At 42.8% G+C, this 57627-nt stretch overlaps 1 protein-coding gene across 1 annotated transcript; it reads right to left on the bottom strand.

The window, feature by feature from the left end:
• Positions 1–4798: 4798 nt before the first annotated feature.
• LHX1 (LIM homeobox 1) lies at positions 4799–45683 on the bottom strand (the record flags this gene model as incomplete). Its single annotated transcript, XM_039350412.1, has 3 exons — positions 4799–6462; positions 8987–9152; positions 45406–45683. Coding segments are annotated over 3 exons (824 nt in total), but the record flags the coding sequence as incomplete, so codon positions are not given.
• Between the last annotated feature and the right edge of the window lie 11944 nt (positions 45684–57627).

Raw genomic sequence — 57627 nt, 5'->3', positions numbered from 1 at the left:
ATTACCCAGATTTATTTATTTATTTAGAAAAATTACATGGCCGCTCAACTCGCTTTCAGTGACCAGGAGCAACTTATAAAGATAAAACCCCAACACAAAATCCAGTAATCCCCCAACCCCTTGGCAACAGCAATCTGACAAGCCACTTAATGGGTTCCATAGCTACTCATTGGCAGAATTACATCTTCAGCCCTTGGGAAAGAGAGTCAGGGTGGGGAGGGGTCAATCTTATCTGCATGGTTGATGTTTCACAGAGAAGAAGCCACCATGGAGAAGACCCTTCTGGGTCCCGCAAGATGGACCTCCTTAGGGATGGGGACTTGTAGTATTCCCTGCCTCCCTGCTCTGGTGTGTCCGGTAGATAATGACAGGGAAAAGAGAGTGCTTCAAATAGCCATTGTCTGAGTTGAAAGGTCATAAAGGCTCTTTAAAAATAAATAAATAACCAAAGGTCCTCACTGGTCCAGAATCATTCAGCATCTCCCCAAATCTGAGGCACATGGACAACCCTGAAATAAATTAACAAGGCCATTCTGAATGGTACAGGGTCTCCTGCTTGTGCAGGGGGTTGGACTAGAAGACCTCCAGGGTCCCTTCCAGCTCTGTTATTCCATAATTTTATATGGAAAGAAAGAGGTTTGAAGGGCAGATTTGGGATTGAGGAAATCAGAGACTAAACCAAGAAGATGGATTGGGACATCAAAAGCTTACATGACCCTGAGGCTTTCTCCATTGGTCTTTAGGATGCATCTTTTTCCCTCCCATCAAAAACATAATGGCTGCTGTCACACAACAGGCTCAGCTCTATTGACTGTGTCTTCTCCCAGTTGTGAGTCAAATGTAGTCAAAACAACTCCATCCATCCTCCAGCGGGAGATTCTTGAACACAGAACTCAAATTTAGCAGGAGTTGAAACAATCTGAAAGAATAAAAATGCACTGGGACATCTTATCTCTTGAAAAACAAGACAGGTTGGGGAGGCGAGAGTGTACAGTCCATGTAATCGTCGACTTACGTCCACAATTGGGGGTAGAATGGATCTTGCTGGAAAACAAGGTCAATATATTGATCCAGGTAAAATTTGCATTTTTACATGCCCCTCAAAGAGTAATGCTTTTCTTTTACCAATCTAGAAAAGCAGTAAATATTATGGCAAGGTATATGGGATGGGATCGCTCTCTGATTCAATTAACATTTTTAGACAAATGTGGGACAGATTTATTTAGAAATAAGCTCCTTGCGATGTCCAAGGGGACCTCCTTCCTCATTTATTTGACCATTTAAACAATTCATAAACTATTTGCCTTCATTTGTAATTCATGACTTTGGGCAACTGTCTAAAAAGTAAAAAACAAAAAACAAAGCCCCCCCCCAAAAAAAAATAACTGTGTCCCAAATGTATATAAAGCAAGGGTGCCCAACCTTGACAACTTTAAGTCCTGTGGACTTCAACTCCCAGAATTCCCCAGCCATCTCTGCCCATGAGAAAGGACATTATATTTCGTTATTTGTGATAGATCACTACCTCCTTTGCTGCGGTTAGGAGAGTCCAAGAGTAACCATGATTGCTGGATTGATACACAAACATAGTCACAGACACACATTAACCCTGAGGCTGTGTTGAGCAGAGAGGAACGACAGAGACATCTGTAGAGGAGATTGATATAAACAATATGGTGTCACTACATGTAACCCAAGCCCCACCCCTTTTAATGGGCATGCAAAGCTCCTCCCCTTTTAAAATCCAGATGCATGAAAGGGCAAAGTTTGCTGATAAGTCACCACTATCTTGGCCTATTGGACCACCCTCATGGGCACACCTGGAATGAAGTGTATGCATTGACTGACGTGCACATAGAGATTTGTACATGCACATGTTGATTGCACACTTGCACTTCTTTGCTGAGGAATTTGGGGAGATGCTGTGGAATGTCGCATAAAATGGCTTCCAAGACAGGGTAGGGTGTGAGGGATTATGGCTTTTGCACAAAATGGCGGCTGCTGTGCTAAGCACCAAAAAGCATGCTGGCTTTTTCCAGGCCCGGCAATCATCTTTACCATATCAAATTATTTTGCCTTCCCCACCTCCAGGCAAGGGACACAGTTTCACACACACACTATTGGGCAGGAACCAGTAACCAGTTATATTTTCTAAAAAAGTTGTATGGGGCCTGTATGGAGTTGAGCAGAGTTTGATACAAATTCTGATCCATTTGGGCTTCTCTTTTTTAGACCTATGGTTTCTAGGCTGCAAAAATGCAGATCACCACTAAGGAGTAGCAAAGAGATGTTTTTTAGAGCAGGGGTGGGTAATGAAGCCCGTTTTTATGACTTGTGGACTTCAACTCCCAGAATGCTGGCTCAGGTCCACAAGTCATAAAGGGGCCATAGTTCCCCACCTCTGTTTTAGAGGTTTGGAGTTTTGCAGTCACGATATGGCCAGTCCAGTTGCATGGCACACAATGCCATCTTTGAAGACCTTGCCGATTCCTCTGCCACCCCACCATTTGGCATGTCAGTGGGCTGTGGGTCTTCAGAAGCAATCTGCTGCAGAAATGGTCCCTGTAGCCCATGTCTTAATTGGGATGTGACATTTGTCAGACTGTGAAAGTCTTCCACTACGGAAGAGCAACCTGTGATCCAGGAAGAAATAACTTCCAAATGCATGTACAAATAATAATATTAATCATCATCATCATCATCATCATCATCATCCACATTTGTCTATCCCAGGTCCTTGATAAGGACTCGATAGACAAAAATACCAAATCCAGTCTGAACACCTGGCTGACTGTGCAATGATTAATAATAATAATAATAATAATAATAACAACAACAACAACAATAATAAAGTTGGAAGGGACCTTGGAGGTCATCTAGTCCAACCCCCTGCTCAGGAAGGAAACCCTATGCCATTTCAGACAAATGGCTGTCCAGTCTCTTCTTAAAAACTTCCAGTGTTGGAGCATTCACAACTTCTGGAGGCAGGTTGTTCCACTGATTAATTGTTCTAACTGTCAGGAAATTTCTCCTTAGTTCTAGGTTGCTTCTTGATTTTTTAAACTCCCATGGAAAGTCTTGATCAAATACTTAGAACAGTTTGTTTAGTGACTGTTCGAAGTTACAACGGAACTGAAAAAAGTGACTTATGACCATTTTTCACTGTTACGGCCATTGTAGCATTCCTGTGCTCACGTGATCAAAATTCAGAACACTTGGCAATTGGCATGTATTTATGACCATTTCAGTGTCTTGGGATCATGTGGTCACCTTTGGCGACCTTCTGACAAGCAAAGTCAATGGGGCAGCCAGATTCACTTAACAACTGTGTCACTAACTTAACAACTCCAGTGATTTACTTAACAACTGTGGCAAACAAAGTTGTAAAATGGGGCAAAGCTCACTTTGCAAATGTCTCACTTAGCAATTTGGGCCTCAGTTGTGGTCATAAGTTGAGGAATACCTGTATTTATTCAAGTTTTCCATCACCACAGCCTCACCCACTGAGTTTCCACAGATGGAGCTCAGTTTTGCTTTAGGGCATTAGTGGTCCAATCCTACCTTTAAAGGTGCATCCAGAGCCAATCAAATCCAGTATTGGCCAAAGAAATCCATTTGCACCAGATCTTACTGCAGGGATGGCTCACTTGTTAGAAATCTGGAACGTATTTAATTTCATGTCTTTAACACCTTCAGAAGGTGGAAACTGCTGATTTTTAATTAGTATTTGCAGTTGTAATCAGAGAAGAATTTTGTTAGGTTTCCCTTCAAAACTGCACAAGGATTCCAGCTGAGCGTGATGGAAAATGACTTAATGAGCAAAAAATCAAACTCAACTTTAAATTGTCTTGAAAGATTCTTTAAGATTCTTACAGAATTTTGAAGGGGCACCAATGATGTAAGACGGCATTTCTCAAACTTAATACCTTTAAGATGCATGGAATTTAATTATCAGTTGACTGGGGAATTCTGGGAGTTGAAATCCACACATCTTAAAGCAGGGGTCTTCAAACTTGGCCCTTTTATGACTTGTGGACTTCAACTCCCAGAATTCCTCAGCCAGCGTGCCTGGCTGAGAAATTCTAGGAGTTGATCCATAAGTCATAAAAGGGCCAAGTTTGAAGACTCCTGTCTTAAAGCATGTTGGCTGGGGAATTCTGGGAGTAGAAGTCCATACATGTACTGTATCTTAAAGCATGCTGATTGAGGAACTCTGGGAGTTGAAGTCCATACATCAGAGTTGCAAAGATTAAGAAACAACTCTATAGCAAATTCCCTAAAATAATTCCACGTTTGTTTTTACCTATTTGTTTGGATAGTCTCGCATAACATTGTGGAAAGCACTGAATGAAACACGGCTTATCTAAATATCAGATTTTCTAGTTTTATTAAAAATTCACAAATTTTTTTTAATCCAACTTTTCCCCCCCTTTCATACAGTGAATGGTCTAATATGCACTGGAGGTCACACGAGCTTCGTTTTATTTGAACAATAAAAGACCTATGAGAAATTTAATATATAAAGAAAAAAAGTAGCAGCTGCTGACTGCATATTTGATCATAAAATTTAAATATTTTGGACTTCTTTTTTCTTTTAAAGACACAAAAATAAAACCTGTGTGGGCCTATATAAGTCATATTAACAATTCCATTAACCTTGAACAGGACTAAACATTAGCAAAGATGTTAATTTCCCCCCCCCCCACCCTTAACCTTGTAACACTTGGTTTAAAAGATTTTCCTGGCCTGTAGGTACCTATCACCAGTGGTGGGATTCAAATATGTGAACAACGGGTTCTCTGTGTGGATGCCACTTCTGTAAGTCCATTCTGGGCAACAAAAAATTAGCTATTGGTTCTGCCAAATTGGTGCGAACTGTCTGAATCCCACCACTGCCTGCCACCCAAGTATTTTGTGCTATAGAATTGTTTATTTGGCAACGTCTGATTTTTAAAGGTATGTGTTCTTTTGTCTTGTGTAAACACCACCTCAATAAACTAGCAAAGTGAATCACAAGCCCTGTAATGTTCTACTACATCTAGGGGGGGGGGAAATAAATCAAAGGGGGAAAAAGTGAAGATGAATGATTTTGGTTGATTGCTCAAAATACTTTGCTTTTGAACAAGAGGTTCTAAAACAGGATTATTATTATTTTTGTAAAACATTGAGCTCCTGAATTTTAACATTCGACGTAAACAGTTGACTGTTTTTTTTTCTAGTTCCATAGAGTCTTTATTTTTTATTTGTTTAGCTTTTATTTTTTTGTGAAGGTAGAACACTTTATTCATTTTTTCAAGTCATTCTTTTTGAACGTAGAAGTCAAAGAGGACTTCTGGCTTTTGAGGATTATTGGTGTGTGTTGCTCGGAGAAGGTAGAAAGTTGATACTGAGGGCTAACATTTAAATATTTGTTACTCTGGTCATTCCCCCCCACCCAAAAAAACCCCTCAAAAATCCCTTCCCAAAAGAACAATAAAATAAACTACATTTTGTCTGCCTGAGAGGCATTTCAGAGGCTTAAAAAGTCTGTCACTGTGAACTGCGTTCAACTTTCAGAGGCAAAATTAACAAGCAATAAAATCATAAATTTTAAAATTGCTAGAATTCTTTTAAGCCGTTCATTTTTCCCTTTTTTTCTTATGGACCTTGGCTTGCTTTTTTCCCCAATACTAGTTTCTTTTCTCCTGATGGAAGGTTATTCCTCTCAATTCCTAGAGGGATGGTATCATGAATGTCAGCATCCAAGGATATGCCATCTCATAATATATATTGCAGTATCGAAACACATCTGCTTCATAAGTGTCTTTTTCACTCAGTACAAAAAAAAAGAAAACAGTCTTTCTTCCTTCTATTGTGTTAAGATTGTCCCCCAGTTTATAGCAAAAATTTCCCTGGGCTCTGAATAACTCAATTAATTCCCAAGATTAAGCTGAATGAGGAAAAAAAAAAAAAAATGAAAAAATGCCGGGCAGAAGGGGAAAAAAATGTCTGTTTCTTGGAACTCATTTCTATACATCTTGGTATATGCAGGATGAACGTTGCTTGACCCATGTCTTCCAAACAAAGTTCCTGGTGTTTAAAGCTACCATACAACAGCCTCATTCATTTCTGGTGGATGTGACAAGTGGTTACCGTAGTTACCACCGCCATTGACCGATATTGATGAAAATGGAGGACTTGGTCCAAACACTTCTGCTGACATGGAGTGCAAGGACCCGGGTAAATTGGGTTCTGGACTAGGTGAGTCTCCGGGAGGGTGGGACATGATGTCTGTAAAACGCTGAGCTTCGCTGGAAGGGTGATGTCCAGGTAAAGGGTGATCCATGCCCCCAAGTGGAGTTCCTGACGGTCCTGAGGAGGGCACAAAGGGGAGGTCCACTGGTGTCTGGGCTTGGGAAGATGGAGGTCCTTGCGGGAAAAAATCATAATTGCTTCCGGGTCCATAATATTCACTCTGATAATCTAGTGAATGGAGAAGAGAAGGGAAAGGAAGAGATTTATTTATGTAAATCTGTGGCGTACAGAAATAAAATAACCCAATGCAAACCCCAGTACAGATAGTCCTCAACTTGCGACCATAATTTCTGTTGCTAAGCGAGATGGTTGTTAAGTGAACATCACCTCATTTTACGACCTTTCTTGCCACAGTTGTTAAGTGAATCACTGCGGGTGTTCAGCTAGTAACACGGTTGTTAAGTGAACCTGGTTTCCCCATTGACTTTGCTTGTCAGAAGGTCGCAAAAGGTGAGCCCATGACTCCGGGACACTGCAACCATCATAAATATGAACCAGCGGTCAAGCATCTGAATTTTGATCAGGTGACCATGGGGATGCTGCAACAATTGTGTGAAAATCGGTCATAAATCACTTTAGTGCCGTTGTAACTTTGAATGGTCACTAAATGAACTGGTATAAGTCGAGGGCTACGTATACATCCCCCCTATGACAATAATCAAACCAACAATGTATGGGTTCCATATCACTCTGGGGTCCCCAAGATCATTGGCAAAACTGTGTCTTCAGGGCCTTTCAAAAAAAGGGTCCCGGTGGGAGCCAATCTTATTTCTACAGGGATGATGTTTGACAGGGAGGGAAGCCACCACGAAAAAGGCCCTTCTTTGTGGTCCCACCAGCTGGACCTCCTTATGAGATGTACCGTACTTTCCAGCGTATAAGATGACTTTTGAAAGCATTGACATCGGCGCTGAAGTCGGGGGTTGTCTTATACGCCGAGTCGTCTTATATGCCGGAAATAATGGTATTTCCAGTGTACAAGACGATTTTCTAGGCATGCGACTCAGCACCAAAGTCGGGGACCGTCTTATACGCCAGATCGCCTTATACGCCGGAAAATACGATATTATTTATTTGCAGGACTATTTGCTGGGTATATTCCTGCCTTGCCCCCTTGTACAAATCATGAACAGCTACCATGGTAAGGAATTCAAGGAATAACTCTGCTTCAAAAGTCAGTGAATGATAGACAACAACATAAAAGTTGACAAATGGCCCTCTGTCATAAAGATCTCAAAGTCCTACAGGGGAAAAGACCAGGTTTTAGAGTTTGTTGAAAAGCAAAAGATATGGAGGTCTTCCAGATTTTTTTTTTTTTTTGAAAGGGCAACCTATTTCATAAAGATGGAGCCATCATCACAAGAATGTAGCATCATAGGAGCTGGAAGGGTTAGGGTTAGGTAGATCTGTCTAGTCCAGGGATAGGCAACCTTGGCTCTTTTATGACTCATGGACTTCAACTCCCAGAATTCCTGAGCCAACATGGCTCAGCATGGAAACCTCTCCATTTCTCCTCAACATGGCTGGCTCAGGAATTCTGTGAGCTGAAGTCCATGAGTCATAAAAGAGCCAAGGTCTAGTCTAATCTAATGAAGAGAAGGATGAGGGGTGACATGATAGCAGTGTTCTAATATCTCAGGGGCTGCCACAAAGAAGAGGGGGTCAGCCTATTCTATAAAGCAACTGAAGGCAGGACAAGAATCAATGGATGGAAACTAACCAAAGAGAGAAGCAACCTAGAACTAAGAAGAAATTTCCTGACAGTTAGAACAATTAATCAGTGGAACAATCTGCCTCCAGAAGCGGTAAATGCTTGAACATTGGAAGTTTTTAAGAAGAGACTGGACAGCCATTTGTCTGAGATGGTATAGGGTCTCTTGCCTGAGCAGGGGGTTGGACTAGATGACCTCCAAGATCCCTTCCATCTTTATTATTATTATTGTTGTTGTTGTTGTTAAGCAGACAGATGTAAGTCGAGGACTGCCTGTACTTAAGATTCTGTTTTTATTGTTTTCCCGCAAATATGTTTGAACCCCTCCAGGGCAAAGAATGTTATAGCTATACAATAAATAATAAGATACAATTGTTGGCCATACAGTACAGGCAGTCTGCGACTTATGACCACAACTGAGCCCCAAATGTCTGTTGCTAAGTGAATTTTGTGAATTAAATGAATTTTGCCCCATTTTACAACCTTCATTGCCATGGTTATTAAGTGAATCACTGCAGTTGTTAAGTGAGTAACACGGTTGTTTAAGTGAATCTGACTTCCCCATTGACTTTGCTTGTCAGAAGGTTGCAAAAGGGGATCACCTGACCCCGGGACACTGCAACCGTCATAAATAGGAGTCCATTGCCAAGTGTTCGGAGTTTTGATCATGTGACCCTTGGGATGCTGCAACGGTCATTAAGTATGAAAAGGTTTTTTTTTCAGTGCTGTTGTTACTTTGAACAAGTCATTAAGCGAGCTGTTGTAAGTCGAGGACTATCTGTACAGCCTCACCCTGTTAGCTAAAATCTGCTATCCGTGCATTTTTGTTTTCATTGTTCCCTGCTCTTCCTGGTGCAAACGGGGGGAATAGCAACAAAAGGAACAAGCTGAAAGCCAGAACTGTAAAAGCCAATCTCTTGGCTGCCATCTTGGCTTGATGTTTGTCCGTCCCCCGTGGGCCAATCCTGCATGCTTACTCACCTCCATAGAAAGAAAATGGGCCGTTGGGAATTAGCTCCCCCGGCTCTAAACGGTCCACCAGCGGTCTCATGCGGCGGGGGCTGCGGAAAAATGCATGCCTGCGGGCCCCGAGTGCGCTCAGCTGTTTCATGCGTCGTTCCTTAGAGCGCCGGTTCTGGAACCAAACCTGCCAGGGAAAGAGGAGAAAAGAAAACTGGGGTGAAAGTTAGTCCCCCCTTTTTTTTTCCTGGCAATTGGGAAACAACCAGAGATCATAATGAGCAATTAACAATACTCATTAGGAGATCGAAACCAAGGGACTAAGCACATCGTTTCAAGAACGAGAGTTTATTTCTGTAAGGGGGCTTTGTTTTTGCAGCACTGCAGCCGCTAGAATTCTTTCCTCAGGGCTTTTGAACTTTTCTTCAGTAAAGACTGATCAAAAAGTTTGGGGATTCTTGTAAAGTAAAGATGCATTAAGAAAAGCATCTGACGGCGCTCTGAAACAACAATACCAACAACAAGAATGGAATTGGGTATGTCCAGTTTAATGAAGAGAAGGACAAGGGAGGACATGATTGAGGTGTTCCAGTATCTCAGGGGCTGCCACAAAGAAGAGGGAGTCAAGCTATTCTCCAAAGCGCCGGAAGGCAGGACAAGAAGCAACGGACGGAAACTAATCAAGGAGAGAAGCAACTTGGAACTAAGGAGAAATTTCCTGACAGTTAGAACAATTAACCAGTGGAACAACTTGCCTCCAGAAGCTGTGAATGCTTCCAACACTGGAAGTTTTTAAGAAGAGATTGGACAGCCATTTGTCTGAAATGGTATAGGGCAGGCATAGACAACCTTGGCTCTTTTATGACTCGTGGACTTCAACTCCCAGAATTCCTGAGCCGGCATGGCTCAGCATGGAAACCTCTCCCTTTCCCCTCAGCATGGCTGGCTCAGGAATTCTGGGAGTTGAAGTCCACGAGTCATAAAAGAGCTGAGGTTGCCTACTCCTGGTAGAGGGTTTCCTGCCTGAGCAGGGTGTTGGATTAGATGACCTCCAAGGTCCCTTCCAAGTGTATTATTATTATTATAATACCCCAATTGAGGCACCACTAAGAACACTCCCACCAATGCTGGCAGGGCAATGCACTTGTACAAGGTTGTAGTCCTCGACTTACGACCACAATTGAGCCAAAACATTTTGTTGCTCAGGGAGACATTTGTTAAGTCAGTTTTGCCCCATTATACAATCTTTCTTGCCACCGCGGTTGAGTGAGTTCCTGCAGTTGTTAAGTTAGCAATCTGGTTGTTAAGGGAACCTGGATTCCCCATTGGTTTGTCAGAATGTCGAAAAAAGGGATCACATGACCCGGGGACAATGCAACCATTATAAATACCTGCCAGTTGCCAAGTGTCTGAATTTTTTTTCTTTTTTTTATTAAATTTTTTTACAGTTTTACAATAAAATAATCCCCCTCTCCCACCCCCTCAACCCCCCCATCACCCTCCCCCCTCCTTCCCAGAGCTGAATACAGGGTTAATAAAAACTAGAAAAAACCTTACCACTTAAATAGACATCAAACAATTATAAATACATTCAAAGAAAAAAATTTTGAATACTTTAACTCCAATATATAAAAACAAAACAAAACAACAATTTAACTTAAATATAAATTATTCAAAAGCTAAATAATACTTTCTAATCTCATATTTGAGCTGTATAAAATTCACCCATTTTTTCCACACCATAAAATATTTCTCTTGCGATTGGAGTGTCCAAATTCTTATCACGTGGCCATGAGGATGCTGCAACGGTCATAAGTGTGAAAAACAGTGAAAAGTCACTTTTCTCAGTGCTTTTGTAGCTTGGAATCATCACTAAACAAACTGTTGTAAGTGTGGGACTACCTGTAGATAAACAGAGCACCAACCCCCATCCCTTCTAGCATTGATGATGTTACCTTGTTGGGTAATGAATCGTCTGCAAGAAAACAGCCAAGCTCAAACCTGAGCTACAAATATTCTATTCTGTTCTCTTTAAAACCATCTAAAATATTAACAACCTGTATTAAAGAAATATCTGCTTTGGAGATGTATTGGTTTTGGGAGTGAAATAGTTCAGCTGCTGGAATTCTTTGAACGCAAACATTAGGAAGATTTTGTTCTAACAGCCTTTCTGTGAACTGGTAAGCGTCTAAGAATGGGGTAGTTTCACCTGATTATTTATTTGAAGGATTCCTGAATCTGTTATCAGTCTGGGGAGCAATACACATGCTTTCCTTGATTAAGCCCATTTTTTGGGTTACATGAGATAAACTTGTGTAACAAGAAGATAAACCCGTACACAAACCCTTCAGATTGTCTAGGTCAGGGGTAGGCAGCCTTGGCTCTTTTATGACTCATGGACTTCAACTCCCAGAATTCCTGAGCCAGCCATGCTGAGGAGAATGGAGAGGTTTCCATGCTGAGCCATGCTGGCTCAGGAATTCTGGGAGTTGAAGTCCACGAGTCATAAAAGAGCCAAGGTTGCCTGCCCTTGGTCTAGGTCAGTGCCCAAAAACTGCCTCACCCCCGCACCGTCCCACCCCCACTCCACCCCTGCCCCACCCCTACCCACCTGCAGGGCCACCCACCACCTCCACAGCCCACCGCAGATCGCCCAGGCGGCCCAGTAGCGCCAAGGTGGCCACGACCCCCACCTGTGCCCCGCAGCATCATCTGTTTGCAACGGGGTGCAAGGGCGAAGTCTTGTCCTCACTGCCTGGCTGCTATGTCCTTGGCTGCGCTGCTCCAGGCAGGCCATGCCTGGGGCCGACTCTCCTGGGGGGGGGTATGGAGGGGGTTGTGGGGGGAGGCGGGGCTGCAGCGACAGCACAGAGAAGGCTCCAAGTGCTGCTTCTGGCACTCGTGCCATAGGTTCGCCACCACTGGTCTAGGTGCAAAACTAACTAGCTTTGTAGGGTTGGCTGCAGAGATTTTACTCCAACTCAGTTTATGTACATAACTTGCTCTCCATTCTATAAAAGGCCGCAGAAGGTTTCCACATTTCCTGACATTTTCTCATGTGGTACTACTCTGTCTGATCTAGCAGGGAAAGCAGAGAACTTAAGAACATAAGGCAGCACCTTTTCTTGAGTGCAGGACTGTTTGATGTCTTTCTTTTGGGACCATGCAGAATTCAAGAGAATCCAAGAGGCCTGCACAGTTCCTTGCTAATTAAAAAATGGGGATAAAACAAAACTCCCAAGCGTTCCCACTCAATGGGGCACGTGCACCCACATGGCACTAGCAGCCCTGTTTGCACAGGCAAGCAAGCACTAGCTGCCGCCTCTGGTAGAGCCGTGCGCAAGCACAAATGGGGTGCATAACCTGCACACACTAGAGGCCCTGTTTGCACAGGTGCTAGCTACTGCCGCTGCTAGCTTTGTGCACATGCAAAAAAGGGCCTGCGGGCTCTAGTGCGAGTGGGGGTGAGTGCACGCACACACGTGCACACACTGGCCAGCCTATCTCGCAGCCCAGTGGCCAGTAGTCCACGGCCCAGCAGTAGGCTGCGGACCATAGGTTGGGTACCCCTGCTTTAGTTAACTGACTAGCAAAAAGTTCATCTATTTCCTGTTTGGTTGTGTGGCCTATGGCAGTGATAGCAAACCTTTTAGAGACCGAGTGCCCAAACTGCAACCCAAAACCCACTTATGCATCATCGGGTGCTGGGTGGGTGTGGCCCATTGGGTGGGTGTGGCCCATTGGGTGGGCATGGCTGCAGTGGTAACGGCAGACTGGGTGGGACTAAAAAGTTCAATCAATCAATTCCAACTTTGCAAGATCTTTTTTTTCCCGCGAGAAGTTGAAATTGACTGATTGATTGAACTTTTCTTTTTTTTGCACACGGCGGTGGAGGCCTAAAGCAAAAAGGTTTTATAAAATGCAGCTGAAGGCCTAGGACTGTGGCGACGGCACGCGTGCCCACAAAGAGGGCTCTGAGTGCCGCCTCTGGCACCTGTGCCATAGGTTCGCCACCACTGGCCTATAGTATACACCTATGGCAATGTCATTTTTTCCTCTTTTATGTCGACCCAAATGTACTCGTTTCATCATTGTTGTGCTCTATTTGTATAGAGGTGTAGTTATTTCTTATATATAGTGCAACTCCACCTCCTCTTTTATTGGGTCTGTTTCTTTTAAAAGGTTTAACCCTAATCTGCCATCTCTAACTGCATACCACTTAATGGAAATAATCGGCGGGTTCCAGCAAAGATGTCGTAAATCCTGTCACGTAACTGCAGGGCAATGCAAATTGTTGCCAAGTGCCCGAAATGCATTCACAGGATCACAAGAGCCAGGACGCCAAAACTTTGAATTTGGATCATGAGTCATTTTCTCAGGTCTGTCATAACCTCAAACAGCTGCTAAGCAGCCAATTGTAAGTCAAGGACGACCTGTAGAATGGAATGAATGAATGAATGAATGAATGAATGAATGAATGAATGAACGAATGAATGAATGAAATCTCAACAACCTCTTAGCCGCCATATCATTTTGTCTGAGTTGAGGGCTGATCCATTGAATGAATAATTACTGACCCAGTGGGTAGTTCTACTTTAAGCCCCATTTTAAGATCAGAGTCTCAGCTCCTGCAGTTCCTTTCTGGCCAAAGGCAGTTGGCTCATTAGAGATTGCTGGAATAGCCTAATCATTGCTGCATTCATGCAGCAGCCCATAAAGGGAGCTCTGTATCACCCCAAGGTTGGAAAATGCTCTAAATCAGGAGTATGAAACTGCCTTTTGCATCTAAATTCTAAAATTTCACAGGTCAGGGCAAAAAGAAGGGAAAGTTGAACACTGAGTTGCAAGGAGAAGAGGGCGGAATGCATCCATCAGGGCAGAGATTAACCTCAATTTTTAAAATTCTGCTCCCTGTGTTTTAAACAAGGTGGAGAGTCTTGTGAAGAAGCAAACCTGGATCCCTGCAGAAGGAATGGCCGACGTGGGGCCTCCATCACTGGAGGTTTTCAAAAATAGACTGGGATTTGTATAAGGTCCCCTGTCTGAGCAGGGGGTTGGACTAGAGGACCTTCATGGTCCCTTCTAGCTCGATGATTCTATTTTAAAAGACTTCATGACGTTTCATCTCACTTTCCTTTGGCCCAAATCCCCAGAGCCCCAAATAGTTAGTTCAGTTTGCAAATTTCAGGCAGTAGAGAGACTTTCACACCAAACAGGCTTATCTGACTTGGCTAGAGACCTTCCTTCGTGAATACACATTCATACAACTTGAGAAGCTTGGATGTGGTGGCTGGTTGTGTGTGCATTTGTATATGCGTAAACTATTAGCTTATAGTTAAATATGTTGGGTGTATCCAGAAAATGGGTTGATCCAATCATCACATCAAAAGGGTTGTATGGACAGAGCAGCTGGGTTAGATCATGATTGATTTTAGAAGGTGAGAAAATTCCAGTTGTGAGCCTTCCATGCATTTCCCCCCCCCTTCCTTTATGCAAAAGAGTCTTTGCACCACTAGATAATCCTAACACATGGGGGATGGGGGTGGACTTCTTTCAATCACACCTCTGCCTATTTGAAACTACAATGCTCTTTGTTTGGTTTAGGCTTTCCATATTTCACCCAATTCCAGAATCAAAGAACCAAGGAATTGTAGAATTGAAAGAGTCTATCATAGATAGGAAGACCATCAACCATCCTTAGGAGGTAACTGTCCAGCCTCCATTTAGAACCATAGAACTGGAAGGAACCTTACAGGCCTATCAAATGAAGCTAGCAGAACTAATATCGGATGCCTTAAACCTATCCTTCTAAATGGCCTCCAGGTCTTTAATCATCTTAGCAATGAAGATGATGGCTGTTCAGTCTCTTCTTAAAAACTTCCAGTGTTGGAGCATTCACAGCTTCTAGAGTCAGGTTGCTCCATTGATTAATTGTTCTAACTTTCAGGAAGTTTCTCCTTAATTCTAGGTTGCTTCTCTCTTTGGTTAGTTTCCATCCGTTGCTTCTTGTCCTGCCTTCAGGCGCTTTGGAGAATAGCTTGACTCCCTCTTCTTTGTGGCAGCCCCTGAGATATTGGAAGACTGCTATCATGTTCCCCCTTGTCCTTCTCTTCATTAAACTAGACAGACCCAATTCCAGCAACCGTTCCTTAGATGCTTTAGCCTCCAGTCCCCTGATCATCTTTGTTGAGGGACTGCCACAAAGAGGAGGGGGCCAACCTGTTTTCCAAAGGGCCATAGGGCTGGACAAGAAACAATGGATGGAAACTAGTCAAAGAGAGAAGCAACCTGGAATTAAGGAGAAACTTTCTAACAGTGAGAACAATTAACCAGTGGAAGAGTTTGCCTTCAGAAGTTGTGGATGCTTCATCATTGGAGGTTTTTAAAAAGAGACTGGACAGCCACTCGTCTGAAGTAGTATAATGTTTCCTGCTTGAGCAGGGGGTTGGACTAGAAGACCTCCAAGGTCCCTTCCAGCTGTACTCTGAATTGAAATTCTTAATCTACCACCTAGTTGGCATTGCCCCACTTGCTGTTTGCAGAGAAGCAGCAGTATACAGAGAGAGACTCAAATAATCAATAGCTAGGCAACACCTCCTCTTATGGCCTAAAACCAGCTCATCAGAGTCTAAAATTCAGGAGGAGCTTCCTTAGATTGATGGAAGACGTTGAAAGCAGAGAGGACTTATGGAAAGCTACAAACAAAACAACACTGGAAGGAACCAACAGAGGAGCTGGCACCCAGGTCTGACGAAAACTGGGAAGTGTGGAAATTGTTGAACAGACTACGCACGGGTATGACAAGATCCAGAGACACTCTGAACAAATTGGGCTATCCGGTAGCTTCTGCCCTTTGCGATTGTGATGATATGCAGACAACAACACATATGTATACCTGCCCTTTGTGTCCTGATCCGTGTACACTTGAGGACCTCATGGCAGCGGGACAGAACTCAATGTTGCTCGTTTCTGGGCAAGAAGAGACAAGACAGTCACTTGTCTGAAATGGTATAGGTTCTCCTGCTCAAGCAGGGGGCTGGACTAGAAGACCTTAAAGGTCCCTTTCTATTCTATTCTATTCTATTCTATTCTATTCTATTCTATTCTATTCTTTTCTATTCTATTCTTTTCTATTCTATTCTATTCTATTCTATTCTATTCTATTCTTTTCTTTTCTATTCTATTCTATTCTATTCTTTTCTATTCTATTCTATTCTATTCTTTTCTTTTCTATTCTATTCTTTTCTTTTCTATTCTATTCTATTCTTTTCTATTCTATTCTATTCTATTCTATTCTATTCTATTCTATTCTATTCTATTCCAGTGGTTCTCAACCTGTGGGTCGGGACCCCATTTGGGGTCGAACGACCATTTCACGGGGGTCGCCAAACAACGCAGTCCGCCATTTTTTCCCCCATTTCCTTAGCTGTGCTACTCCCTTTTATTCTATTGGCTTTTGAAAGCCAATAGAATAGACTCTCTTGAATAGAGTCTAATTCTATTGGCTTTCAAAAGCCAATAGGAATTGTCCAGGCTGTCTCTGCCCTGCTGAGCCCGCCAAAAGTCCCATTCTGCAAACGGTGCTGCCCCAGTTGAGTAGTCCTCGACTTACGACCGGTTGAGTAGTCCTCGACTTATGACCGGTTGGGGGTCGCGGCATTAAAAAGGTTGAGAACCACTATTCTATTCTATTCTATATATTTTATGTCAGACAGTATGCCTGATTTTAACTGGGATGCTTCTGACACAAATAAACAAACATGCCCCTTGTCCTTGTAGCATCCTGGACAAATATTGTCCTATCTTTTCTTGCAAGCCTCCGGTGATGGTGCACCCACAACTCTGGGAGGCAAGCTAGTCCATTAATTCATCATTCTCACTGTCAGGAAATTTCTCCTTATTTCCAGGCTGGATCTCCCTCTGAGGAACTTCCACCCGTTGCTTCTTGTCCAGCCCTCGGGTGCTTTGGAGAATAAATCGACTTCCACTTCTCTGTGGCAGCCTCTCAAATATTGGAAGACTACTATCAGGTATTCCCTAAGCCAGGGCTAGGCAACCTTGGCTCTTTTATGACTCGTGGACTTCAACTCCCAGAATTCCTGAGCCAGCTATGCTGAGGGGAAAGGGAGAGGTTTCCAAGCTGAGCCATGCTGGCTCAGGAATTCTGGGAATTGAAGTCCACGAATCATAAAAGAGCCAAGGTTGCCTATCCCTGCCCTAAGCCTTCCCTTTGTTAGGCTAAACATACCTAGTTCTCTTAGCCATTCATCCTACAATTTAGTTTCCAGTTCCTTTATTTATTAAGATTTCAGCCAATTGTGTTTGATTAAATAAAGCATGATTAACAGGCCATGGCTTAGCATAATCCATGTACCCATTCGACTATATTCATGCACTAGCTACACCATCTTTTATGGAATCAACCATATTTTACTGGATTCATAAGGCACACTGAACCGTAAACGGGGTTACGACTATCAAAAACCCATCAATGTAACACACTAAGCCAGGGGTCTTCAAACTTGGCCCTTTTATGACTTGTGGACTTCAACTCCCAGAATTCCTCAGCCAGGCATGGGGGAACTATGGCCCCTTCATGACTTGTGGACTTCAATTCCCAGAATTCTTCAGCCAGGCATGCTGGCTGAGGAATTCTGGGAGTTGAAGTCCACAAGTCATAAAAAGGCCAAGTTTGAAGACCCATGCACTAGCTAAAATTCAGCAAATTCCATGACAACTGTGGACTGAGACAACTGTGTGAAGAGACAACTAGAGCAGAACTGCAAGATACTGAGGATGAAAGTCAGATGATGTCGGAGGTAAGAAAGTAAAAAAGATTAACAGACTGTCCTCGGGCTATTTTACATCCAGACAAACTTGCGCAGTATGCATTGAACATCTCCCTATATTATTTTTCCCAGCATAAGACAAGCCTGTAAAAGTAAAGACACAGCACACGGAAGGTGAACGGTCCTCAAAGCGTCTTTGAAGGTCACCATGACAAGAGATTGCAGCTCTGATGTGTATGGGGGCAGGGGGTGATTGTCTGTGTGTGTCTGTGATTTTGTATAGATACATACCCTTCTTCTCTCCACCTCCCCCCCGCGCAAATCTCTCCTCCAATTCTAGGCTAGAAAACTGCTGTTCTTGCAAAATCCAAACTCAGAAAAAGATTTTCTTTTTCAGAGGACATAGACAGCAACTCAGTTTTCGGTTGAATCCTTTGCAGTCTCAAACAGGGCTTAAACTTAAAGCAGTAGCAAAGGATCGGTTTTAGAGTGAAGGGACTAACGGCCTCAATTCTTATTTTATTAATCTTATCTTTATTATTTTTATAAAAGAACTCAAGGCAGCAAAGGAATGCTCCTTCTTCCCCTTATTTTCCCCACAACAATAACCAACCCAGATTTGCAAGAATTAATCTTACAGGTAATGGTGATAACCTTTTCAAGCACACACACAAACACACACAACATGTTGTAAGCCTCTCAGAGTCCCTTTGAACTGGGGGATGATCAGCATATAAATTTGATAAATAAATTATACATATACACATATATACAGTGTGTGTGTGTGTGTGTGTGTGCCTTGATTGAGGGCCACAATGAAGCCCATAATTTATGTTGCTAAGTGAGAAATTTGTTAAGTGAGTTTTGCCCCATTTTATGACATTTTCTTGCCACAGTTGCTAAACAAATCACTTCAGTTTTTAAATTAGTAACACGATTATTAAGTGAATCTGGCTTCCCCATTGATTTTGCTTCTCAGAAGGTCACAAAAGGGGATCATATGACCCCAGGACACTGCAACTGTCATAAATATGAGTCAGTTGTTAAGCATCTGAATGTAAATCATATGGCCATGGGGATGGGACAATGGTCATAAGTGTGAAAAATGGTGATAAGTCACTTTTTTCAGTGCCATTGTAACTTCGAACAGTCACTAAACGAACTATTGTAAGTCGAGGAATACATATGTGTGTGTGTGTGTACATACACATACGTTTATATCTATAGCTATATATAGATACATACAAACACTAATATATATATATATATATATATATATATATATATATATATATATATACATACACACACACACACACTGTAAATCTATATGTGTATGTATGCATAGTGTATATATATATATATATATATGTTTTCTGAGGTTTTCGCGGGTATTTGTATGTAGGTCTTTGGTTGTTCGGGTTTTCTCCCGCGTAAAATTGGAAGTGTCTTGGCGATGTTTCGACGAAGTCCCATTCGTCATCTTCAGGCTGGTGTTTTCAGCTTCGTGCTTTGAGCAGCAATGTTTTCAGCTCAAAGCACGAAGCCTGAAAACACCAGCCTGAAGATGACGAATGGGACTTCGTCGAAACGTCGCCAAGACACTTCCAATTTTACGCGGGAGAAAACCCGAACAACCAAAGACCTACATATATATATATATATATATATATATATATATATATATATATATATATATATATATATATATATAGGTCTAATACAGGGGTGTCAAACTCAATTTCATTGAGGGCTGCATCAGCATTGCGTTTGCCCTCGAGGGACCAGGTGAGTGTGGCCAGGGTGGGTGTGGCTTACTGGGTGGGCGTGGACAGATCTATATTGTTCGCGTCAAGGGTGCCTGTGGGGGCCTGGGCAGAAGTGGGACAGATCTGAGGGTCTCTGGCAGAAGGGGGTGGGACCAGGGCAAGTGCCAAGGCATGGTCCACTGGAGGAGCCTCACCGTTCCTCTCAGGCCATGCGGGGGGGGGCTGGATGGTGGTGCGGGCTTCCGGGAGCCCTGGACAGCAGAGGTCAAATGCCCAGCCTGGCCCGTTAGCACCCGCGGCATCCCCACTTCCTCAAGGCTGCTGCTCCAGGTTCTCCTGGTTCCTCGCTGTTTCCAGGCGGCCTTGTGGAGCTAAGACTGAATGTGTTTCAGCATAGATGGCCACCACAAAATTGTACGTTGGCTCCCGGCTGGCCTGGGCCAGGGCCAAAGCAGTGTGGACTGTTCCCTCACTGTTTCCAGGATGGCTTCGCGGGCCACATGAAACCACTTCGTGGGCCGCATTCGACCCGCGGGCCTTGTGTTTGACATGTCTGGTCTAATAGAACACCTGGTCTACCCAAATATTACTTTTACCTTTCAGCCCCAGTCTAGGAGTATTTTGCAGGCTAAAGTCGCAACTGCGATAAACTGTAGAGGTTAATACAACTGCCTAACGTGCAAGCGGCCCAGGTTTGAATCTCAGAAGGGTATGGTCTAGCTGATGAGAGCCAAATAGCTTGAAATAGCTATACTACTCTCCCTTTAATTCTTTATTAGCAAAAATCTAAAATTTAACATATATAAATCTTTGTGTGTCTGTATGTATAAGAGAGAGAGAAAGAGAGAGAGAGAGAGAGAGAGAGAGAGAGAGAGAGAGAGAGAGAGAGAGAGAGAGAGAGAAATGGGATAAAAATATAGTCATCATAATAAAAATAGTGATGATGGGCAAACCATTTCCAGCGTGTGAGGCCCCTAGACCAAAATAATAATAATGAACAGCTTGCAATAGTGGCGAATATCTGTAGCTCAGGTGTAGGATGAGGGTGAAGGTTCGTTCTCTGAGCTTGTGGGTTGGTTTCCAAACGTTTTGTTGCCTAGCCTGATAATAAAACGTTCGGAAACCAGCTCACAAGCTCAGAGAATGACACCCTCTATGAACAGCTTACATCTTGCAACGATACCGTTAATATCATGAAACTACAACATCTGCCTATCACAGGTTGTATCCCAGGCGGATAAACAATGCCAAATCCAGTCCAAACATCTGGCTAACCGTGCGATGAAGCATAATATAAAGACCCGCAAATAGAACGACTGTGGCAAAAAGAAACAAAAAAAACCCAAAGAGAATACCAACAATGGTAGGCGCCTTGGGTGCAATCCCAAAACATCTGGAGCATCACCTGAACCCCCATCGGTATAGACAAAACCACCACCAGTCAATTTACTTTACTTGGAGCAGTTTATATCTCTCAGCAATACTGTTAACACCATGAAACTTCAACATTTGCCTGTTCCGGGTCCTTGGGAAGGACTTGCTAGGTGGATAAAAATACCAAACACAGTCTGACTGTGTAACCAACCGTAATAATAATATATATATTCATCTGAATAATTGATTGGACATTTGATTGATTACGTACCATTGTCAGTTTTGATATGTTGCACATTACTTTTTAAAATCTGTGTATTGATTTTTCTGTATTTCTCTTTTAAACATTGCAATAATTTTTTCCCCAAAAAATATGTGTCCGTAGGACAGCGGTTCTCAACCTGTGGGTCGGGACCCCATTTGGGGTCGAACAACCATTTCACGGGGATTGCCAAACAATGCAGTCCGCCATTTTTTTCCCTTTTCCTTAGCTGTGCTACTCCCTTTTATTCTATTGGCTTTTGAAAGCCAACAGAATAGTCTCTCTTGAATAGAGTCTAATTCTATTGGCTTTCAAAAGCCAATAGGAATTGTCCAGGCTGCCTCTGCCCTGCTGAGCCCGCCAAAAGTCCCATTCTGCAAACGGTGCTGCAAGTTGTCTGCAGCGAAGGCGAGCTGTCTGGAAGTTTCCACCCTTCCCTGCTGAGCAACTACTAAAAATGTAAGTAAAAGAGGGCCAGGGGTGGGAGGGGGGAGGCCAGCGGGTGCAGGGAGGGTTGCTGGCACGCGTGGGGCCCGGCGGGTGCCTTACCTCCCTTGGGCTGGGCCAGCTGGTGGCCCAGCCGGTGGTCGGCCTGCGCCATCTCTGCCGCTTGCCAGCTATTTCTTGGTTGGCGCAGGGGGTGGCACCACGCATGCACGGTGCTCCCGGGCAGGGAAAGTCCTCGACTTATGACCGGTCATAGTCCTCGACTTACGACCGGATGGGTAGTCCTTGACTTACGACTGGTTGGGGGTCGCGGCATTAAAAAGGTTGAGAACCACTGCCGTAGGAGGAACAAAAATGGCTCCTTGTTCTGGGGGCAAAGATCTCGCTGTTTTCCCTTGGGTTTTCTCTGTAGCCAAGGGAGGAATTGCAGTTGATGTAGCCCCTTAACACAGCCAAATTGGATTAATAGACCAATCAGATTGGATTAACAGGCCTGAGTCCCCAAGGGGTTTTAAGATTCCCCTCGGTCAGTAAATACCCCTCCTTTAGCTGGCAATTACTCTTTCCCCTCCATTCAAAAAAATAAAAGCCGGTTCTGAATAATCACATTTGTCCGTCAATTTTCAGTATTTGCCTTGATTCCAAATAATGTTTCTTTCCCCCCTATGGGAAGCTTGCTGTTCACCTATGCCAGGGATAGGCAACCTTGACTCTTTTATGACTCGTGGACTTCAACTCCCAGAATTCCTGAGCCAGCATGCCTCAGCATGGAAACCTCTCCCTTTTCTCTCAGCATGGTTGGCTCAGGAATTCTGGGAATTGAAGTCCACAAGTCATAAAAGAGTCAAGGTTGCCTACCCCTGATATACTAAGCCCGCTTTATTGTTGTGGGGAAACTAGGGGATAACCTAGAAGATAATAATAACAAAATTGGAAGGGACCTTGGGGGGTCTTCTAGTCCAGCCCCCTGCTCAAGTAGGAGTGGGGGAAGGTGTGCTGGATATGTTCACCGCCTTGAGTTACAGGTAGTCCTCGACTTACAATCATTCATTTAGTGACCGTTCAAAGTTACAATGGCATTGAAAATGTGTCTTATGACCGTTTTTCACACTTACGACTGTCGCAGCATACTTGTGATCATGTGATCCCCTTTTGCGACCTTCTGACAAGCAAAGTTAATGGGGAAGCCACATTCAGTTTACAACCGGGTTACTAACTTAACGAAAGCTCGTAAAACGGGGCACCAGTCACTTAACAACCGTCTCACTTAGAAACAGAAATTTTGGGCTCAGTTGCAGTCGGACGTCGAGGACTACCTATGTTTTAAAAATTAATGAAGGCAGGATACAAATAATAAAAATAAATAAATAAATATTTTTGGAAGCCATAGAAGCTGTAAAATAAACAGGAAGAATCTCTGCATCAAAGTTCCCCACCATTTCACCCCAAATTCTCTAGTCCAGTAAAACTAAATAAGTTCAGGTAAGTCCTCGACTTACAACAGCTCGTTTAGTCACCGCTTAAAGTTACAACGGCACTGAAAAAAAGTGATTTATGACCATTTTCCACACGATGGTTGCAACTTCCCATCATGTGGTCACATAATCAAAATCTGGACGCGAGGCAGCTGACTCATATTTATGATGGTTGCAGTGTTCTGGGATTATATAATCCCCGTTTATGACCTTCTGACATACAAAGTCAATAGGGGGAAGCCAGATTCACTTAACAACCGTGTTACTACCTTATCAACTGCAATGATTCACTTAACAACGGTGGCAAGAAAAGTTGTAAAATGGGGCAAAACTCACTTAAATGTCTCACTTAGCAACATAAATGTTGGGCTCAATTGTGGTCGTAATGCCGAGGACTAGCTGCCCAAGTCAGTTAAAAGCAAAAATAAAACAAGACAAAAGCAAAAATAAAAAAGCTCACGAGTGTGACATTCACACAACAGTCGGACCCCCAATTCTTTGATTGACAGAAGCAGCCTCTTTCAGTCGCCTCCAACCGTGGAAATGAAAAGTAACCAAGGACCATATTCAAGTATATGGATTTTATTTTTAGGCTAGGCAAAGCTCTAACACAGGGGTAGGCAACCTTGGCTCTTTTATGACTCGTGGACTTCAACTCCCAGAATTCCTGAGCCGGCATGGTTCAGCATGGAAACCTCTTCTTTCTCTTCAGCATGGCTGGCTCTACTCTACTCTGAGTCAATCTTCAATGAGGCACTGGAGAACATCGATGCTGGCATCAAAGTAAACGGTGTTTGGATCAACAACTTAAGATATGCTTATGATATAGTTCTGGTTGCCAGTAAGCATGAAGATCTTCAGCTCCTCATCAACAGAATCACAGAAATATCTGAAAAATATGGCTTGAAGCTTAACACCTCAAAAACCAAGATCATGGTCGTCAGCAAACAACCTGTTAATTTACCACCAATAAATTCAGAAGGAATACCACTAGAAAAAGTGGTTCTAATTTACATGAAAGCTGGGACATGACCAATGAAGTAAAGACAAGGATAGAGAAAGCTCGAACAGCATTCTTCAAAATTATGAAGTCACGACATAAGCCTAAGACTGAAAATCAGGCTTGTCAGATGCTATATTTTTTCTATCCTGCTCTATGGAGTAGAGAGTTGATCTCTGACAGAAGGCCACCTGAAGAGACTAGAAGCATTTGAAATGTGGATTTACAGGCAGCTGTTACGTATAGGCTGGGTTGATAAGATCTGAAATGAGGAGGTGATAAGCCACCTGGGAAAGCCAAGAAAAATCATCAAAACAATTAAAAAATAAAAATTAGAATATTTCGGACATGTAATGTGACACCCAGAAAAATACGACATACTCCATTTAATCCTCCAGGGAAAGATGGAAGGCAAACGAGGTCCAGGCAGAAGAAGAACATCGTGGCTTCAAAATCTAAGGGACTGGTTTGGACAAAACTCAGCAGCACTTTTTCAATTTTATTTATACATGTATACTACTACTACTACTATTACTACTATTATTATTATTATCTGAATGTAAATCATGTGACCACGGGGATGCTGCAACAGTCATAAGTGTGAAAAACGGTCATAAGTCACTTTTTTCATGCTGTTGTAAGTTTGAACGATCACTAAATGAAGTGTTCTACGTTGTGGACTACCTGAGTTCCACCTGGTTGCCAAGTGCACTTAAATTCTGATCAGATGACTGTGGGGATGCTAGGAGAGTCATAAGTGTAAGAACGGGTGATAAATCACTGTTTTCAGAGCCATTGTGACTTTGAACAACGAATAAACTAATGGTTGCAAGTCGGGGACTACCTGAATCCAATCAATAATACACTCTCAGCCATGTCTGCAGAGGCCTCAATTAAAGATTAGCATCAACTTAAGGAACATCAATAAAACAAAGAACACAGAATCATGGAACTGGAAGGCTTCTCTTATATCATCTTAGTCAAATGGTTGTTCTGTCTATTTTTGAAGAAAAATAGTAAATCATAAATAACAATCAAAAGTTATTTCCTCCCATTTAAACAGGGAATGAGCTTGGTAAGTTCTTCCTACACAAAGGAACTGTGTCCAGTGTGAAAGACCAAGTCCACACCTGAAGGTCCAATTAAATTAATTCAGTGCTACCCAGGCCTGTGCAGAAGAATCTTCTCAACTAGCAGTTAGACCAGGGGTGTCAAACTCAATTTCACTGAGGGCCGCATCAGCATTGCGGTTGCCCTGCTGTGTGTGTGTGTGTGTGTGTGTGTGTGTGTGTGTGGCCAGGGTGGGTGCAGCCTACTGGGTGGGCATGGGTGGAGTGGGTGTGGCCTACTGGTGGGCATGGCGAGCTCTACGTCGTTCGCGTCAAGGGTGCCTGTGGGGGCCTGGGCAGGAGTGGGGCAGATCTGAGGGTCTCTGGCAGAAGGGGGTGGGACCGGGGCAAGCGCCAATTTCTTCCATTTCTTCATTCCTCACAAAGGGTGACACCTCCCCAGCATGCACCCAGGGGGTGGGGCCGATACGGCAGGGGCTGGTTCCTCGCTGTTTCTAGACGGCCTTGTGAAGCTAAGACTGAATGCATTTCAGCATAGATGGCCACCACAAAATTGTACATTGGCCCCCGGCCGGCCTGGGCCAAGGCCAAGGCAGCGGGGGCCGTTCACTCACTGTTTCCAGGATGGCTTGTGTTTGACATGTCTGAGTTAGAAGTTGGAATTAGAATAAGGGTCAGTGGAATTCAAGAGTTTGCTTGTGGCTACGTAGGGATTCCAAGCTAATTCCTCTTTTTACTCCACCCCCAGGTTTTGTCACTCTTTCTATGAAACACCAAGAAAAATGGCACTGGGTCCTCTTATTTGAGGGACCACACCTTGCCATTGTATCTACCTGTTCCAACAGATCCAGGTAGATCCGTAGGAGAGACATGCTACAAATCCCGACTACTAGGGAGGGCCATGGAGGGGGGGGGAGGAAGGGAACCTTTTATGTCATGAAGCCTTGAAGACTTAGCTCTCTCACCATGTATGGTCAGAATCTATGACAGAGCTCCTGAGATGGAGGCCGATTGGGTGGTGTTGTAGGTTTCCTCTCAGCTGCTGCTTAAGTATTTATTACATTCTTGTTTAGGTTAGCTGTGAACTGTGATAACCATTAATCAATGTTACAAATGTCATTAACCCTTTTAGCTGCCCAGAAGCCATGGTTTCGAGTCGGGTAGCTATTTCAATTGAAAGTAAATAGAAGCAACCATTGAAAATCTTTTTTAGTCTTTACAGGAACTAGAGTTTCCCCAAATGTTTAGAGATAACAAAGGAAAAGGAAAGGGGGGGGGGGGGCAACAGCATAATGCAAGGTGGGGCATCATTTTATGTTGGATTCTTTTTTTAAAAAAAGTCTCCTTCTCTGTCTCCTTCTCCTTCCCTTCTCTTTCTCCTTCCCTTTTTCCTTCTCCTTTCTCCATCTTCTTTTTTCTCCTTCCCCTTCACTCCTTCCTTCCTTCCTTCCTTCCTTCCTTCCTTCCTTCCTTCCTTCCTTCCTTCCTTCCTTCCTTTCCTCCTCCTCCTCCTCCTCCTCCATTCTTTAATGTTCTTAAGGTGAATAGTAAAGATTTGGAATAAACATTCTGAATACATTAGAGGGAAAAATTTATAATACATCTCTGAAATAAAAAAATACATTAATATATACTGTAAACAACACAGGATAATTTTTGCCGGACTTGTATAACAAAGGCTGGGAGAGAGAATGCAAAGTGGTTTGTGCCAAGCTAAATTGTAAGACACACTCTGTTCCTATGGATTTTGCATGCTCTTTTAGCCTAAAAGGACCATTTTGCTATTAATTTCAGTAAAATGGGGAAAAATAAAAGTAATGTATGTTCATAACTGGGCTTTGAGAATATTTGCTCCCTATAATTCTCCTCTGGATTATTGATTTGTGGTTTTAATGTAGCTTCCCATCTCTCTCTCTCTCTCTCTCTCTCTCTCTCTCTCTCTCTCTCTCTCTCTCTCTCGCCCTCCCTCCCTCCCTCCCTCCCTCCCTCCCTCCCTCCCTCCCTCCCTCCCTCCCTCTCTGTATATTTTCAGCTATTCTGTTTTTCCCAATCTCTTTTCCTGATACACACAATCACCCACCTAACAGCCTACATATCAAGAGAGATAGCAAAAGAGAGCGTGCGGAGGACTGCTTAAAATCTGAATTGCCACCAGTGTTCTGCCCGAGTGCCTGTGCCTTTAAGGATGGTGTGACACAAATCTTCTCCCCTTGTGTGGCTTGTGGTGACATTCAGTGTCTGTCTGATAACGAGAAGGCAACCATAGAGAGGAACAAGAGTCACATTTCAAATTAAACCTAAGCCCCAGAGGCTGAATTCCACACCCAAGAGCCTAACATATTCACACATAGTAATTATTGTGTTCACACAACAGCATCTTTCAGGTTGCCAGGCCAGCCAATGACAATAATTCTACTTTTAACAACTGATATTGAGATGCAATTAAGCTGGCTCACAAGCTGGGGATATCCACTTCATTTCTAGACGTCAGCTGATGGAGTTTCTGTCAAATTCACAAGGGCAAAAATGCAGCTCTGGTCCCTTGACAATCTTCTACAAAATTGGAAAATCTCCCTTTTTTTAAAAAAAATACATAATGCACACAAAGGTGGAAGGAAAGAGAAGCAGATGAGCAGCAGCAAAGTGGATGGGGATGCCATTGGAAGACCAAAAGAACCAGGTTAGCATCAGATCATCATGGAAAAAAAAATCTATCTACAGGTAGTCCTTGATTTGTGACTATATTGGTCCTATTACAGTGGTCATTAAACAGGTCACCCACATGACCAACCCAATTTTATGTCCTTTATTATTATTATTCTTCATTTCCTCTTTTATCACTTTGGGTTTCAAGGGAGATACAAAATTTTTGTTATGGTGGTTGTTAAGTGACTGCTGCAGTCATTAAGCAAACCAATTAGATCATAAGTCAGGGTGGTCATAAAACAGGTCACCCATGTGACCAACCCAATTTTACAATCTTTTTTATGGAGGCTGTTCAGTGACCGCTGCAGTCATTAAACAAACCAATTATTCACTATGAACTGAAAATCAGAAATAAACGCTGGTTTAGGCAAAAATACGGTAAAACGCAGTCACGTGTGATGTTTCCTCCCCCCCTGCTTCCCCAGATACCTCTCCAAATGTCAGCTTGGAGGAGGATGAACCAGTTCTGGGCATGTCGGGGAGGGGGGAGAGTTAGCCAATAGCTCCAAGCAGCCCTCTGAAAGGGATTTAGATGAAGCACAACTGCAGCAGGACAGCCCTGAGGCTTCAGGTGGGGAAAGCACATAGCTGCAGCCGGTTAGTGATGAGGAAGAGGAACTGCCTTCTACACCTGATCCAAGAACATGTAGGGCAGAGAAAAGGCAGGAGCAGCGAAGGTCTGCCAGCCTGAATGGTGGAGAATGGAAGGATTTATATTCTTCCATCAGGACTGCAAGGAACATAAATACTTCCATCCTCCGTCATTCAGCCAAAACTGAAGAAGCTTCTTGGATGAGAAGCGAAAAGTTTTTAAGGAAAAACAAAGTCCAGTTGCGTTTTGAAAAAGCACCTTTGGGTACCTCTACTATTGTACAAGCCATTGAGAAAGACTCATTTTCAGGCTTCCTAATGTCAATTATGAACACTCCTATCCATGCTAAGCAAATCCAATTAAAGTCCAATGGAATTTACAATACTCCCTAGGCCAGGGGTAGGCAACCTTGGCTCTTTTATGACTTGTGGACTTCAACTCCCAGAATTCCTGAGCCAGCATGGCTCAGCATGGAAACTTTTCCCTTTCCCCTCAGAATGGCTGGCTCAGGAATTCTGGGAGTTGAAGTACACGAGTCATAAGAGGGCCAAGGTTGCCTACGCCTGCCCTAGGCAGAACATTTAAGCCTCCCTTTTTGGATTGCCTTGGAATTTATCCAGCTTCATCATAACCATCTTAAAGAGGCATGGTGGCTTAATGGCTTAAAGACGTTGGAGGTGGTGTCAGCTCCAACAGTTTGAGTCCTAACGTGTGACTGAGCGAGCTCCTGTCACTTGCCTCATGTTTCTGCCCATCTAGCAGTTCAAAAAACATGCTATGTGCAAGTAGATAAATAAGTATCACAATAGTGTAAATCCAGGCAGTACTGGACTTGCAACACATGAGCACAAGATGACATTGGTAGTGAGATAGACCACGGGTGATGCCATAGGATGCCACTTGTCTTTTTGGTGCAGAGGTAGTTTGCCCCCTATGGTGTATCCTGAATAACCCCTTGAGCACAAACTAAACCAGTGGTTCTCAACCTTTTTAATGCCACGACCCCCAACCGGTCGTAAGTCGAGGACTACTCAACCGGTCGTAAGTCGGGGACTACTCAACTGGTGCAGCACCATTTGCAGACTGGGACTTTTGGCGGGCTCAGCAAGGCAGAGACAGCCTGGACAATTCCTATTGGCTTTTGAAAGCCAATAGAATTAGACTCTATTCAAGAGAGTCTATTCTATGGGCTTTCAAAAGCCAATAGAATAAAAGGGAGTAGCACAGCTAAGGAAAAGGGGGAAAAAATGGCGGACTGCGTTGTTTGGCGACCCCCGTGAAATGGTCATTCGACCCCAAATGGGGTCCCGACCCACAGGTTGAGAACCACTGGATTAGAAGACCTCAGAGGTCCCTGCCCACTCTGTTTACTCTATTCTATTCTATTCTATTCTATTCTATTCTATTCTATTCTATTCTATTCGCAGCACCTGGCTGTTGCTTAATCTGTTCATACCTATGGAAATAGTGAAGGGGTACTTAGTTTTGCACACATGGCTTCTCCATTTTGGCTTTCTTTTTTTGTTTATGCAAAAGAGAGAACCACTGAACTAAACAGACTAGCACTCTTCGACAGCCAAATAACTACAGAGGGATAGAAACAAGATCACATAAAGCATTAATGCCACTCTGTAACGCCTTGGTAAGACCACACGTGGAATACCACTTCATGTTTTGGTCACCACAATGTGAAATGATGTTGAGACTTTAAAAAGAATGCACAGAAGAGCAAGAAAGGAGGCTAAAACATATGAAGAACAGCTGCTGGAATTGAATATGTCTAGTTTAACGAAGAGAAGGACGAGGGGGGACATGATAGCAGTGTTCCAATATTTCAGGGGCTGCCACAAAGAACAGGGGAGTCAAGCTATTCTCCAACGCGCCTGAAAGCAAGACAAGAAACAACGGATGAAAACTAACTAAACAGAGAAGCAACCTAGAACTAAGGAGAAATTTCCTGACAGTTTGAACAATTAACCAGTGGAACAACCTGCCTCCAGAAGCTGTGGCTGCTCCATCACTGGAAGTTTTTTAAGAAGAAGATTGGACAATCATTTGTCTGAAATGGTACTATAGGGTTTCCTGCCTGAGCAGGGGGGTGGACTAGAAGACCTCCAAGGTCCCTTCCAACTCTGTCATTATGTTATATCCAGGCAATGCATTATCAATCACATATTATCAATGCGTTGTATCCAAGCAATTATCCACAATCCAGGCAATGCATTATCAATCACATATTATCAATGTGTTATATCCAGGCAATGCATTATCAATCCAGATCCTTCAAGTTCCCACTTCTGTGCAATACAATATATACAAGAGTTTCTGGATTAAAACAGCCACAGCCACATAGACTCCAGAATTTCTCTCCCCTCCCAACATATTTTTATTTAGTTTACAGAGACACAGGAAAATTGCATACAATTTCATCCTGAGATGATTTTAAAAAACAAGCAAATAGCAGGTAATAGTTTTAAGTGTGAGCTTAAATGGACTCCAGAAGATGGTAGGGGACAGGAAGGCCTGGAGGAACGTTGTCCATGGGGTCGCGATGGGTCGGACATGACTTTGCAACTAATAACAATAAGTTTTAAGGTGGGGGGGGGTCTTCCAGAAAGATTAGATTACCAATGCTGGATTGGCAGGAGTTCTGGGGATATGCATTGCATCATATCTGGAAGGTGATAGTGACTGGCAAACTCCTCCCAGCAGTTTAAATCAAGGCAATAAAAATATTTAAATAAATAATAGACTGAAATAGAAAAGACCCCAAGACCACTCCCACCGACAGAGCAAGCCACTAGAATACAGGTCGTCCTTGACCTACGACCACAACTGAGTGCAAAATTTCTATTTCTAAATGAAACATTTGTTAAGTGAATTTTGCCCCATTTTACAACCTTTCCCACCACAGTTGTTAACTGAATCGCTGCAATTGTTAAGTTAGTAAACATGGTTGTTAAGTGAATCTGGCTTCCCCGTCGACTTTGCTTGTAAGACGGTCGCAAAAGGGGATCACATGACCTTGGGACACTGCAACCATCATAAATATGAGTCAATTGTCAAGCATCCAAAGTTTATTTACCTGACCGTGGGGATGCTGCAATGGTCATAAGTGTGAAAAATGGTCATATGTCATGGTCATGGTCATGAACTGCTATAAATCAAGGATTACCTGTATAAACTGAGTGAAAACCCCACTCCTTACTAGCACTGATGATGTTACCTAGCTGGTTAATGAAACGTCTGCAAGAAAACAACCAAGCTCAAAGAGCACCAAAGACCCCTCACTTCAACCTTGAGTTATAAGTATTCTCCTTTGTTGGTACTTTAATGTTAGCCTACATTAAGAAACCCAACTTCAGCAGCCCACAACAATTGTATAAAACCAGGCATCATAAAAAATAAATAAAAGCAAAAAGCAATAAAAGCACCACCCCTCCTACCGAAACACCTCTAGTGTCACACAACCATCTCTTGTAATGCTAACACCACCATCTGCAGTCTGCAATCTCAACTGTGGACTCCTAGTGGACAATCACTTAAACATGAGCCATCAGTGTGCTGCAGTTGCTAAAAAAGCCAATGCAGTACTAGGCTGCATTAACAGAGGGATAGAATCAAGATCACGTGAAGTATTAATACCACTTTACAATGCCTTGGTAAGGCCACACTTGGAATACTGCATCCAGTTTTGGTCACCATGATGTAAAAAAAGATGTTGAGACTCTAGAAAGAGTGCAGAGAAGAGCAACAAAGATGATTAGGGGACTGGAGGCTAAAACATATGAAGAACAGTTGCTGGAATTGGGTATGTCTAGTTTAACGAAGAGAAGGACGAGGGGGACATGATAGCAGTCTTCCAATATCTCAGGGGCTGCCCCAAAGAAGAGGGAGTCAAACTATTCTCCAAAGCGCCTGAAGGCAGGACAAGAAGCAACAGATGGAAACTAATCAAAGAGAGAAGCAACCTAGAACTAAGGAGAAACTTCCTGACAGTTAGAACAATTAATCAATGGAACAACCTGCCTCCAGAAGCTGTCAATGCTCCAACACTGGAAGTTTTTAAGAAGAGACTGGCCAACCATTCGTCTGAAATGGTATAGGGTTTTCTGCTTGAGCAGGGGATTGGACTAAAAGACCTCCAAGGTCCCTTCCCATTTTGTTTTTTTTCTGTTATTCTCTATCTTGGCTGTTAATGGCACTCCAGAAGATTAATAGGGTTAAGAGAGTGGGGTCTTCTGGTTAAGAGGCCCCCATCCTCTTCAACCCAGGAAGTGAAGAGGATCCATTGGGATGTAGGAAGAAAATATGGTCTATTTATATTTATTTTTCATTCATTCAAAATAAGAAAGTGGCAGAGGGTAAGATGCAGGCAGGAAAAGCAGACACTGAAGGACACAACTGAGGAGCTGGCATTGTGCACAGGAAAATCTGTACAGAATACGGGCTAGTCCAGGGGTAGGCAACCTTGGTTCTTTTATGACTCGTGGACTTCAACTCCCAGAATTCCTGAGCCAGCATGGCTCAGCATGGCAACCTCTCCCTTTTCCCTCAGCATGGCTGGCTCAGGAATTCTGGGAGTTGAAGTCCACAACACATAAAAGAGCCAAGATTGCCTACCCCTGTGCTAGACCTTCCTAAGTCTAGATGGAAGATCCCACGGAAGGTGGTGGAGAATAAGAAAGCTAAGATCCTCTGGGATTTTCAGATCCAGACTGACAGATACTGGCCAACCAACCAAAGTTTGTGGTAGTTGGCAAGAATCAAAAGACACTGGTGGCGATAGAAGTAGCACTGCCAAATGACAGCAACATCAGGAAGGTGGATCAGAAGCTGAAGAAGGACCAGCACCTGAAGAAGGAACTCAAGAGCATGTAGAAAGTCAAGGCCAAAATGGTCCAGGTGATGGTAGGAGCACTCAAGGCTGTGACTTCTTAGCTGGGAGAGGGTCTCCAACAGATCTCAAGAATGCTAATACAAAATACAAAAAAAGCTAATACAATCCTGGGTTGCATAAACAAAGGCAAAGAATCAAGATCACGCGAAGTATTAGTGCCGCTTTATAAAAGCCTAGTGTGAGACCACACCTGGAATATTGCAACCAATTTTGGTCACCATATCACAAAAAAGATGTTGAGACCTTGGAAAAAGTTCAGAGAAGAGCAACTAAAATGATCAAAGGCCTGGAGACTAAAACATATGAAGAACGGCTGCAGGACTTGGGTTTGGCTAGTCTAAAGAAAAGAAGAAACAGGGGTGACATGATAGCAGTTATTCCAGTATTTGAGGGGCTGCCACAAAGAAGAGGGGGGTCAAACTATTCTCCAAAGCACCAGAGAGCAGGACGAGAAATAATGGTTGGAAACTGACCAAAGAGAGAAGCAATCTGGAATTAAGGAGAAACTTCCTGACAGTGAGGACAATCAACCAGTGGAATAGTTTGCCTTCAGAAATCATGGGTGCTCCATCACTGGAGGTTTTTAAGAAGAGACTAGACAATCACTTGTCTGAAATGATATAGGTTCTCCTGCTTGAGCAGGGGGCTGGACTAGAAGACCTCCAAGGACCCTTCCAGATTCTATTCTATTCTATTCTATTCTATTCTATTCTATTCTATTCTATTCTATTCTATTCTATTCTATTCTATTCTATTCTATTCTATTCTATTGACATCTGTCCAGAGAATTGCAGTGCTAGGAACAGCTAGGATCTTGCCCAGAACCCCCAAACCCCCAGGTTTCTGGTAGAGGGCCCAAGATTGAGGAAGACACAGACCTCCCATAAGGGCGAGAAGGAAATTTATACATACATACATGAAGCTCAAATACTTTGGCCTCCAAATAAGAAGAAAAGATGACCCTGATGTTGGGAAAGATGGAAAAGAAACGGAGAAGGAGACAGGCAGAAGATGAGATGGTTAGATGGCATCATCGACGCAACAAACATGAATTTGGGCAAAGTTTGGGAGGCAGTGGTGCTCCAGTTGTGTTGGGATTTCACCCAAGGAGCCTATGATTAGTACTACCTCTGCTTTCTTTGGCAAAGTTCATTCTATTTGCAGGTCTTTGTGTTTTATTATTATTATCTTCTCCTGTTCCTTCTCTTCTCTTCTGCTGGCTCCAGCTACTGCCCCATCCACTATCCAGGCTTTATTGTTTTTTTCTTATCGACAAATTGTTAAGTCTGGCACGTTATGTGCCAAGTACCGGGTTTGTTTGAATTCTAAAGTCCCAGAGACACTTTAGCTGCTCTATTTTCTATTACTTTCTCTATTTTATGGTCCCATCAGTTCTTGCTTGCAGGCAAATGGTATTTCTTGCAGACCTTCCGAAGTTGTGCGGGCTCCATCGCTGGAGGTTTTAAAGAAGAGATTGGAGCATCACTTGTCTGAAATGAAATAAAGTCTTCTGCTTGAGGAGCAAGGGGTTGATTGGAAAGGCCTCTTCCAACTTCTGTTATTTTGTATTTCTGAAGTTACCTTTACACGTACCATTGTTGCTAGTTTGTCATGCCATTGTTTGTAGCCAGAACGGGCAATCTTCTTGCAGCAGCTAACCAAGTTATCTACTATTTCTTTTCAGCTTTTTTTTTGCAGAGGCGGCACTTCCTATTTTCTCAATTCTGGCTTTCTATGCATTTGCTTGCAAGGCTTGGTCTTGTGCAGCCAGAATTAGCCCCTCTGTCTCTTTAAGATCTCTCCCCCCCCCCCCCAAGATCTCAAGGTGAATTATTCCTTTCTGGAATGAGAAAAAGAAATCCAGTAAGGAGAAGTTTTCCAAAATTCCCTTCAACGCAGAGGAGAGAGCTTAAGAATGTCAGAACTCTTTTTCTGGCTTTGCAAGCAGTGCGTTCACCTGTGTCGTGGTTTGTTTTAATTGTAGTTTGCTAAATAATAATAATAATAATTTTTATTTTACAGTCACAGACCAAAATGCAAGGGCAAAAAAAGAAAACACAAGAAAAATACAATCACAAACAGTTAACACCAGAAGCCTTGGCTAAATGGAATTACAACGTTCTCCTCTAATAGTTAGTTTGCTAAATAAATGGCAGGAGTGGGGATTCTCCCCCCCCCACACACACACACAGACACACACCAAGCCAAAACCAAACAAACTGTTATGACTTAAAGCGAAAGACAGACCTTCCATCTGGCATCACTTCTAGAGGGAATCTGTAGGTTGTGTGTCAAAACAGCAGAAGTCAATTATTTCTCATCTGCAAACAAAATTGCTTCCTTTTTCAAGGATTGTTTGACCAGGTGTCTGCTTTCCAGGTTCAGCGAAGTTCCCATCACTTGCTACCTGATCCAAATCAGATCCCATATTGAGCCGGGCAGACACCTTCTGCTTCAAAGCATCTGCTCCCAGTTGGAGGATCTCCAACAGATGTTTTCCGCGCCGTTGTATCCCCCTAGCTTACAATCATAATTATTAATGTCAATTGAAGGGCCAGGGAGGCCCAGCTAATGCTCAGCCAGAGGTGTTTGCAGCTGGAACACAGAATTTGAGGTGGGGAAACCAAAATAAATCTAATTCAGTTTTGTCCGCACCTTCTCCAGCCTAGTGCCCCCCTCCCTGACACTTGGGACTACAGCTCCCATCATCCCAATGGGCTGGGACTGGTGGAAACTGCAATCTAAGTTCTCTGGAAGCTTTGCAGAAAGCAACATGTCTGGAAATCATAAATGCAGATTTGTAGCCCTCACATTTTTATTTTATTGAGTTATATCCCATCTTTATTATTTTTAAAAATAACTTAAGATACGTTAACCTTTATTGTCATTTTTTACTGTGAGAAACACTGGCCGATGACAAAAATGAAATTCTGTTGCCTGCTCTCAAAAGAAAGTATATATCTACCCATATACATAAATAGCATACATATACACATGCTACATACATACACACACACAAACAACCATACACATATATATTAAGGTAGCGAACACATCTAATATTCCTCCCTCCTCCTATTTTTCTCACAACAACAACCCTCTGAGGTGGGCTGGGCTAAGAGAGAGTGATTGGTCAAAAGTCACTCCAGCCAGCTTTCATGGCTAAGGCAGGACTAGAACACTCCATCTCCTGGTGACTGGCCCAAAGTCATCCGGTTGGCTGTCATGGCTAAGGTGAGATTAGAACCCTCCATCTCCTGGTGACTGGCCCAAAGTTGTCCGGTTGGCTGTCATGGCTAAGGTGGGATTAGAACCCTCCATCTCCTGGTGAGTGGCCCAAAGTCATCCGGTTGGCTGTCATGGCTAAGGCGAGATTAGAACCCTCCATCTCCTGGTGATTGGCCCAAAGTCATCTGGTTGGTGTCATGGCTAAGGCGGGACTAGAATTCTCCATCTCCTGATGATTGGCCCAAAGTCATCCGGTTGGTTTCATGGCTAAGGCGGGATTAGAATTCTCCATCTCCTGGTGATTGCCCCAAAGTCATCCGGTTGGCTTCATGGCTAAGGCGGGACTAGAATTCTCCATCTCCTGGTGATTGGCCCAAAGTCATCTGGTTGGCGTCATGGCTAAGGCGGGACTAGAATTCTCCATCTCCTGGTGATTGGCCCAAAGTCATCTGGTTGGCGTCATGGCTAAGGTGGGACTAGAATTCTCCATCTCCTAGTGATTGGCCCAAAGTCATCCGGTTGGCTTCATGGCTAAGGTGGGACTAGAATTCTCCATCTCCTGGTGATTGGCCCAAAGTATCTGGTTGGCTGTCATAGCTAAGGCGGGACTAGAACTCTCCGTCTCCTGGTGATTGGCCCAGTTCTGAATAGGTGAAGGGCTGGTAGTGGGGGACAGCCCACAGGTTGAGGACCCCTGCTTTACAATATTCTCTAGGTGGTTTACAGAAACAGTTAGTATATGGTCCCCAACAATCTGGATCCTCATTTTACTGAACTTGGAAAGATTGAAGGCTGAGCCAACCTTGAGCTGGTCAGAATCAAACTCAGACTGTGGGCAGAATTTGCCTGCAATATAGGCAGTCCTCGACTTACAACGGTTCATCTAGTGACTCTTCAAAGTTACAAAGACACCGAAAAAAGTGACTTATGACCATTTTTCACACTGATGACTGTTGCAGCAGCATCCCCATGGTCACGTGATCAAAATTCAGATGCTTGACAACTGACTCATATTTATGACAGTGGCGGTGTCCCTGCAGTCGTGTGATCCCCTTTTGTGACCTTCCGACAAGCAAAGTCAATGGGGGAAGCCCGATTTGCTTAGCAACCGCGTTACTAACTTAACCACTGCAGTGATTCACTTAACAATTGTGGCAAGTTACTTTAGAAGAATGGATATTTAAAGTTTCTAATTTAGCAGAAATGGCAAAAATTTCTGCTTATTTAAAGGATCATACACAAGAAAGATATATTATTGTATGGAGAAGATGGATAGATTATATTCAGAAGAAGTATGGGACTATAAAGTTTCATTTATTTTATGAGTAAATCCTATAGTAAATGTTTTATAAGAGATTTGTTTATGATGATATAATTTAAGGGGAGTTAAGGGCTAAGTATGATTTTTTTCTTTCTTTTTCTTTTTTCTTTTTTACTGTATATTGTTAACTTTGTTATTAATAACCCTGTACTCTGCTCTGGGAAGTGAGGGTGGGTGGGTGGGTGGGTGGGTAAATAGGTAGATAAAAAGGATAATATAGATAGGGTAACTTATGAGAGAGGTGTTACTTGGGCATTCCCCCTACGCTGTATTTGAGAGGGATGAGAGGGGAGGAAGGTGAAGGGAGGAAGTAGGATGGTAAGAGGAGAAGGGGAGGGGAAGAGAGTAGTGAGGGGAGGAGAGAAAGAGGAGAGAAGTAAGGAAGGTATTAGGGAGGGTGGATGCAGCTTGGGGGGAGGGAGCAAGTGGCACCTATGGTTATGGTTATGATTGTGAATTTATTTTATTTTGCAAAGTGAATTTTGTTGTATAATTATGTTGGATAAATGGAAAAAAAAATAAAAAAAAAACAATTGTGGCAAGCAAGGTCATAAAACAAGGGAAAACTCACTGAACAAATGTTTCATTTAGCAACAAAAATTTTAGACTCACTTTTGTGGTTGTAAGTTGAGGACTTCCTGTACTGCATCCCAACCATTGCATCACCAGTGTGGGAAAAAAGATCATAAAATTGGGTGTGACTCATTTAATAGTTGCTTTGCTTACCAGTGCAGATTGGGGTCATAAGGTGAGGACTATCCATATATGATTACTGAAGCAAGATTAAGTATATGCACAGAGATGGAAAGATTGAACATCGTCCACTATGGAAGAATGTTTGGTGAAGTTGACAAAATCTGCTGAAATGGATAAATTGACTTCTTTGATTAGAGAAAAAGCATTATCTGCATTTATTAGTGACTGGGAGCCTCTTACACAGTCTACATTTTTGCATAAAAATGAAGAAAAAAAATGAACCTGTAATTTATGATGTGAAGATTAGATAGATTACAGGAAGCAGAATAATAGGTGGGAACTTTAAAGAGAGAGTTAAAAATACATTTGTACTTATAGCTGCTGCAAAGAGCATCAGAATCCTCTTTTAACTTTTTTTTCCTCTTTCTTTTATATTTTTCTGCAATTTTTCTTTTTCTTGCACTTTTTGCTAGATAATTTTAATTAAATGTTTTAAGCGTTTTATTAATCAAATCTATATAAAGGCGGTTTCTCTTCATGATTAAAATCATAGCATAGAGATTTTTGTTTCTGTTTTGAATTTTGGAGCTCAAGTTAAAATGTGCCACAGTTACCGTAAGAGCATTAAAATAAATAAATACAGAATAGCCAGGCATTATTTTTCTACCTCGTTGTATACTTGTTCTTTTCTTAGCTACTTATATTAATTTCTGTGGTATCTGAAACAGAACATCCAGATTCAGTCACAGTTTTGTTCCATACAGTATTAATCTTTTGAACTCTCAAGCTTCCTCCTTCCGTTACATATTCAAGATGGACAGTGATTAGTATTTATATGTTACTTAGTACTTTATCTGATATTGGTATTTATATGTTATATGTAAGGGTGTAGGTCTATTCGTAGGGTTTCCTGCCCGAGCAGGGGGTTGGACTAGATGACCTCCAAGGTCCCTTCCAACTTTACTACTATTACTATTACTATTCATATGTTGTATATAGTATGTTTTAAATGTGTATTATGTATGTGTGCACTGAGAGGAAGCAATTAAATTTCATTTTTAATGTGTGCCTTTGTGCCCACGAGAAAAACTGTCAATAAAGGTTATCTAATCTAATCTAATTTTAATATTAATAGTTATTTTAATGTTTTATATTGTCGCTTTTATCTTGCTTTAAGCGAGCTGGATTTGCTCGGTGGTCAGATGGGCAGCATATAAATTGAATAAATAAATAAGGCACAGAGTATTGCGTGTGTCCAACTTAATAATTCCTTCGGTTATGAACTAACTTAAGTTATGAGATAGTATTGGCTTGTGATCATCTAAGAGCCATTTTAAAAGAAGTTTAATTGTCTTAGGATAGAGAATTGAACTAACCCCTATCTGCCTTAAATTATTTATCTGATTTTTTTTTTTTTTAATTCCCAGCCTCTATTTTGGATAAGCTCAGGGCAGTGTACCTACCTGGTATTCCTATTTTCCTTTCAACACAATGAGATGGTTTGAGCAGAGAGACAGTAATTTGCGCAAAACCAGTTTGTGTTTTCTTAAACGTTGGAAGGAATATTCAAGTATCAATGGCAATATAGAAATGACTGAAAAATATGTTATACAGTGCCAAATATGAACATATCCCTCATGCTATTGATGCTTAGAATTTGCAATACTATCAAAGAAAAGGACGAAATTATATGCCAAAGATGTTGGGTATGTGAGATAAGAGAAAATAAAACAAAATTTGACTTAATGAACAAAATGACCCAGGTCTTTTAGCTATTATGGGATGGGGCTATTGTTTCTTAATATCTGAAGACCTTTTTGTGACTACTGTACTGAAATGGCAAAGCATCGCTGATCAGTCATTTTCCAGGTTGAAGACTTTTCCCAATCTAGAACTGAGGAGAAACTTCCTGACAGTCAGAACAATTAACCAGTGGAACAACCTGCCTCCAGAAGTGGTGAATGCTCCAACACTGGAGGTTTTTAAGAAACTGGACAGCCATTTGTCTGAAATGGTGTAGAGTTTCCTGCCTGAGCAGGGGGTTGGACTAGAAGACCTTCAAGGTCCCTTCCATCTCTGTTATTCTGGTATGTTTCAAGGACTATGCACATACTTTAAAACTTAGACAGGACAATATTCATTCATTCTTTCCAACTGACCTAAACTTTATGAAGCCACCTTCCCCAATCAATGATCCTCCACATATATTGGCTTACAAATCATATAATTCTCACCTCAAACAATGTTAGCACATTTCTGTGGTCCCTTTTGGAATAGCAAAAAATAGACTATCTGCCCCTTGTCTCTCAAAACTCATCTCTCCTGATCAAACATTGACTTAATCCTTTCTCTGCCACCCCTAACTGCAATCACACTTAAATGCATATTACCAGTTGATAGTACTACAAGTGGAACAGGCAACCTACACCTACAAACATCAATAGGATAGAACAGTGTTTCTTAATCTTGAAGCTGTGTGGACTTCAACTCCCAGAATTCCCTAATCATTCTCCACCTCAGTGCTGGAGACCAGCAAACTCTGAAAACTTTGGCTTTTATAGAGGTAGTCACACTTGCTGATGATCATTTGATCAAGGGCACTTGATTACTGCATCCAGTTTTGGTCACCATAATGTAAAAAAGATGGTGAGACTCTAGAAAGAATGCACAGAGGAGCAACAAAGATGACTAGGGGACTGGAGGCTAAACATATAAGGAATGGTTGCTGGAATTGGGTATGTCTAGTTTAATGAAGAGAAGGACATGATAGCAGTGTTCCAATATCTCAGGGGCTGCCACAAAGAAGAGGGAGTCAAGCTATTCTCCAAAGTATCTGAAGGCAGGACAAGAACAATGGATGGAAACTAACCAAAGAGAGAAGCAACCTAGAACTAAGAAGAAATTTCCTGACAGTTAGAGCAATTAATCAGTGGAACAACCTGCCTCCAGAAGCGGTGAATGCTCCAACACTGAACGTTTTAAAGAAGAGACTGGACAATCATTTGTCTCAAATGGTATAAGGTTTCCTGCCTGAGCAGGGGGTTGGACTAGAAGACCTCAGAGGTCCCTGCCCACTCTGTCTATTCTATTCTATTCTATTCTATTCTATTCTATTCTATTCTATTCTATTCTATTCTATTCTATTCTATTCTATTCGCAGCACCTGGCTGTTGCTTAATCTGTTCATACCTATGCAAACAATGAAGGTGTACTTAGTTTTGCACACATGGCTTCTTCATTTTGGCTTTCTTTTTTTGTAAAATAAATGACATGGTATAATATGTCATGTGTTATCGTTCACCTGAGGTTGTATATATCTACTTTTAAGAACTGCTAAGGAAAATATGGTTTTTTTCTATGTCCTAATACGTAAAGCCATAGAACTCAGAGGGTATAAAAGTAATCCTTGACTTACAACAGTTTGTTTAATGACCAAAGTTACAATGGCACTGAAAAAAAGTGACATGACCACTTTCACATTTACGACTGTTGTAGCATCCCCATGGTCATGTGATCAAAATTCAGACGCTTGGCAACTGGCATGTATTTATGACGGTTGCAATGTCCCAGGGTCATGTGATCCCCTTTTGCAACCTTCTGACAAAGCAAAGTCAGGGGGGAAGCCGGATTCATTTAACAACCGTGTGACTAACTTAACAATTGCAGTGATTCACTTTGCAATGGTGAAGCAAGGTCGTAAAATGGGGCAAAATTCACTTCGCAAACGTTTCACTCAGCAACATAAATTTTGGGCTCAGTTGTGGTCGTAACCCGAGGACTACCCGTAAATGATGACACAGTGTACTATGTCATGTGTTGGTGTTCATCTGAGGTTGTATTTATCTACTTTTAAGGAAAAGATGGTTTTTACTATGTCCTGATATGTAAAACCATAGAATTCAAAGAGGGTGTACTTTCTTTTTCACATGACTGTATGTATACATGTCTGTACTCAGGTATATGTGTGATATGTGTACATGTCAGTATGTGCATATGGCTATGCATTTTTCTATATGTGCATTTGGGGTGCATTTGGCTGAGCGCCAAAGAACTGAGGCCTTTGAACTCTGGTGCTGGAGAAGACTCCTGCAAGTCCCCTGTACTGCAAGGCGATCAAACCGGTCAGTCCTAGAGGAAATCAACCCCGACTGCTCCTTAGAAGGCCAGATCCTGAAGGTGAAACTCAAGTACTTCAGCCACCTAATGAGAAGGAAGGACTCACTGGAGAAGAGCCTAATGCTGGGAAAGATTGAGGGCAACAAAAGAATGGGATGACAGAGAATGAGGTGGCTGGATGGAGTCACTGAAGCAGTAGGTGTGAGCTTAAAAGGACTCCAGAAGATGGTAGAGGACAGGAAGGCCTGGAGGAATGTTGTCCATGGGGTTGCGATGGGTCGGAAACGACTTCGCAACTAACAACAACAGGGGTGCATTATGCCTTCCCATGCCTGCATTGTAGCAACACTTGGGTTAAAATCTTTCCCCGTCTCCATTGTTGAATTAGTTCAATTTAATGTTTACTAGTACCAAACAATCTTCTTGTGACAATCATGTGGGTGGTGAGAAGGGGGGGGGGATAGAAGCTTTATCTTACATTAGGGATACCCAACCTATGGTCCGTGGCCCAGTCCCGGGCCATGGCTTGTTGGCCATCAGGCCCTGGGAATAGCTGGCGAGCCCCATCCAACTTGCGGTGGCACCGCCACACGGACCCTAGTGGCCCCATTTGCGCATGCGTACAGGTGCCAGTCCATGTGACATGGGTGTGCATGGCCCACTTGCGCATGCACGTGCATGCTAGCAGCACCGTCATGTGCGCATCTGTTTGTGAATGCACACACGACGCCACGCGCATGTACATTTCCCTGCTGCTCCCTTTCCTTCCAGGTTGCCAAGCTGGAAAGATTGGGGAACTCTGTCTTACATCATTTGGAAAGAAGGGGCTCAGAAAAATGCAATACAAGTGTCATATAAAGGTAGTCCTCGACTTACAACCGTTCATTTAGTGACCATTCAAAGTTACAATGGCCCTGAAAAAAGGGACTTATGACCATTTTTCACAGTTGCAACCTTTGCATCATCCCCATGATTATGTGATCAAAATTCAGACGCTTGGCAAATGGCTCGTATTTATGACCATTGCTGGGTTTCAAGGTCATGTGATCCCCTTTTACGACTTTCAGACAAGCAAAGTCCATGGGGAAACCAGATTCTCTTAACAACCGGGTTACTAACTTGTCATCTGCAGTGATTCACTTAACAACTGTGGCAAGAAAGGTTTTAAAATGGGGCAAAACTCACTTAACAAATATCTCACTTAACAACAGAAACTTTGGGCTCCATTGTGGCTGTACGTCAAGGACTATGTGCATATTCATCTTGTTCTAATAAAAGTAGTAATTCTATCTCAGATGTATAAACGTATTTTCTCTTTGAGCCCAAGGCAACCTATAGGGAAATATTTATTCATTTGCATCTTGCCTTTATTATTTTTACAAATAACTCAAGCAGCAAACATATCCAATACACTTTCTGCTTCTTATTAATCACCACAACCATTCCTGTGAGTTGGGCTGGGTTGAGAGAGAGCGTGAATGGCTCAAAGTCCCGCAGCCAGCTTTCATGGGTAAGGTAGGATTAGAACTCAAAGTCTCCTGGTGATAGGTCACAAAAGTCACCCACCAGCTTTCACAGCTAAGGCAGGACTTGAACTCACAGTTTCCTGCTGTCAAAGATGAAACTTTGGCAGCTATGTACCTCTGTGATTCAACTTGTCTTTAAATTAAAAGGGGGGAGGTGTTACTTTCAAGTGGGTTAGATGGAGAAACGAAACTTCTATGATTCAGCTGAAGACCATGAGAGCCTGAAGCCTCTTTAAGGACAGGTGTGGATTTGAAGCAGACAGTTCCCATAACTAAGTGAACTTGCTTATATGGACTACGTAAGACGTTGGGGGTTTGGCTGAGAAAACTATTGTTTAAGTCTATGAATTGGTGTTGGAACCTCAGAGTTAGTTTTGCGTTGACATAACCATGCAATGTATTCAATAAACAGTAAGATTTTCAGAGATGGAAACAACCTGGTGTTTCATTTGGCTTCTCAAGCTGGATGTTGACACCTGCTTTCTAGCCTGGTGCCTTAAACACTAGACCAAACTGACTCTATCCCTACATTTTATCCTCGCAAAATAACCCTGTGCGATAGCCAGAAGTTGGTTGAGTTTATTCATTCTATTTATTTATTTAATAAAAAAATTATACGGGTGCCCAACTCACTCATGGTGACTTGGAGCATCTTACAGAAATAAAATCCCAATACAAAGCCCAATAAACCCCCTGCCCCCTGGCGACCACAATCAAACAAATTACTGCAGGGATATGGACTTAACCTGGATCTCCCTAGACTTAGTCCAATACCTTCCCACTGGAAAAATCCTTGAAGTCTTAGAATCTTTTGCAACGGAATTATAAAATCTGATACAATTCTAAGTGCATTGATGCTGCCACGTAACTTGTTTTCTAAAGAGAGTAATGATGTTTTTGAACATTTATTCTGCTCGGATCCTAGAAAACTGGGTGAGAAATTTTAAGAAGCAACCCGAAGAAAAGCAGATATCCAAACAATCAATTCAGCCCAACGGGTGAAGATCTGAACGCATTCCATGCAAGCCGCTGTCAGTTTTCAGAAGTCCCCGAACTGAATCCAGCCAGTTCATCTTGAGCCAACTTCAAAAGATCTGGACCACAGTTGGCTTCCCCTTATAGTCACGGCATCCCACCATTTTCCCTCCCTACTCTTCAAATGTTCATACCTGGATGACACGCATGTTAAGGCCGGTCTCCTGTGCCAGCTGCTCACGGATGTGCCGGGTGGGTTTCGGAGTGGCAGCAAATGCTGCTTTGAGGGTCTCCAATTGCTTGGCTTTAATGGTGGTGCGGGGCCCTCTCCTTTTGGCCCCCAGGTTTTGGTCGTCGTTCTCATTGCTGCCCACTTCTTTGTCGGAGATATTGGCGCTTTCCAAATCCTTGCTGTCATCCTGGCAAGGGTCTTGCGAATCCGGGGACAGGCTGGGGTCGCTACCAGTTGTGGCTGCAAGAAGAAGAAGCAGATATATTTACATACAAAGGGGATAGAGATTGATAGAAACAGTCATCTTTCTAGTCCGGTATGATCTACAGAGGGATATGTAGGAAATTGGGCAAAATCTCCTGATTGTTTTTTTAGATAATTTGCAATTTATTTATCTATTTAAGTATATATTAATAGAATATATATAGCTATTAAGGAGTGTTTCAATATCTAAGGGGCTGCCACAAATAAGAGGGAATCAAGCTATTCTCCAAAGCACCTGAAGGCAGGACAGGAAGCAACGGATGGGAACGAATCAAGGAGAGAAATAATCTGGAATTAAGGAGAAATTTCCTGACAGTTAGAACAATTAACCAATGGAATGGTTTGCCTCTAGAAATTATGGATGCTCCAACACTGGAAATTTTTAAGAAGAGATTGGGCAACCAGGAGATAGTGAATCACCTAATCAGGAAAGCTAATTGGGTGACTTAGGCTAATCACCAGGAGTTGGTGAGTTCTAGTCCTGCCTTAGGCATGAAAGCTGACTGGGTGACTTTGGACCAGTCTCTCTCTCTCTCTCTCTCTCTCTCTCTCTCTCTCTCTCTCTCTCTCTCTCTCTCTCTCTCTCTCTCTCTCTCTCTCTCTCGGCCCATCCCAACTCACAAGGTTGTTGTGAGGAAACTAGGAGAACGAAAAAGTATTTGCTATGTTCGCCACCTTGAGTTATTTATAAAATAATAAATGCGGAAAAAATAAATACTAAATAAAATTTAAAAATGAATAAAATGCGATCTCTGCCAGATCATGCCTTAAGATTTTATATGAAGAATCTCTTCCGTTCCTAAACTTCATCTTTGTTTGTCACTCCATTTTTTTAAACCGAAGAGAAGATGTGTTAACAATTTCTCACGTGGGAGTGAAAATTGTTCCCAAGTCGCCCTCCTTTTTCTTCCTCTCCCTCCCCACAAGCCTTCACACTTTACACGTGTACACACTGACATGTGGGTGTGAAACTGACCCAGGCACCTCCGTGTTAAGTCTGCCTGGCCAAATATCGGCTTGTCCTGTGAATTTCTTCACCACCATCCCCCCCATCAATTCATAGCTTCCCCCCACACACCTTCCCAAACACTTTCCAGCAAAATCCACATGGCCCGTCTGCCTTCTCTGATCTCCCTGGCATTTAAAAATGGAAATCCAATTTTCTGTCCCCCCCCCCAGCGCCCGCTTTTCCAAAAGGAAGGGACCCATAGACACCTCATGGCTTGCTCCACCCCATAGTTTACAGCCAAGTGTGGATAGGGAGTTACACGTCTCCTCAACCCCTGTGATCTGCTTTGTCTGGTGTGACTTTACTAACACCCCACCAGCAAAGTAAAAGAAACAAACAAGAGGGCTGAAACCAGACTCGGCAAGCAACACCACCCCATCACTTCAAATATTTGCCTGACATTCAGTCAATCTTTCCGGGCCACTGAAGCTTTGATTCTCATCCGCAAGAAAGCGTATAGCCTTTTCTCCAATCCAGACCCCCCCCCTCCATTCCTAAATAACAAAATAGTTTTCTTTCCTAACTGTGATGCATAGAAGGAAGCCAGAGAAAGGGGCAACACAAAGAGAAAAGAAGAGAAAGGAGGGATGGAGGAAAATAACAACATAAACGACAAGAAGGAAAGCGTGCTGCTTTGCAGAGGACTGAGAAATGACTTGGGGATGAAGGTAATGAAGAAAAGCAAAGCCGAGAAGACAAAATGAAAAAAAAATTGCTCAAGTGTCTCTCTCTCTCCAATTCAATTACATTTTCTTCCAAATTAATGCCTATAGAATTACACATGGAAAGAGTGGTCTAACTTTTAAGGTCTGAGCTCTTTTCTCAGCATTGTCCAGCTCTAAGTTCTGCATTATATTATTATTATTATCAATCATCGCACAGTCAGCCAGATGTTCAGACTGGATTTGGCATTTTGTCTACCTATCGAGTCCTTACCCAGGACCTGGGATAGGCAGATGTTGATGTTTGATGGTATTACAGATATCGTCGCAGGATGGAAGCAGTTCCTAATAAGGCCGCCTTTTGCAATTGACTAATACCGAATTTGTCAATGCCAATTGTGTTCAAGTGGTGCTCCAGTTGTTTTGGGATTGCACCCAAGGAGCCTATGACTATTGGTACTACCCTTGCTTGCTTTTTCCACAGTCTTTCTATTTCTATTTGTAGGTCTTTGTATTTTGTTATTTTCTCCAGTTCTTTCTCTTCTATTCTGCTATCTCCAGGCACTGCCACGTCCACTATCCAGACTTTTTTGTCTTTCTTATCGACAATTGTTTAGTCTGGGGTGTTATGTTGCAGGTGCTTGTCTGTTTGAATTCTGAAGTCCCAGAGCAGTTTAATTTTATCATTTTCTATGACTTTCTCTATTTTATGATCCCACCAGTTTTTGCTTACAGGCAAATGGTATTTTTTGCAGATCTTCCAATGCACCATTGTTGCTACTTTGTCATGTCGCTGCTTGTAATCAGTCTGTGCAATCTTCTTGCAACAGCTTACCAAATACATCAAGAGAGTGAAGAAGATCTTAAAATCCAAACTCAATGGAGGAAATACCATAAAGGCAATCAACACCTGGGCAATCCCAGTCATTAGATACACAGCTGGAATAGTGGACTGGACTCAAGCAGAACTAAAAGCAATGGATAGGCAGACCAGAAAAATAATGACAATGAATCATGCCCTTCATCACGCAGTGACATTGATAGACTTTATCTACCAAGGCAAATAGTGGCGTGGAATGCTCCAAGTACTCATATGGATTGAAGAAAAAAAACATGGCTTTGGAAGAATATCTGAAGAACAATGGAGATGCACTGAATTAGTATATCAGGAAGGCTTACTAACTACTGAGAGACCAAACCGGCCTACAGAAAGACCAATGAGGAACAGAATAGAGGCATGGGAAGACACAGCACTACATGGCCCCTACATTAAAACAATAGCTGGGAAGCAGATAATAATAAACTTCATGGCCTAAGAACAGGAAAATTGACGAAAGAGACCGAGGGATAATTCCTGGCTGCACAAGACCAAGCCTTAAGGACAAATGCTACAAGTCAAAATTTGACAGACAGACAGCAACAACAGTAAGTGCCGCCTAGCAAAGAAGCTGAAGAAACAGTGGACCTTATTTATTATTATTATTATTATGATGATCGATCATCGCACAGTCAGCCAGATGTTCAGACTGGATTTGGCATTTTGTCTACCTATCGAGTCCTTACCCAGGACCTGGGATAGGCAGATGTGGATGTTTGATGGTATTACAGGTATCATCGCAGGATGGAAGCATTTCCTAATAAGGCCGCCTTTTGCAATTGACTAATAGCGAATTTGTCAATGCCAATGGTGTTCAAGTGGTGCTCCAGTTGTTTTGGGATTGCACCCAAGGAGCCTATGACTATTGGTACTACCCTTGCTTGCTTTTGCCACAGTCTTTCTATTTCTATTTGTAGGTCTTTATATTTTGTGATCTTCTCCAGTTCTTTCTCTTCTATTCTGCTATCTCCAGGCACTGCCATGTCCACTATCCAGACTTTTTTGTCTTTCTTATCGACATTGTTAAGTCTGGGGTGTTATGTTGCAGGTGCTTGTCTGTTTTGATTCTGCAGTCCCATAGCAGTTTTAATTTTATCAGTTTCTAATGACTTTCTCTATTTTATGATCCCACCAGTTTTTGCTTACAGGCAAATGATATTTTTTGCAGATCTTCCAATGCACCATTGTGTGCCTACTTTGTCATGTCGCTGCTTGTAAATCAGTCTGTGTCAATCTTCTTGCAACAGCTTACCAAGTGGTCACTGTTTCCTTTCAGCTTCTTTGCATAGGCGGCACTTACTGTCTTGTTGCTGTCCTTCTCAATTTTGACTTTGTATGCATTTGTCCTTAAGGCTTGTCTTGTGCAGCCAAATTAATCCCTCGGTCTCTTTCTTCATTTTCCTGCCTTTTTTTTTCTTTTTTTTAGGCCCCCCCCCCCCATTGCCAGGTTTACTTATTATCTGCTTTCCCAGCCTATTTTGTTACATGTATTGGCCATGTAGTGCTTTGTCTTCCATGCCTCTATTCTGTTCTTCATTTGGTCTTTCTTGTAGGCCATTTGGTCTCTCCAGGAGTCAGTAAGCCTTCCTGATATACTAATTTCAGTGCATCTTCATCATTGTTCTTCAGATATTCTTCCAAAGCCATTTTTTCTTCTTCAACCATCTGATGTACTTGTAGCATTCCACGCCCACCTATTTGCCTTGGTAGATAAAGTCTATCAATGTCACTGCGTGGATGAAGGTCGTGATTCATTGTCATTATTTTTCTGGTCTGCCTATCCATTGCTTTTAGTTCTGCTTGAGTCCAGTCCACTATTCCAGCTGTGTATCTAATGACTGGAATTGCCCAGGTATTGATTGCCTTTATGGTATTTCCTCCATTGAGTTTGGACTTTAAGATCTTCTTCACTCTCTTGTTGTATTCACCTCTAATCTTTTTCTTGACTTCAGTGTGCTTGATGTTGTCAGCTTGAAGGATACCCAAGTATTTGTAGTACTCTTCCTCATCCAGACTCCTAATGTTATTTTCGTGGGGCATCTTGATTCCTTCAGTTTTCACTATTTTTCCTTGTTTGATAGTAAGTGTGGCACATTTTTCCAAGCCAAACTCCATTACAATATCTTGGCTATATATACGGACAGTGTTGAGCAGCGATTCTATTTCAGATGATGTTTTTCCATACAGCTTCAGATCATCCATGTAAAGGAGGTGGGATAGTCTAGCAGATGTTTTTGATGTTTGATAGCCATGTCTGAGTTTATCAGTATTGTTGACAGAGGAAACAGTTGCAATAAACAAATAGTAATGGTGATAATGAAATCTCTTGAAATATTCCCTCTTGATATTAACCTCTCCCAGCCTCTCACCATTGATCTGCAACTGTGTCTTCCATTGTGCCCTCGATCTTTGCACAAATTTTCTGATGTTTCTACTGACTTCTGTTATTTCTAGGCACTTTATTATCCAATCATGTGGCAGAGAGTCAAATGCCTTTTTGTAGTCAATCCATGCCACATTCAGGTTGGTCTTCCTTCTCTTGCAGTTTTCCAAGATCATTTGGTCTATTAGGAGTTGATCTTTTGTTCCTCTGCTGTTGGGGCGGTTTCCTTTCTGCTCAGGTGGAAAGAGATTGTTTTCAACTAGATGCTGTTGCACTGCATCAGCTACTACACCAGTTAGTAATTTGAAAGTTGTTGGTAAGAGGTAATTTGGACTGTAGTTGCCTGGTGTTGCCCCTTTTGCTGGATTTTTCATTATTAGGTAGGTTTTCCCAGTTGTTAGCCACTTTTCAATTTCTCCTCCTTGTAGTATATTGTTGAACTGTTTGGCAATGAGTGGGTTTATAACAGTTAGATGTTTCAACCAAAACCCATGCAGTTCATCTTCACCTGGTGCTGACCAATTTTTGATTTTCTTTGCTCTTTTTTCTACCATTTTTGTTGTTATTACTAGTTCTTCATTTCAACTTCTGTTTTATTTGCATCCACCTCTTTTAACCAAGCCGCATCCTTGTTGTATTTCTTTGGGTTATCCCATATCTGCTTCCAGAACTGCACTGTTCTTCCTTGTCAGGTACTGACTGATTCCTTGCAGTTTCTCCCTTGATGGATTGGTAGAAACGTTTCTGATTGGATTGAAATTGGAGGTTCTGCCTATAGTTTGCAATTTGAGCTTCATATCTACTGATTTTCCTGGCTATAGCTGTTATTTGTTGCTTTATTATTTCCAGTGCTTCCTTGATCTTCCTTTTTTCTAAGTGGTATTTCTTGATTAGGTATTCTTTTGTCTTCTTGTTCTTCAGCTTCTTTTCTTTCATCTGTTCTAGCTTGCTTGCATGTGATCTTAACTTGCTGATCTTATTTTCTAGTCTAACCTTCCATTTTTGTGGTGCACTGTTTGTTTGTTTTTCTTTTTTGTTGATTTTGCATCCCAGGTATTCTGTTATAACTGCAGCTGTGCTGTACATTAGTTGGTTTGTTTCTTGCAGTGATTGGTGCTTATACTTGCTATTGCAGTATTTGCATCTTTTAATGCTTGTGCTAGCTGTTTCTTTGGAACAAGCTTCAATGCAGGCAGCCTTATTCTGTTGTTTTTGTGCGGTTCTAGATGCTCAAGTATTCTTTGTTTCAATTCTTTTATTTCTTTAGTTAGAGGGTTTTGTTCTTCCTGAGGAAGAGGTGCCTGTTTCCAAATGAAGAACAGTTGCATATCTCGACTCGGATTTCTTCACTGCCAACTCCCCCCTGGTTTGCCTCTATATCTGAATTACTCTTGTAAGGCTTTGATTTCTTTGCCCTGGGTAAACCTTTGCAGTTCGTCCAATTCTGTTCTGTTAAATACTTTATTTCGTATTATAAATCGGCGTTGATCTGCTAGTCTCTGTTCTGTTATTTCTGAGTCTGGATGTTGTTCTTTCCAGAACTGGTGCATTCATTTTAGATATCCTCTTCTTGTTGGACTTGATCTGTAGTAACAGATCATTATTTCTTTGTTTTCCAGCACTGTGTATCTGCGACGGGTAAACACCTTTTCTTCCAGTAGTTCTGCAGCTGCTGGCCCTGGTTGCTCAGCCAACAGTCCTGAGTCCTGTAACCCATTTTTCACCAGATATCCAGGAACTCCAATATCTAGTGCGGACCTTGTTAACCCGGGCGACATCCGAGCCGGTATGGCATTCTGAAATTTACGTCTCACCATATTTTGTATGGGAGAGACACTCTTTGTCTGACTCCTCTGATGAGACCTGTCCAGTATGGTTGAACCTCTGGCATAGCTCTCATCTTCATCAGAGTACACAAGCCCCACAAACCACGTTCAAAAGGTAGTGCCCTTTGTGGTGCACTGTTTGTTTGTGTTTCTTCTTTGTTGATTTTGCATCCCAGGTATTCAGTTATAACTGCAGCTGTGCTGTACATTAGTTGGTTTGTTTCTTGCATTGAATTGGTGCTTATACTTGCTATTGCAGTATTTGCATCTTTTAATGCTTGTGCTAGCTGTTTCTTTGAAACAAGCTTCAATGCAGGCATTATTATTATTATTATTATTATTATTATTATTATTATTATTATTATTAAAGTATTAAGAAAAAGAAAGGGAAAAAAACACAAGATGAACAGACTTGGCAGAATATATTTTTTTCTAAAATAGCCAAGAATGTAGGCTTCATGAGTTCCCTTTAAATGGAAATTCTAATAGGAGATATCAAGATGAAAAGAAAATGACAGATGATAATCTTGCTCTCTGTAACAGTCTTTCTCACCTGGGGTGAGGAATATTGTTTTTTATATATAATTATATATTTTATATTATCATTTCATATGCCTTGCAGTGCTAATGATGGGAATGTTTCAGGTGATGACTCAACTGCCAGCCTGCCATTTTGCTCTTCTTGTTAATGTTCAAAAATGTGGATTATATGTTAGAACTATTTTTTTGTGTGTGTGTGAAGCTTTCATATTTCTTGGTATATTTATGCAAGAGTTCCCTGTGACCTCGACATTATTTCAAAGAGTACCTTTAGCATACAAAGATGAAGAAAGGCTTGTCTGTAGTGTTAGAACCCATAATTAACATTAGATCTTAATTTACATGACCCCGGGAGACTGCAACCGTCATAAATGTGAGTTGTTTACCTAATGTCTGAATGTTGATCACATGTCCATTGGGATGCTGCAGTGGTCATAAGTGTGAAAATGGTCATAAGTTATGCTTTCTATGCTGTTGTAACTTCGAATGGTCATTAAATTAATTATCAAAAATTATATGTAAAAGAATTATTTACAAGTGTTTGCTCAAACATTTTAAGAGCAAAAAGTAGTATTACAGCGATGTAAGAAAAGTTAGTTTTGGTTATTATCTCAAAGAGAGTTCTTCTTTTCCATCTAAATGAGATCTGGTAGTATGCCACTGCATATTTTATATTCTTCAAATAATCATCTTTTAAAACATGCATAACAAAAGCTATTAAATTCTGCAGCAATATCATTGTAACTTATTACCTGAAAACTAAATTGTACACATTCAATAAAATTTATTTTTTTAAAAAAATATAGAGAACCATGAGAAAAGACAATACAAAACAAGACATCTATATTCTACATTTGCTTCTGTCAAAACACAGGCAACAAATTAATTTGGTAATAAGATCCCTTGATATGTAAATTATTTTGTCAAAGAAATAAAAAAATACCCCATTTGAAGACTGCAAACCTGCAAGGTTAAGAAAACAATTGTGGTGTTGAAAAAGTTAGCATATTAACTGTAGTCTCATTTTTTACTCCTTTTTATTGTGAAATTATGCTTTCTGTGAAATTTTATTTCGATTTGCATCAGTAATTTTGTAAACTATAAAAGACAACAAATGTAGACCAAAAGTTGGTAACTGTTCTTCTGACAGAACCCACATTCTCTGATGAGTAATTTGACAATGGTGGGGAGGAGATTGAATCCACCAATAGAAGAAGATAGGCAGATGTGACCAGACACCTTTTTCCGCCATCACTCCCTTTCTCACCTCCTCCATACCAAACAGTATGCTGTATAAGGGTCTGGTCCAAGGGTCGGCAACCCGCGGCTCCAGAGCTGCATGCAGCTCTTTGAGCCATCACATGCGGCTCCAGAGCCTCCTCCGCCATTTGCAGAGAGAGAGAGACAGAGAGGCACTTGCACTTCCCTTCTCTCTCTCTGTCTCATGCAGACTTCCCCCTCATAGGGCTCCTTATTGGCCCTGCGCCCGGGCGCACCACCCCCTGGGAGAAGCGCAGCCAGGAAGTCCCTTTCCCGGGCTGGCCCCGTCTGAGGCGCATGTGGCCATGGAGCCACGTGGGGAAGCCCCGGGATCCCCGCTGGGAGCGGCCCACCGGAAGGCTCCGCTGAGTGGGCCAGCCCTCCTGCAAGCCGTGGCCCAAGGGAGAGCAACCCCTGTGATCCCCAGTCAACAGCACCGTTGGCCCCGCTGTCCGGGAAGATGCACCGGAATCACGGCTGCCGGGAAAAAAGAGGGAGATGCAGCAATGGTAGGAGAGCCTCCTCTTGGTGCTCGGTGCCGGCGGTAGCTTCCTTGCTCTCCTCCTCCTTCCCTTCTTGCTCTTGCTGCCCCAAGGGTGGCTCTGGCGGGCGCCGGGGCAAGAGGGACACCCGGGGGGCCAGCTGGGCTGGCGGAGGGGCTGGCATGGCCGGTCAGGCAGAGCAGCCACAGCATTGCAGCCAGGGCCAGCAGCCCGCACGGCACCAGCCCCCACCATGGCTACATCAGATGGATGGAGGGCGAGGCCAAGCAGCGCAGATTCCTGGCTGGGGCAGTGGCAGCAGCTTTCTCACCCTCCTCCTCCCCTTCTTCCTCCTGCTGGCTCCCGGGCGGCTCAGGTGGGTGCAGGGGCAAGAGGGGTGCCCGGGGGGGAGCAGCCGGGTAAGTGGAGGGGCTGGTCAAGCACAGCAGCCGCAGCATTGCTGTCAGAGTCAGTGGCCCGCACGGCACCAGCCCCCGCCATGGCTACATCGGATGGACGGAGGGTGAGGCCAAACAGCGCAGATTCCTAGTTGGGGTGGCGGCAGCGGCTTTCTCACTCTCCTCCTCCCCTTTTCCTCCTGCTGGCCCCCGGGTGGCTCAGATGGGTGCCGGGCAAGAGGGGTGCCCGAGGGGGAGCAGCCGGGCTGGCGGAGGGGCTGGTCAAGCAGAGTAGCCGCAGCATTGCGACCAGGGCCAGTGGCCCATGCGGCACCAGCCCCCGCTGCAGCTACATCAGATGGGCAGAGGGCGAGGCTGGGCAGCGCAGAGTCCCGGCAGCAGCTCCCTCGCCCTCCTCCTCCCCTTCTTCCTCCTGCCACCCCAGCAGGGGTGGCGGCCCTGGGCCATCCCTGGGCAGCCGAGCCAGCCACGTGTCTCCACGAGCCTGCTCATGTCTGGCAGCAGCGGTGCCATCTGGTGCTGTTTACATGTCTGTTCTTCCACGTGACTGAGATAGGCAACGCCGCTCCGCTCTCGTTTCCCCGGATCAGAGTTGGAGCCGCTGCCTATCTCAAGCATCCTCATGCTGTCTATTGACTTCCATGAGGATGCTTGGTAATGGCTGATTGAAACAGCTCCAAGGATCGAGCTGCAGGATGGCTTTGAGTGGCAGAGACACAGAGACGCAAATGTGTCTCCACAGGAGATGCAGCAAGGGAGGAGATGAGTCAGCCTATGTCTGTGAACACGCACAGACTTAAACGGAGGCTTCCAAACCTGACACCCATACACACATGCATGTCTGGAAAAAAGGGGGGAAAGTGGGCATGACTATTTAAAGACCCCCACTTTTCCTTTCTTTCCTCCTCTTTGTCAGTGTTGACTTCTGCTCCTCCAATCCTGGTTGCTCTTTGCAGTCCCTGCCTGCCGCAGCTATTTCTGAGAGCAGGGAGCAACTGCCTGCTGGGCAAGCCTCGAAAGCTTTCTTCCTCTCCCCGGTCTGGCCTTTCTTGCTCGCCCTCTGATAGAGGTGTCTGCTAGGTTTCCTCAACCTCCCCCCCCCACGTTTTATTTTATTCCCACCACTGCTTCCCTCTTTCGCAAAATTGCCATTCCGGGACCTCGCTTCACTCCTGGAGTCACTTGGCGAAGCTTGAAGGAGAGGCTGCCTGCTCCCATTTCCTGCGGAGCAGAACTGCTGCTTCCTCGCCCTCCAGCGAAAGGACCCCAGAGAGGTGGAAGACGTCCTTTCTCCCACTTTCTGCTTCTCATCCTCTCTTTTCTGAGCACCCCTCCCAGAGTGAGCCAGAAGCCTCAACTTCAGTCTCCCACAGCAGGCTGAGATAGGCGAGCCTGAGCGGGCGTCTGCTGCTACCTTGGAAGATTTGCTGCAGCAGCTCTTTCTCTCTGTTGGCCTCCTCCTCCACTCCCTGGGAACCTTCATGCCAAAAGACGGAAAGAAGAAAGTCCCAGAGAGGGAGAGTTTGGGGCGGGGGGGAAGCAGTCTTTTCCGAGGGGAGGAGAAGCCAGGACAGAGCTGGACTGGGGCAGAGCTGGTGCAAGTCTCGCTTTAGGCTCCACTCTTTAATCAAGCCCCCTGTTCTGTGTGCGCACATTATATGGCTCCCAGTTTTTTCTTTTGTGAGGAAAACAGGTCCAAGTGGCTCTTTCAGTGTTTCAGCTTGCCGACCCCTGATCTGGTCAGTCTTGCATTAAGACCAAACTGATCACTTACAGCAGCCTTCTAAATTTAGGCTAAAAATTGCGTAAAATGTACTCAATAAATACTCTTCACTCCAATGTATGCTTATCACTGTACAGGTGCACAACTTTCTTTTATTTAATTAACTTACTCAGTTGTATACTGTACTCCCTGCATTTATATTATTTCCAATTTTCTTCATCCCTTAAACTTCAGAGTAAGCCAAGAACAATAATGGTCTTTTAGTAACTAGACTGAAAAAATAATATGAAGGCTGAGGACGTTAATGTCCAGAAGTTCTTTGAGACCATTTTGAATGCACCTAGTAAACTGCAGTTCCGTTTTTCCCTTCTGTTGTTTTGTGTATTCATATAAGCAGTGAAAATAAATAAGCTATAGTATGTCTTTTCAGGTTTCCTGAGCCCATTCTAATCACACCCTTCAAGATAAGAAGAGTCAATTACAATGTGAACCCTACATATTTTGCTACCGATCAGTAAATGGTGACCTGTCAAGTCAAGTTTTATAATAATGTGACTGGCACAAAATTAGCTTTAAAAAAAGATTTCATTTTAAATAGGAAATTACAGCAAACAAACCGTAACTTCAAAAGCTTGCAGACTACTCTTCTCATATGATATTAGTCCTAAAATTTTTAGGTAATATCAATTATGGATTTAAAAATACTTGATTAATTATCTTTTATCTATTTCTTATTATT

Source organism: Crotalus tigris, unplaced genomic scaffold, assembly GCF_016545835.1.
Source record: "Crotalus tigris isolate CLP2741 ecotype Arizona unplaced genomic scaffold, ASM1654583v1 scf7180000018330.590113, whole genome shotgun sequence".
Taxonomy (NCBI): Eukaryota; Metazoa; Chordata; class Lepidosauria; order Squamata; family Viperidae; genus Crotalus; species Crotalus tigris.
The sequence above is the reverse complement of the archived record's forward strand: the minus strand, read 5'-3'. Positions and strand labels throughout refer to the sequence as shown.